This window comes from Nelumbo nucifera, chromosome 6 (genome assembly GCF_055504915.1).
Source record: "Nelumbo nucifera cultivar China Antique chromosome 6, China Antique-T2T, whole genome shotgun sequence".
NCBI lineage: Eukaryota > Viridiplantae > Streptophyta > Magnoliopsida > Proteales > Nelumbonaceae > Nelumbo > Nelumbo nucifera.
In genome coordinates this window covers 53,221,802-53,293,890 of record NC_142654.1, presented here as the reverse complement: position 1 = coordinate 53,293,890, position 72,089 = coordinate 53,221,802, and the positions used below count along the sequence as shown (strand labels likewise).

The 72,089-nt window shown below is 39.4% G+C and overlaps 2 protein-coding genes across 5 annotated transcripts; both read right to left on the bottom strand.

Moving 5' to 3' along the window:
- Positions 1 to 32,041: 32,041 nt before the first annotated feature.
- Positions 32,042 to 32,774, bottom strand: LOC104589702 (protein SMALL AUXIN UP-REGULATED RNA 12). The gene has a single exon (XM_010248105.3). The coding sequence runs from the start codon at positions 32,657 to 32,659 to the stop codon at positions 32,345 to 32,347; it is 315 nt and encodes a 104-aa protein (XP_010246407.1). The 5' UTR covers positions 32,660 to 32,774; the 3' UTR covers positions 32,042 to 32,344.
- A 4,297-nt stretch (positions 32,775 to 37,071) lies between these two features.
- LOC104589700 (transcription initiation factor TFIID subunit 14b-like) lies at positions 37,072 to 68,446 on the bottom strand. Of its 4 annotated transcripts, none has more exons than XR_016077031.1 (7): positions 67,677 to 68,020; positions 67,376 to 67,464; positions 67,077 to 67,298; positions 66,757 to 66,944; positions 66,550 to 66,671; positions 38,031 to 38,174; positions 37,072 to 37,483 (listed from the first exon to the last, which is right to left on the bottom strand). XR_016077031.1 is itself a non-coding variant. In XM_088889166.1 (7 exons), exons 2-7 carry the CDS (start codon positions 67,791 to 67,793, stop codon positions 38,088 to 38,090), a joined length of 825 nt encoding a protein of 274 aa, XP_088745292.1. In that variant the 5' UTR covers positions 67,794 to 67,806; positions 68,428 to 68,446; the 3' UTR covers positions 37,870 to 38,087. The 4 variants fall into 4 exon arrangements, 3 of the variants coding, with proteins under 3 accessions (XP_088745292.1, XP_010246405.1, XP_010246406.1); XM_088889166.1 differs by lacking the exon at positions 37,072 to 37,483 and adding an exon at positions 68,428 to 68,446 and having other exon boundaries at positions 37,870 to 38,174; positions 67,677 to 67,806; XM_010248103.3 differs by lacking the exon at positions 37,072 to 37,483 and adding an exon at positions 68,027 to 68,285 and having other exon boundaries at positions 37,870 to 38,174; positions 67,677 to 67,806.
- Positions 68,447 to 72,089: the final 3,643 nt, after the last annotated feature.

Sequence of the window (72,089 nt, the reverse complement as noted above, 5' to 3'; positions counted from 1 at the left end):
CAAAGTATCCCAGGGGAAGCAAGCATGGCTTCACTTGATCCGTGGGCCAGCACAACATTACCCACACTTTGCATGGGCCACATGTAGGCCATGCCATACCAGCTCAACACAGCCCGATTTACAGCTCTACCTATTCTCATTCCCATTCCAATTCTTGTATAAACCAAACAGGCTTAGACTCAAATGGACCCTTGAAGTAAAAGATAAAAAAAAAGTGTAGTTTCGAAGATTCTATGTATTGAAATGATAAGAAATAGTTGTAGACAGCTTTCTCTGTGGAGATGTATCCTTGAATTTCAGTGCTCGAACTGGAAAGGGGTGTCCATTGACTGACTGCAAAGGCTGGAAAAGAAGGGTCTTGGGCATTCAACGAGAGAGCTGTTCTGACATTCTAAAAATTTCTGATGTCTGCATGCCCTTAACCCATTTGAGTTTTGTCACCATAATTCACTTCAGGCTTCAGCAATGTGAGCTGGGCTACCTCCAATCTTGGACATAGAATTCTTTAGGTCCCAGCACAGGGCCTTTAGGCTTTACTGAATTACTACTGCTTTAGACTGAATTTATCACTACTGGGTTCAGCATCATCACCCTTAAAAGAAGAAGCATTTATGCAGATCTCTGACAAATTAAAAAAAAAAAGAGAAAGCATTCTCTTGATTATCATTGAAGTTTGCTATATTCTGGTCTTGAAATTAGGGGTTCTCTACTTTTTTTATTTTTTCTCCCAGCTTTTGTCTTTGTATTGACATTTATGTTTTCTCTACTTCCAGAACATTACATAGCTACTTTGCAGAGTTGTCATTTTTACTGGGTTCAAGATAAAAAATCGTGTGCACAATTTTTGATGAAACTCAACAAAAGTCTTTGGTTATATTTATTACTTTATTCCCACTCCCAAATCATAATGCATGTTGGATGATGGCGCATGAAAGTGAAAATCTTCCAATGGGCTGAGAAGAAAAAGGAAAAAAAGTAAAAGGAAAGACATACTCACAGATTTTTCTACTTTTACTTTTGGAACAATATAATCATGTAATGCACTCTACATGAAGATGGGACTGAGATTAGCTAAAAGCCAACCTACTGATATTTAGCAATCTTAGTTCTTAGCGTGGAATATTGGGCCTAGGGGACTTCCTGATATTTGAACTGGTTCAAGCTTACTAGGATCTACTTAGGGTGTTAATTGGACTGGATTTGGTATAACCCGATCCAGTCCAATATGAATCCATTGCAAATGGATTAGGTCTAATTCAATCCAATGAATATTTTGAATTATTTTGGGTCGGCCCAATTCAATGTCTGAACTATTCAATCTGTTCAAATTGGTTTTAGTTTAGATTTGTTTCAATCTAGACCTAGTCCATTAATACTTGTATTTTTATCTTCTATCAATGAACCGATTTGGTTCAACCCTATCCAATCCAACACAAATTCATTATGGATGGACCAGGTCCAATCCAATCCAGTACATATTTTAGACCATTAGGTCTGGATCGGTCTAATTCAATATGTCTTATTGATCCATCCAATCCATTCAAATTGATTTTAATTTGGATGGAGTCCAATCAGAACTGGTCCATTGACACCCTTTGATCTACTCATGGTCATTTACACAGTCTGTTGAAGACATCCAGATGAATGAGAGAAGCATGGTTTAAAAAATAAGTGAAAATTTTATGCAAGGTATTTTTTTTTGTCTTTTTTAGATCCATTATGCATTTCTTTTATTTTTCTTTTTATATGAAACTTGTGATATAAGCAAAACATAATACACTGAGTTTTGGAAAAAAAAAGCTGTTATTTCACTTTCATATGTTGTTTCGTTATCTAAAATTGGTGACAGTATTTGAACATTTGGGAGTACAGAAGAGTAGAAGCAGATCTCTTAGCAGAGTGGTGGTCAACACAAGTGTGAAAGCTTCAGAGAATTTTCGTATGGGACATTTATTTATCAATTGTTGTTTAACATAAAGTCTCATTGCAATAACAAAGGCTGTGATTAAAACACCTCCTATTTCTCTTTTCTCTGGGGAGGTTCAAAGTATCAATACGATATATCTGATATTAAGCGTATTGTATCGGTAAGTTTTCGATAAATTTATTTTAAGATGTTTTTAGAAACCCATTTATTTTATTTATTAAATAATATAAAAACAAAATTTTAAAAAATTAAAAAAAATAAAAAGTACATGATTTAAAGCACCAATACACCCCAGCCGATACACAAACTTGCATGTATCCAGACTTTGGACCATCGAATTCCAGCCATGTACAGAATTCAGATGGTTCGGAGCTTTTCTGATATGCTCATATAAGGGGTGTTTCAGGTCAGTAAGTAGTTCAGGGGTGGGGTAGACCAGCCTTAAATCGACTTCTCTGAATCAGATTAAAAAAAAAAGAGAGTACAGATATAGGCCGATACACCCAACCGACATATTACCCTATATCGATACTTTGAACCTTAGAGCAGGGTGCACAAGAGACCCACTGGTCATCTCATGGAGAGCCCGCATCTCTGCAGAATTGATCCTGTGCCTCCTTTTTTGAGTGATGCCAAAGTGATTATCTCAACTACTGCGTACTGAGTCATGGGCAAGGTCTGAATCTGATACGACATTTTGTTAATTGTGAACTTTTAGTTTATTCCACATGCAGAGGGCCCAACCCCCTTAACCCCCTTGACTGGGTTGTCGCCCTCCCCCCTCTTCATCAAATGGTTGCTTTTTGGGCTTGTCTATTTGCAGCCTTCGGTGAGAAACTTGCTTTCTTTTCCTTGTGTCTAATCTCAGCCTCTTTTTCCAAAAATAATTCCATTTATATTTATTTTCCTAGTAGTTTAATACTTAGGGTTCATTTGGTTTGTAGTCGGAGATCCTTAGAATTGGAATTGAAATGGTCTATTCCTATAATCTGTTTGGTTCAGATAGAAATTGGAATGAAATTAGATTTAGATAGAATGAGATTTTATCCCCAAGAGTAGGAGGGAATGGCTATTCTCTCAAATAAGAAAATGACATTCCACCAGAAGTGGGAATAGAATTCCAATTTCACTCAACCGAACAGTTAAAATCAAAATGACCCATTCTGATTCCGATTCCAAACCCTCATTCCTATAAACCAAGCAGGATCTTAGTTGCTGGGCTTTGCTTTGCTAAAGAAACATCAGGCACCAACCAGTTAGGACTGGGCTTGGTTGATTGATTGAGTGATTGACTGGGCGTGTAAGGGATACGTTTTAATCAATTACAGCTGGTTTTGTTGTTCATCGACAATGTCTCTCATCACATGTAACCATGTTAGAGGATAAACTTCCATGATTAAATGGCACTGTATCAATCTGCTGGATCCTGCCTCAACATCATTATAATGAATTAAGCCTATATCAAACCCTGATAATTTTCATTTAGTGATGTAATTGGGTATGTGGTTCACTTCTGCAACCGATAATTTTGTTTTTGTCTAATTATTTGGTTTGCTTTTTCCTTTTTTTTTTCTTCTTTATATTATATTACTGATCCATGATTAAACCGTTGAGAGCACAGGTGGAGTCACTGAGATCATACTCTACTAGACAGAGAGAATCACTACTTGAAAAAGGTCACTACTAATGATCAATCAAAGGGAGACACTGCTACTCTAACAGGAATAACCGAAAGGTAGACTGGCCCATTCATTCTGGGTAGACAGAACTGGAGGCCCAACTGTTTTCTGGCAGAACCTGCTGGCCTGGAGATGAATGGGTCAGTCAGTCCTTGAGCCATCTTGGGTTTTCTTGATTTCAGCTGTGAAAATGTTTCACTTGAACCAAATGTGGTTCACTTCTGCAAGCCAAAAAGGGGGTTACATAGTTACATTATCCTAAAATTTAATTGCAAGCCAAGAAGTCTTAGATCACAACTGGACTTTCTAATAACTACAAAAATCCTTTTAAAATTTAGAGAGATAATAAGTTAAACAACCTCCTGCAATCAACATTATTACAAGGTGGTGCTTGCAAGTTAATAAATATAGTGTTATTTTATATTAATCCATCTTAATAAGTGACCAAAATACTTTTAAAGACATCCCATCAATGTCTTTATATATGTGAAGTTTTTGCTTATTTGGTAGTTATTGTTTTTTGTTTTGAAAAGACAAAATCATGCATATTGACAAACAGCCCCTAAATGGGTCCCCCATGTTAAGTAAAGCAGCTAAATATGTGAAAAAATGGCAAGAAAAATACTTGATTAAGGAATATTCTTGCATCATTTTAAAGTAGAAAGAAAAAAAAAACAAGAAAAGGATATTGTCAAATAATTACAGATACCAATGTCATATGATTTTGATTGATAATCTCTTTCTCACCAACTTGAGAATCAAAACAAAACTACATTTGCATGAATTGGCAATTTTTGAATTCTAAATTCATACTATGGGCCTATGGCCATCAATGTATCTTTATTTTCTAACGTGTGATGTCTCCATCAAACTTCTAACGATTGATGAGCAGAGCTTTCTGGTTCTATTTTTCCGTTTCTTATGTATTTGGATTATATTATCATTGATCAAAATATATATAAGGAAACACCAAACCCATCTTATCTACCAAATATACCAACTGCCAAATAAGGTGAAGAACGAGTTAGTTTTTTGGAAACAGCCTACGACATGGTGTTACAAAGTCAATTTGGATGGAGCTTTACACGAGAAAGATTAAGGGTTCATTTGGTTCACGATCAGGATTGGAATTGGATTTGGAATCGGAATTCCTTAAAATTGGAATCAGAAACACCTATTCCCAACACTTGTTTAGTTCAAATGGGAATCGGAATTGGATTCCAATAGTTGCTGTTTGGTTCATCTAGAGCCAGAATTAGAACCAATTGAAAATTTTCAATTTTGCATTGGCTTATTAATATTTTTTACTATTTTTGCTATATTGTTATTTTAGTAGTACTTTGTTGTTTTATGAATCTGTAATTATTATTTTATTAGCACTTTGTTATGAATATTTTATTATAAGTTTATTAATAATTTATTAGTATTGCCTTTTTATTATTTTATCAATACTTTTTTGGCTGTAATTTTATTAGTACTTTGTTATTGTTATTTTATTACTACTTAATAATTAATATCTTACTATTTGTTAATATTTTTTGAATATTTTATTATTTTCTTATTACTTTACTAATATTTTATTACTGGTTTGTTAATACTCTATTTTTTGTTTTGTTATTTTAATATTAATTTGTTATTATTTAAGAATTAATATATTTTTGTTGTTATTAAGTTATGAATATTTTTTTATAACACAATTATTTTACTACTATATAATTATTATTAATTGATGTAGCATGATCTATGCTGATCCTTGATGGCTTGACAACTCGGATGTAATTGAAGAGGTTGGTAGGTCGGCTCTGCAAAGAAAACACACGTCAGAGAGTCTAGGGGGATGAATCGGGCGAGGGAGCTTTGATGGTCAAGTTAGTACCGAACTGAGAGAGCGAGAAAGAGAAAGAGGAGAGAAAATGAGAGCTGGTGGGTAAAGATCAGAGTAGAGAGTTAGAGTGAGAGTATGAGAGCTAGTGTAAGCGTGCCGCTAGAGGGCAAAGGATGACCCTTACATAGATCCCAAAGTTTGGTCACAATGCACTTGGCATATTCGGGTGTAACAGGTGTCAACCACCGATATTTGAGGGATACTTTGGAATGTTCACCACATTGATTGGCATATTTCGAGGTTATCGGTGGGGGGTCCATTTTCACTTGCCTTTGGCAAGAGCTGTGTGGTGGTGAGATCGGAGAGTTCGGTGTGGTTAGTGAGCTTGGAAAGGCTGGTCAGTTCCTTAGTGTCTTTGGGTGAGTCCTCACTTTTTCTTTTCTTTTCTTTTCTTTCTTTAGTTATGTTGGGTAGTGAGTCTGACGGAGAAGAGCAAAGGGCCATCCGTGCTGAGGAGGGGTCCTCGGTGCAAGAACGACGAGATTCCCATAAAGGGGCCTCAACTTCTTTTAGGTAGCTGAAGACCAAGTCAAGTTTGGTTTGATGGAGTTAATGGTCAAGGATATTCTCGAGCTCGTAGCTCGATAAAGGATCCCAATCGGTTTGGTTTTTCTCTTCCCCTTGGCTAGTTTCCTTGGGAGCATGAAAAGGAGGAGGTCCGTGTCTTCAAGTGGGCATTGGGGGTCAGGCTCAGATTTTCACTTCACCCTTTCATAATCGAGGTCATGAGGTACTACAACATTTCCCTAACTCAATTTTATCTGAACTCAATTAGGACCCTGATTGGCACCATTTCTTTCTATCATAACTTTGACTTCCCCTTAACCCTCTAGAGCTTTGCCGGCCTACACCACCTAAAGAACCCCAGTGAGAAGTTCAATTTTTACTTGTCTTACCGCTCTGGTTGTAAGTTGTTGGGCAACTTCCCTTCCAAGGTATCACCCTGGAAGAGGAAGTACTTCTTTCTCGCTGTTGACGGCTGGTGGCTCTTCACCTCGGAGTGGAAGATGACCCTTAAGGACATTGCTAAGGTGACTTTGAGTGATTGCCTATGGGAGAGGGTGTGAGTTCTGGTCAGCAAGCTTGCTTTGTTTCCACTTCGGTTGTTCGGATTATTCGAGCTTGTTTTGTCTCCCTTTTTCTTTTGTGGGAGAGACGAGAGAAGTCAACATTACTAGAGTCTTGGGGGTGTTGAAGCGAAAGAAGAGGAAGGTCGGAAACACTTCTTGGGCTGCAAGGGAGGAGCAGACGAGGCCAGATGAGCACAAACCAATGAGGTCATTCACATCGATCTTGTTGGCGAAGACAGATCAACCAACATGCAGATGTAAGCCACCGGTGGTGAGGCTCAGCTTGGTGAGCAGACCTCCTTGGTCCTGGGCTGAGACGACTGAGGTGCTGGCCCATAACATGGGCGTGACTAAGACACAGATTCCAAGGCTAAGCCCCGAATGGTTGGTGACGGTGTCTGATAGGATCTGAGATCCAAGGTTTGCGCTTGAGCTGGGCTAGGGAATCCTCCTTCTTGATAACATGCTGAGCTACGAGAACTAGCTCACTCTGGTGCTCGACGGGAAATTGATCCAGGCTATCCCCACAGAATGAACTTGTTCTGTTCTTCTTCGGTCATTCATTTTCTTTTTCTCTTACTAATTAGAATTGGCCTAGGCCATACTAGGGAGAGAGGATTCTTCTTCTCGCTTGTATGACATTGCGAGTAAGGATGCTGAGAGCCTCTGAGGTCAACTGGTGGGGGCCCGCATGAGTGTCTGATCCATTGCCGATTAGTTGAAGCAAGATAAAGTGAGATTGACTGGGTTTTAGGAGAAGTTGTTGGAGGATGAGAAGAACGTTGCCGCCTTGACGTCCGAGCTAGAGCACAAGGATGCCAAGCTAGTGGAGTGGAGGTCGAAGTTTGCTGAGGACATATGAAATTCCAAAGCTAAGGCCATTGAAGAGTACCATGCTTCCAAGATATTTTGGAAGGAGAAGAACGAGTACGCCGTTGATTCTCTGAACAAAGTGTTTAAGCTATGTCAATGATTCATGGCCTTTCTCCACCCTAACATTGACTTGAGCGGGGTAAGGGTCTCGACTCTTATTGAGGAATTAATAAAGCAAGTTGGTGAGGAGCCAAACTCCGAGGAGGAAGAGGAGGATGGAGAGGATGAGGAGGGTAGCAGTGACAACGACGAGGAAGGCGCGAGGACTGGGGATGATGACATGCTCCCCAACCAAGAGTGACAGTTTGCCTTTTTTTTTTTTTGAATAACAATGTGACCCACCCCTTTTTACTTAGTAATGGAATGAAGTTCTTCCTAGCAGTGTGTCGATCTATTTCTCTCACTCTTTATTTTTTTTTCTAAGTCATAAAATGACTTACAAAATTTGGCTAAGTAATAAAATGGTACAGAGGTGCTTAAACATTCTGATGTGCTAACAACAATTTTATCTCAGTTAAGTAATGAAACGATGTACTGTAGGCAGGTTAATTAGTCTGATTCGCATAAGCAGAGGTTGTGTGAACGAAGCTCTGGCTTCTAAGACTGAGCTATTTCTTAGTGAAGTAAATCGGAGTGACATAAATTGAAGAGAGTAAGTTAAATAGCTATGTGATCATATCTTTTAAAATAAAGCAAAGAGAAATACATGCAATAGATCATGATTCGTTGATGAGCTTGGAACTCTAGGTGTAATATCTTCTCATGTTCTCAACATTCCATGTGAGGGGTATTGATCTCCCCTTTAGGATTTTGAGCTTGCACACTTAAGGTCCTATCACTTTGGTCACCTTGTACGGTCCTTCTCAGTTCAGACTAAGCTCCTTGGAACCGGGCTCGAGTACCATGACCTTCCTTAACATCAAGTCACCAACTTCAAAGCAACATCTTTTGATCTGGTTGGGGTTCATTCGGAGTTCATCCTCGTTCTCATTTTCGTCATTCAACTCGGATCATAAGGCCGACAGTTCGACCTCGATGGGGAAGACAATTTCTGTATTGAAGGTGAGGTTGAAGGGAGTCTTTCTTGTTGCCATTCTACTAGTAGTCCGGTATGCCCATAGTATGCTGGGGAGCTCTTTTTGTTAAACAATGTATGCCCTTAGCTCCAATCAGATTGATGTACATAAAATATTATTAATAAATGAATAAAATACATTATTGTTTCATATTCTAATTGGTGTGTTTTCTGTGAATTACTCCTTAAACTAGACACTTATAAGACTTGCGTTAGTTTAGAATGTTCTCAGCCGTTAGATAGACTTAGAGAGTTTACCTTGACAAGGTTGACACTGGTGTGCCGCCAAACTGGTGGAGCAGCTTGTCTCAAGTACTAGGGTTAGACCCCAAGCACATCTAGTGGGTGTTTAGAAGAAACAATGAACTTGGACCAATTTCCAATTATGCCTTGGACCTTGGAGATAGAAGGGTAAAACTGCAAAGTTGCACTTAACCCTAGACTTGGTTATGATACTGCAATAGGTATTGGGCTGAGCTACCTTTGATGTACCAACTAGTGAGACCCATCAAGGGTCAAATACTTGGGCATATTGGGGTAGTTTTGGAAATTACTTAAGTGGGTGATCATAGTGATATGATCGACCCCTTTGTCAGACAAAGTGAATATCAAGCTTTACACTCTCTAATGGAAACCTAAACTGTTGGTAGTGGATTTCAACTGCGTATGAAATATGATTTGCAAAATGTATCTATATGTTATATTACTATAATACGAAAAAAGGTTTGCATCTCGGGATCCATCTGAGCAAAGAGTGACACTGTGTTTTGCAGCCAAGGAATAGGTCCTTCCCTATGGGTAGTGTTCTGAGGATTATGGGCCGAGAGGTCAGGTGTAAGAGACCATTATAGGGATGATTATATGATGAGCTTTTGTTATGGGCCCGCGCGTAGGATCGCGTCATGGGTCGTTCCACGGCAGGAACCCCTGATCTTCCCTTGCGCACAGACCCTATTTTGACTATCTAGTGGGTGATTTGTCCAAGAGACCACCCAAACTCTCCTAATGGGTGATTTGTCCAAGAGACCACCCGAACTCTCCTCACTCTTTTCTTGACTGGAAAAGTCAATGCTTTACTTCAATTCGTAGCTCCTTAAATAGGAGATTACAGAGGGAAATTCCTTTTTGGATTCGACCAGGCTAGGGTAATCCAACTTAAACTAAAACTCCTAATGGTAACACAACTCTTATTTAAGAAGATAAAATAAGAGAAGGATAAGTGATAAGGATAAGATAGGGATAAGGTAAGCTAGCGGCGAGTTGGCTTGATGTGTCCAGATAAGGGTGGGCCCACCCCTATGAGCTGTCGTGTGGGTCCCGCTCTGCTGCTGCTGCCGGGGTACGTGCGCGTGGCTCATGGTGCCGCCGCCGCGCGGTGCGTGCGCGCGACTCATGGCGTTGCTGCCGTGCGGTGCCGGGCGTGTGCGTGGTGCATGCTGTCGTGTGGTGCGTGCTACGTGCTGCCGGGCGGTGCGTGTTGCGTGCGGCCAGGCGGTGCGTGTTGCGCGCTGCCAGGCGGTGCGTGCGGTGAACTGCTGGGCTGCTGTGCGGCGCTGCCGGGCGGTGCGTGCGGCTGGCCGGCCCGCTGTGTGTGCTGCTGCCTATGGCTGCGCCGCGGTGCGCTGCTGGGTGGTGTGACCATAACATTACACCCCTCCTAGACTACGAGCTTGTCCTCAAGCTCGTATTCTGGATACATGGCTTGGGACTCTGCGAATGGATCAAACGGTTGCACACTATTTCTCAGTCCACCAACAGTATGAACAACAGGGACTGCCCCGTATCTCAGTGCATAAAGCTGGATTATTTGATGCAGACCCCAACCACCTTCTTTAGTTTCCAGCTCCCAGGCGTAACCATGGCTTATAGTGACTACACGATCTGCTGCACTCAGTCCAGCCGCAAGGACATTGAAGTGTTCCCCACCTCCTGGGTCATATAGTTTGAAGTAGTTTTGTGGAAGATCTACATAACAAAAATCGCGTACTGGACCACGGCCCCGATGTGCTTTGTTGTGGATCACAGGATCGCATCGGGTATACTTACAGAAGAGAACCTCAAGAGCAGTCTTACCGACGAGAACCATTCATTTTAAAATATCCCTTCGGCCTCCCCCATGTATATTTTCCTCCATATTGCGAAACATAGGGCTGTCCATGAACACAAAATCCATGCCATCAATGTAAGCTTGAAAGAAAGTTACCTCCATATCCTGCCCATCCACCTTATACCTCTTGTGCACTCCTGTCTCTTGGGCTTCTACATAGTTACCATACCGTGGTGCCACAACCATAACTCTATGTCCACGGTGAGCCAAAGCCTTCGGTAAAGCCCTAGCAACATCGTCAAGCCCACCTGTCTTCGACAAGGGAGTGCATTCTGCTGGTACCAATATAATGTTCGTGACATTGTCCCCGACCAAGGGAGGAGACTTTACAGTTTCGTCCTCCGTGCGTTGATTCTTGGGAATAACTGCGGCTGTAGGGGCAGCGATCTGCTGTTCGCTGGATGCCTTTGCCCAGTTCAGATGGCGCCTGTTTGTGTTGGCGATTCCCTCATAACTCCCTTCTTTGTTGGAGAGGAATGCTTCCAGTAGGCATCGCATCTCCTGGACATCTTCCCTGACTTCACGAACCTCCATGCTGGTTTTTGCTAGCCTATGTTCCAGTTCGTTGACCTTGGATGATAGCTGCTCCATATCACCCGTGACGTTTGGCTCTGATACCAAATTGTTATGGGCCCGCGCGTAGGATCGCATCACGGGTCGTTCCACGGCAGGAACCCCTGATCTTCCCTTGCCTTTGCCCTTGCGCACAGACCCTATTTTGACTATCTAGAGGGTGATTTGTCCAAGAGACCACCCGAACTCTCCTAATGGGTGATTTGCCCAAGAGACCACCCGAACTCTCCTCACTCTTTTCTTGACTGGAAAAGTCAATGCTTTACTTCAATTCGTAGCTCCTTAAATAGGAGATTACAGTTCCTTGTTGGATTCGACCAGGCTAGGGTAATCCAACTTAAACTAAAACTCCTAATTACCTACTCTTAATGGTAACACAACTCTTACTTAAGAAGATAAAATAAGAGAAAGATAAGTGATAAGATAAGATAAGTGATAAGGATAAGATAGGGATAAGGTAAGCTGGCGGCGAGTTGGCTTGACGTGTCCAGATAAGGGTGGGCTCACCCCTATGAGCTGTCGTGTGGGCCCCGCTCTGCTACTGCTGCCGGGTACGGGCGTGCGGCTCATGGTGCCGCCGCGGCGCGGTGCTGCTGCCGCGTAGTGCGTGCGTGCGGCTCATGGCGCTGCTGCCGGGCGTGTGCGCGGTGCGTGTGCGCGGTGCGTGTTGCGCACTTCCGGGCAGTGCGTGCTGCGTGCGGCTAGGCGGTGCGTGTTGTGCGTTGCCGGGCGCTGTGCGGCGCTGTGTGCTGCGTGCTGCTAGGCGGTGCGTGCGGTGCGCTGCCGGGCTACTGTGCGGCGCTTCCGGGCAGTGCGTGCTGCTGGCCGGCCCGCTGTGTGTGCTACTGCCTATGGCTGCGCCGCAGTGCGTTGCCGGGTGGTGTGACCATAACAGCTTTGTCTTACATAAGTCCATTATCCTTGGGTCTTCATAGGGTGGCTGAATCCAATGATCATTTAGGTTTAAATGTTTGGCCGAAACTAAAACCAAGCTAATTGGGTCTAGGGTTCATTTCCTTGAGCAGTGAATTTGGCCTAACCTCTTTTAGAGGTGGAGCTGAATCCTTATGGACTTTTGTGAGACCTTTATGGCTCCTACGCCATACAACATTCAAGCCTAAAGTGGCCATGCAACACCTTGGGATATGAACCATTAGAGAAAATGGGCATAAGGCCCATTACTAATATGATTAGTTAAGTGATCACATGACAACCTTGTCATATGACTTGGGTTGAAAATGGGCATGGATTTGTGTATGGAGCACTTATCCTCTTAAGAGAATAATGCTTATCAATTAAAGATAGAGTTTTGATACAAATTTGATTTGAATAAGCTCTTAATTAGATTAGGAGAGTGCTCTATATAAAGTAGAAAGAGGGGTGGGTCCAATTTAGCTAATTCTCTCATCTCTTGTTCTTTCCTCTTCTCCCTTGCCTCCTAGAAACCCTAATTTGACCTAGCACTATTAGGGACTGATTTCTATCAGTCCTCCACTATGTTTTTGCAAGAAAACATCAGGGTACATAGGTTCTCATACACACTTCGATCCAAGCAAGTTGGAGACTGATTTTTGCTGAAACGGTGTTATTAAATTGGCTTCACATACACATTGCACCATTTTAAATTTGAGGCTGATTTTAGGACTGATATTGGGCGTGCACTACTACTTTGGGAGCTATATTTTGTGGTCTCCATATCAGAAATGATCAGTTTTAATTTGGGTTTCAAATCTAATTTGGTCCAGTGTAAGACTGATCCAGAAATTTCAGATTTCAATATTACCGAGAAATTGGTTCCTGGGTTGGGTTACAAAATATTTGTAAATTCGGCCAGCCAAAAACCGGGTTCAACCATATTAAACTTGAATCCCCAGCACGACATACCAGTCTTGGAACTTAATGTCGGTGAATTTCTTTCCATTGTTGGAGATGAGGACCCGAGGTAATACAAAACAATAGACAATGCTTTTCCAAAAGAAGCTCTAGATGTTCCAAGCTATGATAGTGGCGAATGAGTCAGCTTCCACCTACTTCATGAAGTAATCAACAACCACAACAAGAAACTTCCATTGGTTAGTGGCCAGTGGGAATAATTCGAGGATGTCAATTCTTCACTAAGTGAACGACTTAGGGCTGGTGAGGTACTACAAGTTGGTGGTAGGCTGTCGAGGTACATTGACATAGCATTGACAACGATCACACCGTTGTACCAACTAGAGTGCATCTTCTCTCATGGTGGGCCAATAGTAGCCTTGCTAGAGGGCCTTCTAAGCTAATGATTTACCCCCAAGTGTTCACTACATAACCTTTTATATATCTCTTTGAGTGCGTCTCGGCTTCGATAGGTCGAAGACACCGGAGGTAGGGGAGAGTGAAGGATCGCCTATAAAGCTGGTCACTAATGATCGTGTAATGGGTCGATTTCCGTTTGATTTTCTGAGCTTCGTTTTAATTAGTTGGTAGGGTCCCGTCCGGTAGGTAGTCCAAGATCGGATCACTCTAGCTTAGTTCTGCTATTTGTATTGGGACGACCTCCTCTGCTGCCTTCGCCAAACTAGGGCATGACAGGTCTTCAATGTGGACAGTTCACCTTGTGTTGTCCACAAAACCGATTAACCTTGAAAGTGCGTTGGCTTATACATTCTTGGACCTTGGTATTTGATGAATGGAGAACGAGTTAAATTGTCTGATGCGTTCTCGCACCTTTGCAAGATGCTTTATCATGGCAGGCTCTCGAGCTTCGTAGTGCATGTTCACCCGGTTGACGATAAGTTGGGAGTCGATGCAAGCCTCCAAGTGTTTCACCCTGATCTTCTTTGTAAGGGATAGACTGATGATCAAGGCCTCGTACTTAGCTTCACTGTTGAATGCCTAGAATCCAAACCTGAGTGCATACTCAAGATTCACCTCGTCGGGTCCCACCAAAACGAGTCCGGCTTAGCTTCCTCTTTGGTTTGATGAGCCACCTACATGGAGGATCCAAGGCTCTGCTCCTGACCTAAGGGAAGGTGTTGCATTGGTGGACACCTACGAACTTAACGGCATCGTCATGAAGGAAGTTGACTCCTCGTATGCCATCCTCAATGAACGAAAATACCTCCTTAGCCCTTGGCCTGTTCGGAGGGTTCTCATCTTCAAGTTGCAACTCCCGCATAGAGTTCTTTTTAGCCAAGGTACCTCACTCGGCCACCACGGACTCACTAGTGATCGCCACGATCACCCCGATGATTTGTTCATCCTAGGGCTTGCTTTATTGGTTCCTCAACTACTCGGGTCCCCGATCATCCTTCTTGACAAATTGCTTCAAGTACTTGTGCCTAATCAGTTCTTCGATCTTATTTTTGAGATCTTGACAGTACTCTATGTCATGGCCCTTGGCTCGGTGGAAGTGACAGTGTTGGTCCTAGTTCCTATTCTCTGGGTTCCCCTTCATGCAGGATGACCACTTAATGTAGTCCATCTTCTTGGTTTGCCCGAGAGTCTTCCCCTTCATGGTGTTCAGTGGTTTATAATTACAGTACTTTGCCTGGGGAGTTATAGAATGCCTTGCTGGTGACTTGGAATGCCTAGATGATGATTTGTTCTCTTGCCGACCCCGCTTACTACTACTTTTGTCGCGATCCTCATCATGGTCTTTCCACTTCTTATCACCCTAGTCGCTTCGTACTCTGATAAATTTTTCAACATTCATGTACTTCTCGGCATGGGTGAGGAAGCTCTTCATGCTGACCAAAGGGTGCTTGACTAGGGAGAACTTGAGGTGGCGATCTCGCATGCTGTGGATGGCAGAGGTTACTTGGATGGCCAGGTTGAGCTCTCACACCTATAAGGACTACAGGTTGAACCTTCGGATGCACTCTTGGAGGCTTTCACCATAGCATTGATAAATGGCCATCAGGCTCATTGTGGTCTTGGTGTGTAGACAGTTGGTAGAAAATTGCATTGTGAAGATCTTGAAGAATTGCTTCCAACTCGTGATGGTGCCCAATGCTAGCCCTGAATACCACATCCATTTTGTTTGGCAGAAAGTGGTCGGGAAAGCCAGGCACCTGCTTGCTTTTGAGGCCCCATGGAGCAACATGATAGCTTGGAAGATCTGCACATGATCAAGCGGGTCGGCGGTTCCTTCATAGGTTTCCAAGTTGGGCATCTTGAAATCCTTCGGGCGAGGATTGGCAAGGATTGGCAAGGATCTCAACAAACAAGGGCAAGGAATGAGCGAGCTTGGGGATGTTGGCGGTGTCACATTGTCTGGTCATGCGATATTTGGCCTAGCTTTCTGGATTGTCTACTCGGGGTCCGAGGTGGTCTTTCATTGATCCATGACGCGGGTGTCTCTTATGCCTGTCTTGACGGGAATTTATCCTAGAGCGAGAGGTTCAGTCCCGTGGGAGGTGGTTGCTTGGCTATCCACCCCCTTTGAAATGTATGTGGGGTCCTGTCGCTCTTATGTCCGAGTCTTGGTGAGGTTTTCCTGGCTCTTATGCTGCGTAGGCTATTGGTTTTCTAGGATGACAGATTGCTTGTCATGATTCTGGGGCAGCTGGTGATCCTAATCCTAAGGTGGAACCTGCACAGGTACTTCGGGCTAGGGAAGTCTTAGTGTGGCCATACACTGCTCTTAATCTTGCATGCGAAGGTCCATGCCTCAGATGTAGCACACCAGCTCTTGAAACTGCTAGGCGTTCACTCCATTAGGGAGCACTGAGTGGTCAACATTTTGTTATTGCCCCCAGAAGAGGATCCAATAATGTTTTGTTGAGTCTCATTTCCATTAGGCAACGACATATTGAACAATGACAGCAAATGTGTAGGGATGACCTTTTGCATGGTTCCCACAGACGACGTCAATTGATGTAGCATCATCTGCATTGATCCCTGCTAGCTTAACAACATAGATGCAACTAAAAAGGTTGGTAAGTTATCTCTACAAAGTGAACACATGTTAGAGAGCTCGGGGGGATGACCTAGGCGAGGAAGCTCCGATGGTCAAGTTAGTACCAAGCTGAGAGAGCGAGAAAGAGAAAGAGAAAGAGAAGGTGAGAGAGAAAGAGACCTAGTGGGCAAAGATCACAATAGAGAGTGATAGTGAGAGCATGAAAGCTAGTGTGATCATACCATTGGAGGGCAAAGGATCGACCTTATATAGATCACAAAATCCGATCACAGTGCACCTAGTGTATTTGAAAGTAACGGGCATCAACCACCGCTATTTGGGGGATACTCTGGAACGGTCGCCACGTTGATCGGTGTATTCGGAGGTAACTGTTGCTAGGTGGGCGACATGTCTCCATGAACTTTGAGGACATTGAGTGACTCGAACAGATTGGGGGGCTATGCCACGTAGGTTAGCCTTTCCAAGGTCGGATAGCTTGTTAAGTCGTTGGTCGTCTGGGTCAAACTAGTAGCTCAAGGCTGTTGTAGGCTGCTTAGGTTGGATTTGTCGATCTGCCTTCAAACGGGGCCTGTAGTGCTTGGGTGACATGAACTGATCTAGTGTGAGGCGTTTCTCTGAGGTCCCGTGATGAGACTAAAAAGTACCCTATTTTTATCCCCTAATATTCACTCTTTTACATTAATTTAGCACTTAAATGGACTCATTACTCTTGTATTTCGATTCAGGGCAAGAAAGAAGGCAATTGGAAGAAAACAGGGCAATTCAGATGATTTTGCACAGTTTCGGCAATAGTCAGTACTCTGGGCATAACTCTCAATTCCATACTCCGAATTGGATAATTCAAGAGGCATCAGAAAGATGAAAGAAAGGCCCACAACTTTTATGTTTTGGGTTTTGACAGATTCGGTCCGCATCGAATACGAAATCGGGCCCGAAGATGGAGCAAGTTCGCAGCCATGCCCATTTCACGGTTGAAGCCCAACTCGCAGAAGATCCTTGTAGCAGCCCAAGTTTTTAAAGCAGCCAAACTCGAATTCAAGAGCCAAGAGCCCCAATTTCGAATGTAAACTCCAGAAAGAGAGTCTTATTAGATTTAAATTCTTGAATGTAATCTTATCAAGATAAGAAGATTAGATTAGATCACTAGATAAGAGATAGGATATGATTAGTTCAAAACATATCAGGACTTTCTAATTTGAGGTTAATCTCCTAGAAGGAGTTAGAGAGAGCCCCTCCTCCTAAAGCTATATAAAGGGGGGGGGGGGGGGGGCGACCAGCTTTGGGCATCACTCTAGCATCCAAGAAATCATCAAGCAACTCAAGCTACTAAGAAGAGCAGTTCGGCCTACTAAGAAGCGGAGCATGGAGGGATCGAATGATCAGCGAAGCTTTTCTTTTCTGCTTCAAGGGGGGAGGTTCGATTGTGTCATCATGAGGTTCTATATTTAATTTAAGTTCTTGCTTTTTAATTCTAGTATTCATTGGTTCTTGTGCATATTCTCATTGGATGTTAATGTTAATTAGTCTGACAAATTAATTAATATTGATTTTCCTACTGTTATCCATGGTTTGGTGATCCGTAATTGTCACGAATAGTGGTACAAAGTAGCAATTAGGTTAATATCTTTCTGGGTCAATTGTTCTTGACAGCCTTTGACCAATGTATTGACATGTTTTAACCTAAAAGGAATCGATGGAACAAGATTCGATAATTGCAGCTATCTCAATTATTGTTATTTTGATTTAACTGTTTTCACAAAGCTTAATGCTATCATTAATTGATATGGAACGCTATCGTACCCAGTTGATTAGTGATAAGTGTTGATCGAATGCTGGGTTTGGTCAAATGAATTAGGAAAACACAAGGTTTATTATGACTATCCTAATAAATCTAAGGTTAAATGCTTGAATTGCAAGACTACCGAAGTCTACCTATGATCGATGACCAATTGACTAACCCGAACCCTTGAATCAGAATTCGGTAAAACTAATTTCATCTTGTTAGTTGAATTTGCTATTGCTTTCTTGTTATATTATTCATTTGGGTAGGAGATTATTGTTTAGCTCCCTGTGGGATTTGACCTAGTACCACTATTACTACAAAAATTTTATTGTGGGACTAGCATTAATTTTGAGGGCTTCGATAACTCGTCATCCTGCCACATATGACTCTGAGGTGTGATACGTGGCGGTCCGTAATTGGGAGGTTACTTTGCTCCTTAACATTAATATTAACATTGATATTATTATTATTATTATTTTATTCTTACTTTAATAAGATTTTATTAATATTAGGGCTTGCGATTTTTTTTGTCAAGAGTTCTTTACTTCTTAATAAACTCTAGAATGGGAATCCCATTTCCAGTAGGGGGAGCTTGGAGCCTTGGAATGGCCATTTTCCTATATGGGGGAATCCCATTCCACTACGAATGGGAATTGAAATTACATTCCTTTCAAACAAACAATTGAAATCGGAATGAACTTATTCCAATTCCAGTTCTAAGCACCTATTCCAAGGAAACAAATGGACCAAAAAATGCAGATAGATGCTTAAACAACCATTCATGATAGTAGGATTTCTTTTTTATTTTGTTATCTTATATATATTCATACGAAAGGGGTTGTCTCCCCTTTCGCCACATGGCATTAATTTAATTACTAACGATTATAACGATAGTAATTCAAATCCATTATAATTACTAAAGATTCTTCAAAATTCTCAAATTACAAGAAACAAATATAAGAAATTTTATATATTTTATCTGCCACCGGTTTTTGGGTCGACGGTTCGACTGTATGCTTCGAACAGATGGCCCATTTTGACAACAAAAATTATATGCAAAAAATTATGGAACCATTATGGTCATCGATTTTTGGGTTGACGGTTCGACTGTCTGGTTCAAATGGACGACACGTTCTGACAACAAAAATTACAAGCAAAATTACTAACAACTATAATGGCAATAAGCCAATAATTCAAATCCATTATAATTACTAAAGATTCTTCAAAATTCTCAAATTACAAGAAACAAACATAAGAAATTTTATATATCTTATCTTCCATCGGTTTTGAGTCGACGGTTCGATCGTCCGGTTCGAAAGGATGGCCCATTTTGACAACAAAAATTACAGGCAAAAAATTACGGAACTGTTCTTGTCACAGGTTTTCGGGTCGATGGTTCGATTGTCCGGTTCAAACGGGCGGCCCGTTCTGACAACAAAAATTATAGACAAAAAATTGACTGTGTGAGGTCCATTAAGCAGTATCATACATGTTATATCATTTGAGCATGTGACTCATTTGACCCGAAAATGGAACTATTCTAGCCATTGGTTTTCGGGTTGGAAGTTTGGCTGTCTGGTTCGAATGGACGGCCCGTTTTGACAACAAAAAATAAAAGAATAAAAAAATGGCCAAAATCATTGAACGGGTCAACGGATTAACGGTTCAACTACTCGAGTCAATGGGTCATTGACCGATTCAACGATTTTTTGCTAGGGGCCGGGATTGGGGTAAAACGGAACCGGTTGCCTAGACAGTTCCCAATTAAAAAAAATAAAAAATGGTGGTTTGACCGTTTAGTTCGAACGGATGACCCGTTCTGGCAACAAAATTTACAGGCAAGAAGTTGAGTGTGTGAGGTCCATTAAGCAATATCATACGTGTTATGTCATTCGAGTGTGTGACTCATATGACCCAAAAATGCAACCGTTTTGGCCACCGTTTTTTGGGTCGATGGTTCAAACATCCAGTTCGAATGGACGACCCATTTTGACAACAAAAATTAAAAAAATAAAAAACAACCAAAAACATTGAATAGGTCAACGGATCGACGGTTCGATTGCCCGGGTCAATGGGTTATTGACCGATTCAACGATTTTTGGCTAGGGACCGGGATTGGGATAAAACAGAACCAACTACCTGGATGATTCCCAATTAAAAATAAAAAATGGCAAAAAACCATTATATAGGTCAACGGGTTGATGGTTTAACCTCCCGAGTCAATGGGTCGTTGACCGATTCAACGGATTTTGGCTAGGGACCGGGATTGGGGCAAAACGAAACTGATTGCCTGGACGGTTCCTAGGCTGAAATGTCCATCTGGGTCAATGGCGGTTTGATAACCATGGTTTTTTATGCTTTTGGATTTTCATTATTCAAAGGTTTCTTCTAGTGTGGGCTTTATTTGAGCGTGTGTGGTATGCTCCTTTTTTTCTTTCATTTTCTGCTTTTGTTATTTTTTTTTCATTTGGTCTTTTTCTTCAAGATCCTCCAAAACAGTTTAGAGTTTACCACCATTTTATTTCTTCCCTTTTGTTTTTTCTCGGGTTTTCTTGTGCAATGTTTTTTTTTTTAATTTTCTTACAACAGGATCTACATTTTCTCTTTCTTTGATTGCATGTATGTTTAGCTCCGCCTCAAAGCAGAACTTTGGACTCAATTTTCTGATTTTTTTCCTTGGTTTTTCTAGTTTGGTGGATTTACCACCATTTTTTTCTGTGTTTAAGCTCACTTTGGATTTATCTTTCAAGGTTTTGGAATCCCTTGCAATGTCTACCTTTTCCATGACTATGACTGCAAAGTTGTTTCGTCTAATTATTAACATCTAGAAAAAACAACCCAGAAACAGAACTGTTCTGGCAACCGATTTCTAGATCAACGGTTCGATTCCAGTTCAAACGGATGCCCCGTTCTAACAATAAAAATTAAAATAAAAAAATAATTAAAAATAAAAAAGGTCAAAAACCGTTGAACGGATCGACGGGTTGATCGCCCGGGTCAATGGGTCGTTGACTGATTCGACGATTTTTGGCCAGGGACCGGGTTTGGGGTAAAATGGAACTGGTTGCCTGGATGGTTCCTGGGCCGAGTGGTCCTACTGTCTAGGTCAACTGGGAGTTCTTGATATGAAACAAAGGACAACTATGAAGTAGAATTCAAAACTATCACTATATAATCACACTCTTTTATATGAGATACTTTGCTAAAGCAATATTTAAAAAACAAGCACATAATAATCTCTTTTAAGTCTTTATATGAGTTTCAAGAATTGAGTACTTATAATTGCAAGTTTCTTATTAAGATATCATTATCTTTTTTGATGTAGTAAATAACAATGTTAAAATTCCAATCCTGCCCCTGTGAAGCAAGGACCCTTTGGTAGTTTATTTATTATTTTACAAGTACGAACCAAATTAAGGGAGTGTTTTCCAATATGAGTTTTTATTTTATTTTATTTTTTATTGTGTTAAAAAAAAACAATTCAAAACCATTTTGTTTGAAAATAAATTGTTTTTTTTTTAATAAAAACATAATAAACGTCTTTGGTTATATATAGTTTTTTCAATTCTTCTTCAATTATTGCTTGTGGTTGTGGGCAATATTCATTTATTGTGCATAGGGTTCTATTATTAAAACTTCATCCAGGGGTGCGCAAGATTACAAGCACCACACGTACAACTTCTTACCCATACATAGATTGGTAGAGAGTTTGGTTCCACCTCTTTGTAGATACTCTAATAAAGACATCCCAACCGTAGAAAACTAGCGGAGTGACCCTGCAAGAATACAACTAATTTTATTCATATTGGCAGATTTAAAGTTAACTATTTGAGTAAATGAAGTAAATTAATTTAGTGTTATTTAATTAGTTAATTTAACTTAATTAATTAAATATGGTAAATCAATTAATTATTAATTTAATTAATATAGTTAAATACTTAAATTACATTAATTACTCAAATTTTAAAACAAATAATTTTACAATTACAAATAATAATTTTAAAATAATTAATAAAATCATAAAAAATACATTTAACTAAGACATTTTAACAAGTGTATACTGTTAGAGGGGTTGGGGGAATGGGGGGAGGGATGGGAGGAAGTGGTTGAATTCTTGGAGAGAGAGATTAAGAGAAGAGGAAATGTTTTAAAATATTAGTTTGCTTTCGTTCCATGGATTTTGATTGAGATGTTAAAGAGGTGTAGATGAAAAGGCCTAGCTTGGCCCAAAAATTCTAGGCTTGGTCCTAAGTTTTGTTTTTAGACTTATTCTGGGCCTGGCCCTACAAATTTTTAGCCCAACTGTAGCCCAGCTCGAGTTTAGATTAGACTCACAAATTTCTAATTCAATGTTTGTAATTTTAGACCCGACTCCAAATTAATTCGTGACTGGGTGGAACCGGCTACGACCCGATAAGAATTGGGACAGTATATCATGAACCAAAAACTGAACTCACCCAATTGGTTTGTTTCCATCAGGTTCAACCCGACCCATTGACTAGGGATGCAAACGAATAAGATTAGATTCGATTTAGGGGTATATCCGAATCTGATCCAACACTATTAATTGTAGATCTGATCCGATATGATAAAACATGGGTCTACATTTGAATCCGGTAAGGAAGTCAGATTTTTTAATCTGATCTGATTTGATTTTTTAAAAATTAACAAATTATTAAAATAAAATTAAAATATAACAATTTAAATAAAGAAAAACAAAAACTACAAGTAGCTTTTCAACTATTTTCATTATATATACATGTTTTTTTTTATAAAAAATAAATAATATAACAAATTTACAAAAATGCAATACAAATAATATATTTGTAATTCGTGACTAGGCAGAACAGCTCTGGCCTAAGAATCGAGACAATATATCAGGAACCGAAACCGAATTGACCCAATTGGTTTGGTCCCATCATGTCCAACCCGAACCATTGACAACCCCGGAGAGAGAGAGAACGAAAAGTATAAAGAGTGTAATAATAATTTTATGGAAATATTGAATTTAATGTTGATGGCACTCTTGTAATTATATGAAAATTTAATGTCATATGCATAACTAAAAAAGAGGCATTGTTTCAATGGCATTCTTGTAATTAATAGAAAATTTAAAGAGATAAATAGTGGCATTTTTGTAATTAGTAGAAAATTCAAGGAGATAAATAGTGACACTTTTATAATTAGCAAGTGCTCATGAATATCACATGTTAGGTTTTTCACGAGAGTTAAGAGAGAAACGGTGGTTTAATAAGGTGAGATTGGGTTTTACATTTTGGATTTTACACATGCATCTCCCGAGTTCAAATTAGAGGGGGCACCCCACAACGTCCCACAGCACATTTAGGAACATCTCCCAATGATGCCTCATCATTTCTGGTACTTATCATCGTGAGATGTTCCTAATACACGATGGAGATGTGTTGTAGGACATTGTGGGGTGCCCCTTGTGGAGGGCTTGTTTCAACTCTACATCTCCCATGGGATTTTACATGTTGGTTTTTGTATTTAACATTGGGTTTTATACATGTATCTCCCATTGGGTTTTACATGTTGGTTTTTACATTTAGGCTATGTTTGATTTGAAGGAAAATGTAGGGAAAGGAAGGAAAAGATAGGGAAACCTATGCAAGATTTGTAAAGGTTTCTCTACCTTTCCCTTCCTTTGTCTACTTTTTCCTTCAAACCAAACATAACCTTAACATTAGGTTTTAAATGTTGGATTTTACATTTAAATTTTCACATGCATTGGGCATGTGAAGAAGAACGGAGAAAAGCCCAAAGATTTCATTTTGTGAATTCTCAGGTCTGCACACCATTATATATATATATATATATATATATATAGACATTAAATAAGGGCCACTTCTTTTTCTTTTCTTTTGGACTTAGAGGTGACCCCATCTCTCTATTTTCCAACAGTTGGAATATAATAAATAAATAAATAAGTTGATTAATTTCCTAGGTATTTTGCTACTCTGTGCTATGCCTGTGGGTCCTCAAATTTAATTATTTAAAATTATAATATATTAATTTTCTTGAAAGGACCCATTGTCTTGATTGAAAAAAAAAATCAAGGGTAAATTATAAATACATCTCTTGTACTATGGGGTCATTGATAAATACCCCCTGAACTTTCATTTGCAATAAAGACTCCCTTTAACTTTTACTTTTGCAACAAATACCCCCTGAGTGTTAAGTCAAGAAACAGAATGTATTGAAGTACCAAAATTTTCACATAAACTTTCCTTATTTTCATTTTTTGCCCTTTTCTCTTAAACCCTAATTAACCCAAAATATCTCCATTTTTTTTCCAAATGAAACAAGATAAAATAACAAGAATCATTTTATTGGCATAGATTTTTTTTTTTTTTTTTTTTAATTCTTGATTCATTTCATTCACATTAATGTCTATCTTCATCTTAAAATATAAAAAAAATATCCACTCTTTTCTCCAATTAATTAGAGAAATCCAAATTAAACCATAAATTTATATATATCAAAGAGAAACCTCTACCATTTCATTTAAATATTCAATCCAACCAAATATATGCAAAGTTAAAGCAATTCCGAGAGATCTTCAATATTATATTTAAAAAACGAATTGAATCATAAATCATTCAAATAAATAAGAAAAGGGTAGTTTGGGTTTTTAAAAAACTTTAAATAGCTGAATGAAAATCTTTCTCCAAATTAACTGATAGAGGGGGTATTTGTCACAAAATGAAAGTTAAGGGGGTTTTCATTGCAAATAAAAATTCAGAGGGTATTTGTCACTGACCCATAATACTTGGGGGGGGGTTTAAAATTTACCCAAAAATCAAATATTAAAGGAATATTAGTATTTTCTTTTTACTATGACTATAAAATAGATATTATATATCTTGTTTTATATACAAGATTTTCTGTAAAAATCAAGCCCGTGAGTCCGTGACTCTGCCTCTACCTCTATCTCAATTCTCAATCTTAGTTTCTTTCATTCTTTTTTTTTTTTAAGTTTTTATTTAGGTGATCCATATGGTCCAGTTGAACTTCAGACTCGGTCCAAGGATGAAGTTACGACAGTCTTGCACAACTAGTCAGTTTCAGAGGGAGCATATGTCCAATTTGAACCTGACTGGAATTCTACTGTGTTTTTATGTCAACCCGAATTATAGTTGGTTTGATCCGGTGTTTGAGGGGTGACGGGTCGCATCAATGACAGACAGGTCATCTCTTCTGGGTCATCAAATCAAATTGATTTCTCCTCTGCAATCCCTTTAATTTATTATTGTTTCTTTTGATATCTTCCATCAAATTGCCTCAAGTGGGAAACGGAAAACCCACAATCCAAACAGAACTCAGGATTCAGTACTGATTTGACCTAATAACCCCGATCCAGACCCGAACTTGATTGAACCTCAATCCAAACAGGATTGGCTAGACGTCGAGGCATGATTCATGAGAGGTGGGTCGAGACAAAAAAACATTAATAAAATAATAGGAGAGAAAATTAAATATAAAAACCATAGAAAAAAACTACACCCCACATATTGAATCTGTTCACTACAAATGTAAAATTAATAAATTAATAATATAAAAAAGTAATTAATTAATAGATTAGTTGAAGATAATGTGAGATGATATAATGAGTGGTGTTTAGAAAGCTTGCAGAGTCATCATAGAAAAGGACATCATCACTTTACCCACACTCATGATTTTGTATATTTGGATTGGACCCAACATCTTGTTGGTTTGATCTTTTCCGGATATGAAGATCAATTTGTTCAACATTGTTTCTCATTATTTGTTTTCTTTTTGTTTTATATTTTCTATGCATATTTCTTTTTTTTTTTTTTGGTTTTGGATTACCTTAATTCATCTCTTCTTTTTCTTTTTTCTTCATTATTGAATGTAGACTAGTTAAACCTTTATATATGCAAGCATGTGAAGGGCGTCATGATCTTTTATCTTTCTTCTTTTTCAAAACTTGTGTATGAAATCTTAGTGGTTCACCATAAAAGGGTGGAGTCGAGAAGGATAATATATAAAACATTAGATATATTTATATTATATGTGATACTTTCTTTAGCTGAGTTTGAAGGAGAACGAATACAAATATATAAGGTGCAAAATCTTATATTTTGTATCATTTTGTATATATTTGCACTGTATACATTTATATTTGTACTCTTTCCAAACTGGGAAGAGTGCAAAACCTAATATTAAGTATTTCTAAATCTTGTCTTTGCACTCTTTCCAAACTCCCAAACTGAGCCTTCTTAGGACAATTAGATCTATATTAATTATACAACCAAAGAAGGTGGACAAAATTGGCATTGGGTAATTGGGCTGCAACTACTTGTCTTTTATTGTTTTTTCTTTTAATCTTATAAAGCATTTAACAGATAAAAATTTTCTGTAGAAAATTTCTTTCACTGTTTTTCTTTTTTCCTTTTGGAAAGAAGTTTGATTACAGTCATAAGTAACTTCAAGTGGGAAAAACTCAGTGAAAATTATATGTTGTTAACATCTTGAAGTTAAATAAAAAAAAAAAAAAAACTAACACTTATATTGAGATTGGTTTATCAGCTGGTTACTTTTTGGTTGGTGTAAAAGATAAATGATGAACCGACTCCATAGTAGAATACCCATCTGTCATGTACTGACTCCTATTCACCAACAGAGGAATGTGTATTAATTGGACTGAATGATCAGTAATTTAAAGAGGTCCCACCCAATGAACATTCCATTTCAGCAACTGGCCAAATGTAACAGCAGAGCAGAGGCCATATATTCATCAGGTAACACTCAAAAGCTATACCCATCAAATCAACTGACTCCAGTACGGGTATGCATGGTAGATTCTTCATTCATTCTTGGGCTCAAATTTAATTATTTTGGGGTTATTATGTCATGCTGTGAGTCATAATTTGGCGGAATATTCAATATTGTTGGAAAGGAAGAGGTGTTGAAGAGAGAAAAAAAAAGGCAAAGACATTAATTTACCTGCAGGCGAATACAAGCTCAAAGCATTCTTTTGAGTGTTGGGAGACATTTGTTTTTTTGCTCTTCTCATTTGTCAAGGTTTTGAAGATTTTGAGTTGGGGTTCCAGGAATTTGTGTGGCCAGGAGAGATAACATGCAAAGCTTGAAAGGGAGATGACCGAAACTAATTAGTATCCGACAGTTAGTCAGAGTACGCACATCGGTTTCCAAATGAATTAGAGACCCAACATGTCTGCCCTGCGTTACAGTCCCACCTCCCTTCCCTTGAGAATTGAGATGGAGAGGTAGGTGGCTTTGCTTTCCTTGTCTATCACCTAATAATTCTTCAGAAAGCTTGACAAGGATTTAAGTTTTCCCCAGCAGTCTGTGTCTGTAATTTCTTTGAGATTTTAACTCAACTCTCTGCGTTCATCCTTGAAACCAGAACTGATCCAACTGATGGTGTTATTAATTATATGGTAACTGGTTAAGTGATTAATTAGAACCCTGTTACCTTCTGTCTGTAGTTCTTGAATTCCAAACCGGTAGAGCTAGCTTGCTATTTCTGAGTTAGAATCCCCACCCCAGACTGCAGTTAAAAAGGATTTTCCTTTCATTATTAACGCCTTTGTTTGTTTAATGTAAAGTGGGTTTATTCTTGGGAAACACTTACCCCGATTCTTTTATTTTTTTGGTAGCATCATCAAATAGCTGTTATATCCATAAAAATGTTATTATTGAAGGGATAATATTGTTCCATGTGTTAGCAATTTTTTGTATATACATTACAGGAAAGCGACCTATCAAACTTAGAGAAGGGTATGAACCGCTCAAGAATCGTTATTTTCCATGGACCCACTCACCGTTATGGTAAAAGTAACGTGGGTACCTCTATTATCTGTGGGACCCACCAACTTATCCGTGTACTTTAACCCAATAATATTTTGATATATAGGATTCTGACTATGGAAAAGATATGATATCTGAAGAAATTGTGACGAGTCAAGTAGATAATGATAAAAAGGGAAGATATGAGGGTTAGAATGGAGGAAAGCATTAAAAACTGGATTAGGATTGTCAGTCACACGTCACGCCATGAACAATAATGCATACTCAAGGGAGGAAAGCATTAATGTTTGAGTCTGGGGTCGTCTGGTTGATGCACCCACATGCTCATGGATGCCATTAAATGTAACTTGAAGCTTTCAATTCTAATTAACTTACAATTGCGCGCATGATTTTTTATCTGAATTGAGTTTTTCTTTTCTGGGTTAAAGATTCAAGATTGGTCCTTGGGTCCTGATCAAAATTGCGCTTTTTTAGCGGAGTCTAATGTATCATCATCATCATAGAGAAGAGACGTAGAGTGCGTGGAATGATTAATTAATCCTTCCTATTAAACCAGCAATTGTGGGAGTGTCGGTGTCAAATTAAACTAACTGTCAATGATCATCTTTAAACAGATTTTTCACTGATTAATTCACTCTACCTTTCCTACCATTTCAACTTTACGAGACACACACACACACCTCTTTTCCTCTCCTTCTCGCAGCTAATAGAAACGAGTAATCATCCAGTCTTTATCCATCAGATTGAAATTCCTTGTTCATATGGGTACAAATCCTAGTACTGTAAATCCTTGTCATTATGGGACATCCTCTCTCTCTCTCTCTCTCTCTCTCTTCAAGTTATATATTCATGAGTTAAAAGGAGCACATGGGTAGGAAGAAATTTAAGAGAAATGGAGGTTGAAGCAGCATCACATGAACACGAAGACCCATTGATATATTGTCCAACTGACTCCAAGAGAGAGACCATGTCAACCATTTGGTGAATAGAGGTGGATATGCCTCATATATGAACTCTGTTGAACTGTATAATAAGTTGATCAATGTAATACATAGTTTTGTTTTTGAAAGAAAAGAAAGGCAGAATATGACCTGAAATGGAGAATTAAGAAATTGAAAATGAGAATGAAGAAGACATGGGCCACGAATTTACAGTGAAGGAACATGAAAGGGACAGGGAGGGCTGCGAGGCAGAAGGAACATGAAGCCCAACTGTAAGCTACTAAATTCTCGATTTGAACCCACGACACTTGTTTAAAATGGATGTGAAAGATGTTGGACCCCCTTCCCAGTAGTCACTGTTTCTACATGTGAGCTTTGTCCCCGTTTCAATCCAGAGTGGTCCCTTCTTCTCTTAGTTTTGAGTCTTAAAGCAGCCAACTCTTCCGCCCTTTAGTTTTTCTTTCTAATAAAATAAATAATAAAATAATAATGGGCGGCCATTAAAAAGACTGGAATTTTATCAAGATTTTTTTCCTTGTCAAAATGGATAACCAATCGTACTTCATTCGTACCCTCCTATCTTTATTGGATTCTCGTTGTTCTGATTACCAGGGTTTCCCTACATACCTTACATTCCATTCCATTCCATCTTTTTAAAGGGTCAAATTAAAACTTTAAAATTCCATATTAATGATGAAATATGGGAAATGGGTTTTCATTTCTGCTCAGGAAATTGCAGTTGCTCAGAAGTTCAGTTGAGATGTCAAAGGGTTCTTCCCCTGAAAATGTGAAATTAAATCAAATAAGTGCACCAGCTAGATCATAGTTAATAAAGTAAGTGGGTTTATTTTGGAGAGAGTCAAGTAGAAAAACAAACAAGACAAAACATGAAGTGACATAAGGATTCTCTGTGTTGCTCATAATGGGAATATGAAAAAAAATAATATCTACAGAGACCCATCTCATATTCGTAACCAGAAATTAATGGGGTGTCAACATAAATTGCCCATAAAAGGTGAGAGTCTCAGCTGATATATATATATATATAGAGAGAGAGAGAGAGCTCATGGGTCGTCTGCTCTCCAAGTATAAGGTTTGCATATGCCTTCTCTCATTGCAAGAGACATGTATAAAATTGCCCAACTGAATCAGGGAAAATTGGATTCTTGAGTTACCTTCATGCCTAATTCCAAAGAAATGGCACTATCTACTTTATTTCTTCATGTACTCCTTGCACCAGACAAACCAAAATCCCATTAAAAACAACTCGACAGAGAGAGAGAGAGATAGGAATATTGATATTTAGTTTTGGGAGGACAGGATGTGGTAGTGGATATTGGAGGGTAAGGGGAAGAGTGAAAGATAAACCTTTGGTGCATAGGAGTTGGAGAAGCAGTTATTCGGAAGAGGTGTTAGTGTCAGAGCAGTTTGTGGTTGAAGGCAGGCCCCATCTTACAAGACTATCTGAACCAGCCTTTGTTTCTCTGCTCGCCCTGACTCCTGACTCACTGCTTAAAATTATAAATAGCAGGTCTTTCATTTATGGATGGAATGACGTATCAGGGTGGAGCCCCTGAAACTTTTTAGAGAGAGAGAGAGAATGCAAGATGAGTCCTTTTCTGGGTCCAATCCCGAGAAGATATCTTGAAATAAAAGTAAAATAGGTTGGTTTTAAACAAAGTCAGTTGTAGTTCAAAGGCAACTTAGGAATGCAAAAAAGAAATGCAAGTTAAGGGCATCCAATCTTAATAGATGCTTGGATGTTTCATTGCATTATTGTGTGATGGGCCCTGGGCCCATGGCCCATTGTTTTGCACTTACATTTCATCATCCTATCATAGTCCCGTCCCCATAGTGGCATCACTACTGAGTTTTTCTTTTTTCTTTCTTTTAACTCTAAACTCAGAATCTTTGACTGATAAACTGATAAATAAGGTTGTGTATGGTCTATAATGAAAGGCTTTGGTATCCAGGGGTATCGACTTCTGGCCCAGTAAACTGTAGTTAAGAGGGTCCAAGCATTTGAGTTGGTGGGCCACATGTAATTTTAAATACCATAATACATCATACGCCTCTCCTACAAGTAACACAACAAGGCATAATTTTAATAATGGGCCCATGAAGCAAGTGGTCTGTCCTGGACCCTGGACTCTGGACTCTGGACCATCTATCTGATTTGTGGGCTATGGCTCAAAGTGGTACGGTCCAACCCCGTACAATAAGAGTATCCTCTCCTTACAGTTATCCGGTCAACCACTTGGAACCCCCCCCCAAAAAAAAAGTCAGTTAATCAGAGGATTAAGCTCAGCTCACCTGATTGTTTACCCTGACTCTTGGGTTTACGTGGGACTTTAGGAGATCTTCCCTGTGGGCCTCCCTGATTGGACGGCCTCTTCCCTCTTGCATGTGAGCCACATGTACTCTTGGGAAGTGAAGTTCGCTTAAAATAATTGTTTGCAATAAAAAAAAGATTCGGTTTCGTACACCATAATTCTTGTGGGACCCGCCAGATCATCCCTTAATCTATGTTTAGGAAATCTTCTTGTTAGAGATTTTTTAATTAAACAATTGATGAAAAATACCTGGAGTTATGTGAAAATGAATATGGATGCCGATGTACGATAAATTCTATTTTAAGCCCCGTTTGGCTCGGGGAATAGGGGTCTGGAATTGGAATTGGAATCGGAATTGGTTACTTGGATTCCAATTGTTTGGTTGGGTGTAATGGGAGTTGCATTTCCATTTTCGCTGGAATGATATTTCCCATTCTCTACCTTTTTCTTGGAAATAAAATCTCATTTTTACTGATTGGGATTCTGAGTTTGAAAATTTTGATCTCAAACGGACCCTTAGTTTTGGTAGATCCCTTGGTTTATTATTATTGGCTATGTGATGACTGATGAGTGATGCATGGGCAGCGGGCTGGATGAGCTACCAAGATTATTTACATTTTCTTATCGTTTCTCGTTTTCTTGTTTGCATTTTTTTGCTACTGTGTTTCTCCTTTTATTAATTAAACAATTTTATGAGAAGTAAGAAAATAAAAATGGAAGTAGTTGTAGGGAAAACATGAAGAAACAAAAAAGAGGAGTCGGGATGGTACCCATTTTCCATTTGAAGTACTTTACGTGTCTGCCAACAAAAAGTACTTTACGTGAAATAGGAGTTACCCAACTCAACTACAACCGTTGGTTTGTTTGGAAAATTGAGAAATAACCATATATACGGAACATAAAAGTAAATTTCTGTGATATTCCAAACACGTTATCCCACATATGTAGATTTTTTTTGGTGGTGTCTGCTCGTATCTCATTTTACGATTTACTCTCCCCAAGTCTCAAATCCATGCAGTGAACCGAAGGCTCAACCTTCAAAATTATTTGTTTGTGTGAGAGAGAGAGAGAGAGAGTGAGAATAGGAAAAGGGAATTCACCCACTTTAGTTTCATTAGTCTCTCGCAGGGCGCAACACAAACACCACTGTGAGGAAAATCTTGGCTTAAAATGTACAAATCTAACCCAGAAAAGGTTCATATGTCTTGGGTCAGAAAAAGGAAGTACAAAAAGAAAAGAAAACGAAAGAAGGGAAGAGATCAAAATGAGAAGTAAAAGGAGAGAGAGAGAGAGAGAGGAGAGAGGGAGAAAAAAAGAGAAGCAGTGATATGATGCAGCTTCGTCTTTGTCATCCTCTCTCCTAAAACACCGACAACAGTAATCTTTCATCTGAGCATGGAAGTTAGAGAGCGGAAAACGACTTCTTCGCAAGGAATAGTGAGACCCATGTCGTGATCGAAGCCGAACTCCTCTTCGGCTCTCTGGAGGAGGCTCTGAAACTCTGGATGAGTGAGTAAGGAAATGGGGACAATGTATCTGCTTCTCTTCTCCCCGACGTAGACTGCAAAGTGGCCCTTTGGTACGTCGACTGGAAGACCTTCATCGTCGTACCCTTGTTTCTTGCCTAAGCTTGAACATCTCTTGAGAATCTGCTTGATGACTGCTGTTTGAGGTAGTTTGTTTGATTTCCTGAGAGCCATTCTGGAGATATCTGTAGGAGAGAAGTTGTGGTGTCAACAGAGTGGAAAGAAGGGAGGCTCAGATTTCAGAAGATGGGAGAAGTGGAAGGTGGTAGTGGTGAGATGAGGGGGAGAGGAAGGGTTGGAGGGGTATTTATGGAGGGAGTTAGTGGAGAGAGAGAGGGAGAGAGAGAAACAAAGTCATGTGGGATGTGGGGGCAAAGGACAGACCACGGGTGTTTTGGGGAGGGTGAGTGCTACAGGAACATGCTGGGAGCCAACCCCATTGGGCTTACTCTTTGTTTGTTGGCCCTCCTTAGGACAACATGCCCCCCTCTCTCTCTCTCCTGGTTTCAATTTTGGGCATTGGATCTCAAGTTTCTAACATTTTGTCTTGTCTCTCTCTCTCTCTCTCTATATTTATATTCAAGTTCGAAAATGTTATTTTTTCTTGGCCCTTCTCTCTCTTCTTTCCGTCCCTATATTTATGTAATTTTCTTTGAGTATATTTTTTAGGGTCCCTGTCTGGCGTCAGCTCTTGGGGCCCAAAACTTGAGATTTTGTATCCTCCTTCTGCAATTTCATTGATTTGCTAAGGTACACCCTTTATTCTTTTGGGTAAAAAATTGGGTTTCGATAGAGTTCAAGCTTTTCCATTGCTTCTTTCTTTCTTTATCCTTTCTATGGTTAAAGAAAACCTAAATTCCAATCTGTTTCCTCTTTTCTAATATACTGTTTTGGATCAAGTTTCATGGTCACAGCCCCTATCTCTTACATTTATTACCACCATTTGAATCAAGAGATTTATATACCATCTAATCCAATCAAGAGCTTCCCATCAAACAACCAAAGCTTCCATCAGATTAATGGTAGGCTTTTCAATTACCACTTCCACAGCCCATATCATCCCTTCAGTTTCCTTTTTCTTTATTAATCTTCCATTCTAAATTTGGCTTGATCCTGTATATATGCATTTTTGAAATTCAAAATGATTTTTTATCTTTTTACAAAAAAAAATCTATCTTATTTACAGAACTCTCTCTCTCTCTCTTAATGATTCACGGATCAATAATAACTGTACTGACGAGTACCACCTGAGGTGTGGGTTTTTGTGTTTGGTTCTTTTTGATTGTTGGGCTTGTGATTCTGTCGATTGAAGCTCGAAAGGCAGAAAAAAATTAATACGTAGAGAGGGTGCAGAAACCCATGTGTTTAGCTCTACTGTTTGCAGGTTTCGACCCTTCAGGTGCCACCAGTCAATTCTTCACTGCCTTTATCTCTGTCAACAATGGTCCTGCCGTCTGAGCTCACAGATGTCTGAAAGCCTCACATGTATCTCTTATATTTATTTTATTTTTCTTTGTATTCTGTAATAACTTACTGGATAATGTTATCAGTATCAATACCCAAGTTATTTCTTTTTTAAGCTTTTTTTCTTCCCAATTCTGTACTACATTAATCCAGACTATAGCTATAGGATCAGGACAGAGAAGTTAATCAGTAATTAATTCACGTAGAGAGCAGTGAAATTAATCAATCGTTTCACAAGTACTCACAAAGATCTTCTAAACCGGAATGTATCCAATTTGTTTATTAATTTATGTTTTACAATTCAATATTTCTAAATAAGTATTGAGAATGAAATAATGAATATTGTTTCTGGCTTATCTCCCTAATTAATCCTCTTTTGGATGTAGAAACTAGAAAGAAATTGGCGTTTGAATGTTTGTATTCTTTTACTTGTACAAAGGCTGGTTGGGACCCACCCAATAAAAATGACAATATTAATAATAAATAATCAAATTAAAAAAATAGTCAACCATACCAACATTATATGTTGCAGCAAAACGAAGGCATTGTATTGTTCATCAAATATTATATGGATATTAACCATTCAATCGATTAGCTACTTGCAGCAAAAAGAAAAAAAAAAAAATTAATTAGCTAAAAAAAGGTCAAGATTAAAAGAATTTTTGCCGCAAGTAGCTAATTAACTGAATGGGAACATAGATTTAAGTAAGAAAAATAAAGCCATAGAGCTCATTTCTGGATAATATCCATATAACATTTGAGGAACAATCAAGATTAAACAGATTTTAATAAAAATTTGAATTAAATTCTAATGGTCCAACTGGTGTGTGTCAAGAAGTGACGACGTTTCCACATTAAAGGAGTTATAGGCATGTGGTCCTCCACCCAAAAAAATAAAATAAAATAAAAACGATCGACTACCATCAAATAGGAGGAGGGTTGCAATCAGACAACTTCATCTCAAACGAGCACCACTGGTATCTCACGCTTGTCTCAGATGTGTAAAAGTTAAAAGTTACTTCCCCATGTTCTAAGGCCCAGAAAGCGATCTGAGAAAGCCTGAGTAAATGCCGTAAACAGTAGTTACGTTAACGTTTCTCCCTTGTTTGTTGTTGTTGTTCTTCTTCTTATCAGTCAAGAACATTAAGGGAAAAAAAAAAAGAAAGCATTAATTGGCATTGGGCCATAGCCTCTTGAAGAAACCTCCCATGTTCTGTGAATGAGATTGTTTGGTGCAATGTGCAATGGAGCATAAAAAACAGAATGACTAGGTGGGTGACCGATCAGCCACCATTCCCATGGAGAGGGAGTGGCTACATCTAATCAACAAATTAAAGTCATTCTCTTTGGTTGATGGGGACCCAATTAATCCTTGTGTTTTGTTCATGAAAGCCATGCTACCCTTTTCCCTTTAGCTGTAACTACTCTCTCAGGCGAAGGATATTATTCTAATTGCTTGCTTAACCAATTAACCATCCCTCAAAGGCTCAAACTATAACATCCCACTTGGGATCTCTGCTTATTGTAAAATTCTTTTATACAGTTTACTACACTTGTATGGACTGGTTGTCTAGGAATGTGATCGTGGGTGCATGGGTAAAAGGATTATAGCAGTAGAGAGAGAGAGAGAGAGAGAGAGAGAGAGAGAGAGAGAGAGATGCGATTAGATTGACGACGTTGAAGCATGCATGCCATAAAGAAACAAATAACAAAGCAAGTGAGGAGTAAGGACGTGATTTTTTATATAAATGGCAGAGTAGCAGTAGCAGTGGCGCGGTGGTTGAATAGAGACTTCAGTATTACCAGAAAAGACTGGACAGCCATGGTTTAGATCTTGCAATGATACGAGTTTGGGCCCTAAAAATGGTGGTGAGGTTCAGAATTAAGTTAGATCAGTTGGGTCCCGCTGCAAGCAAAACTAAAGCACACGTACAGTTTGCCATCTAAGACAATGGGCCTCTCACCTTAGTCCTTAGTACATGACAAACCCCATTGTGTTAAATACTCGAGGACAAGCCAAGAGTTACATTGAGAGCACATTGACAACACATAAATGATAAAACCCTATAAGGGCCCTTTATGGTCCCATCCATGCAATTTCTCTGGTTCACCACCATTATCCCAAACATCAATTAAAGGACTTACGGAGGTGGTACCATCTCTAAAGCTTCCGTAGTTACATTACAACGTACTAATCTACTTAATTTGTTGAGCCTTCCAATCCTTTACAGCTGTGGCTCCTAATCCTGGACCTAATTCGCCCAGTATCCTCTGGTTCAGGTACAGGATTCCAGGAACACTAGTAGTTGTAGATAGTGGTGGTGGTGGGGGGAACAATTGATGTCAGACCATGCAGCACCTACAGCTGTATGATTTAAGAACATTTCAATCACACTAGGAGGGTTTCATTTGAACTAAATTAAGATGGGCTAGCTATTATCAATTGCAAGATGATGGGGTGGAGAATACTATGAATGGGCACCAATTATCTGGATCCAACCTGAAGGGGAGAGAGAGAGAGAGAGAGAGAGAGAGAATGGATCATGTATTTTATTGAGTTGGGTAAGGTATGGGCAGGTTAGACAGGTTAGCAGAGAGCCAATGGCCGCACCTGACTTCCATTATTAAATAGGCCAAGTTGTTGTGTCCATCCAAACACAAAAGGACGTGAGACTACGTTGTTGGGGCAAGAAGACCGCTGCTCTCAATTGCAGTTGCAGGGTCGTTGAGAAGGTGGTGTTGGATACTTGGATCATGGATGAGGAGATAAAGCAAGAACAATTCGCAGCAGCATCGAGATCAATTATATCGGGTGATAGCTAAACAAATGATGTAAATTCGATCACTCCGCCTTCTGGGAGGCGGAAGCCAATAATTTATAGATCAAGACTATTAATAGTCTACTAATGGTTTACACTTGGGCTTTTCAAAGAAAAGGAAAAAAAAGGTTTGCACTTGCAGTCGATTCAAAGGATGTTGATACGTGTTGGGTGCACCTCTCGTTGATCACAGAAAGGATCATGATACATTCTTTCTGAGTCTTACCTAAACCTTTTTCTTATTGTCTTCCTTTTCTTATATATTTGTTCTTTTGATTCAAGTGATAAGATAACAGCACAAACATGCAATAAAAGCCTAATGTTCAGAAAAAAAAAAACAAGGAAAAGGAATAAAAAGCCTAGGGAAACCTATAGTATAACATACATGATACATGGCCACAAACTCAGTAAATACAGACTCAAAATTGTCAACACATTTAATCCATTTTATTGTCTAAGAAGAATAAAGCAGCAGGATCAAGGAGAGCAGCACATATTATCGCTGTTTTTTCCCAGTCTGCTGGATTTCCTACACAGTACAGCCACCATATCCTTTTCTATGAAGGACACTACTGTATTAGTCCCACTTACACCAAGTGAATCTGAACCACAAGTACTTCACAAAGCAGGAAGGATAGGAAGGATGGTTTGATTATCTGTCCTTCCAAATGCAGGTCATTTATTACAACATATGTGCATTCTACCCCTTTCTTTCCTGCAACCAGGAAAAAAAAAAACAAGCATTTTACCCCTCTATGACCATTTTCTTAAGTCCACCTCTTGGGATAAAGCTTTCAAGGAATCTTACCACGTGAGATAGGGCACAAAATGGGACTTACAGTTACTGGGTAATAAATTGGAAGAATCGACTAAAAGACTTTCCCCTTTTACTATTATAGGTAATAGATATAACTGATCATATGGAGAAAATTCTTTTGTTTTTTCTAATTTTTTCTGCTGTCTGCTATCAAACATGATGGCCTTTAAAGAGCTCACATCACATGTCTCTGATCGAAGGCATCCTTATTGAGATATATAACTAAACTAGATTTTCAACAACCTCCGAAAATAGTTAAATACTTCCAACAGATTAAAACAGACTGAACAAAAAAGATAGTATCTTTTCTTTTCATTGCTGTCAAATAAAATATACATATGTGCCGTTAATGAGATGAAAGAAAACAGAGGGTAAAAGTGGGATTACGTAAGTTCAACTATTCCACATTACTATTATTTGGGTAGGTAGTGTGCTGTGTTCTTACATCCCCATGAATATCAGTTTGAAAGGCAACCCACAATGATATTGGGCTCAAGTACATTCAATGGCCAGAGGTGGGCAGAGATTGCTGAGGCTGCCCATCAATCAAACTCATCTGTCTTCTGAGCTTAACAATATAAGCTTGCACCTATCACAGTCAAAACCAACTGTCAAGGACATACTCCAATATCTCCATAGTTTTCTAAATATTAAAATAGTTGAGGACTTCCAGCCTATGTGTACAAATAAACAAGACAAACACATGATGAGAAAACCATATATGTGGGGACACCATTATACAAAAAATTGGTTCGTTTTAAGAAATATGCAACTTGATGGATAATGGATGAGAGATTAAAGGAATTCCAAGCATTCATATGAAGGCTGGCCCACAGGTTCAAGATATTCAGACTTGGAACCAGCTAGTCCATTTGCAACCACATGAAAACCACAAGATAATGGATACAAGTGGCAAGATTTTCAGACAAAAGATTGCATTCCATCATCATGGGTAACTCACACATAACATGGTATGATGAACAAAAGAAGGAATGAAAAGTAGGCATTTCAGACTGGGAATCCCAGTGGAACTTCTTAAATTTCAGTAATTTCTGCTAAATATTATAAGAGCAAACATTGCAGCCAATTCATGTACAAAATAAATCCACTTTATTTAACTATGTGGATAGATAAATTGCAGTCATTAATACTTAATTTCTCTAGTAACTCACTATATGCATGGAAAAGAGTTCCCTCTATTCGGGTTAGTTCAATTAGGACTTTTCTCTATATGAAGTACCGAAACTTTTCCATGTAGCAAAATGATAAGTTTGATCCATCAGATAGGAGACCTTTCGGATTGCCATGTCTTCTATCCTGTCATCTGCTTCAACCCAATACCCAAGTCCCAAGCATACATTGAAGTATTGTCAATGTGATATTAGCCACCTAGAGTTTCACTTTTCAAAACCAAAAATAACATGCAAGGATTTGAAGCTGGAACCTTCCCATGAAGTGAAGTAATTGGAAGACATCGGGACCCCATAGATGTGTCCACACAGAAGATTCCTGGGTTGCTATGTCTCTAATCAACTTGATTAGCAAACCCTTACCAAGTGTCTCTCCACAGCTAAAGGTTTTGCCAGATGAGGCACTTATCCATTAGGCTAAAATTGGGAAGAGTGCAAATACAAGGTTTAGAAATAAAAATATGGGCCATATGCAAGGTTTTGCACTGAACATATTTGTATTTTGCACTCTTCCCAAATGGAGCCCGAATCTTTTTATGCAATACAACAGGTAAGCCCCGGTGGTAAAATTGAAATTTAGTCAATTCTTGCCAACTTTTAAAAAGAATGGTATGCTGTACCAGTTATAGGTCTGTCAACAAGCCAGGCCTTGGCCTGGGTTTACCTTAAACCTTCCAGCTCAAGCATATTGCATAAAAACTTTTAACCCATTTACCAGCTCAGCAGGACATGCATGGGCTTGGCTAGATGTAAAATGTTAGTCCCAAGCCAGGTGCCAGGGAAAGCATGCTAGATTGTGCAACACTGCTGGGCAAACTAAGAAATTTAGACATTAAAAAGACTTCAAACCAAACTCCAGTTCCCCCCCACCCCCCCCAAAAAAATAAAAAAAAAATCGCAACTCAGCTTTATGCACTTAATTTTTTGGGGTAGCTTTTAGGCACACCATCTGATTAATCAACTGATACGTTCGGGCTCATAATCAAGAGAAACCAAAAGCAAATTAGGTTGGTGCAGCCCAAAATGTTAAAGTCTAGTAGACCTAATGCAAAAATAGAACCATATTGTGCCAGAAAATTATGGGAAGTTTGGTCAAATAAACACAGCCAGATTATCCTGGCAAGTTAGTTTGAATTTGGTGCATTTCCTATGTAATGAAAACAAGTGGTGTCATCCACCAGGTGTATTTGTACCATTAAGAATGAGAAATGCCATTTCAGCATATACCACAAGGTTAAAAGTGTGGTTTATTATTTTTTTTAATTTTCTTTATTTTGATAAGTAACTGATTCCATTTCACTAAAAGGAACAGAGGCCAGCAGCACTATAATAAGTGGCTGGCCAAAGGACAGTACAATCTCAGGACCATACCAAAACCACTCAGAAACAGAGAAAAAAGAGAAACAATTACAGATTACAGCCTGGTCCAGGACAACCCCAATCCAAGGAAACTCTCTCCACCCCAGATCTAGCCAAAGAATCACCTTCCACTTTCACATTTCTCCACCTCTGCATCCTTACAAGCTTTATTCCTTGAATTAAGGCCAATAACTCTGCTCTTAGGGAATTTCCTTCCCCAGTCGGACCTGAGGAACTAAGGATAATGATACCTTGAATGTCTCTCACCACGCCTACTCCAGACAAACCCGGATTACCCAAACAACACCCATCTTCATTTTGATAAGTAACTGATTCCATTTCATTAAAAGGAACAGAGGTCAGCAGCACTAGCTGGCCAAAGGACAGTACAATCTCAGGACCATACCAAAATCACTCAGAAACAGAGAAAAAAGAGAAACAATTACAGATTACAGCCTGGTCCAGGACAACCCCAATCCAAGGAAACTCTCCCCACCCCAGATCTAGCCAAAGAATCACCTTCCACTTTCACATTTCTCCACCTCTGCATCCTTATAAGCTTTATTCCTTGAATTAAGGCCAATAACTCTGCTCTTTGGGAATTTCCTTCCCCTATCGGACCTGAGTAACTAAGGATAATGATACCTTGAATGTCTCTCACCACACCTACTCCAGACAAATCCAAATTACCCAAACAACACCCATCAAAATTCAGTTTAAAATTTCCTGCAGCCGGTGGAGACCACACCATAGATCTTTGGGGGTTACTTGAGGGAAAACCTGTACAATTTTACACCCTATCAATAAATCATTGAGAGAAACACCTGAAAATTCTTTACAAATGATAGCCCAGTGTACCACTCTTAAAGTTATTAACTCAATGAGATCCTCTACCTGCTTGCATTTCTTTTCAAAAATTCTCGCATTCCTTTCACATCATAACCTCCACAAAACAGCTCCACACACTTATTGCCCAGTGTTTTAAAAGTGCAAGGTGCAAGGCAAGGCACGTGCCCTTTTGAAGCAAGGCGCAAAAATACAAAAAAAAAAATGCTATAAAATCAAAAAAGTCAGAAAATTGAAAAAAAAACATCAGAAAATTAAAAAAATGCAAAAAAAAAAGAAAAAATATTAAACATAATATTTTTTTGATAAGCGAGAGTAATTTTATTAAATCAAATAACAAAAATACAATCAGCCTAGGAGGAGGCACGAGATGTTACCCCCTAGGACTGAACCATATACACCAAAACTGCCCAAGCCTAAGACACAATTACAAAGTAGCCCAAAATAGATCTCCCCTTGACACCCTCTGCTTGGCCAGAGGATCAGCCATTGCATTTGCTGATCTTCTAACCCACTGAAAACTGAAAGTCATACTCCTTGTCATCCATTTAACTTTCTTTAACAGATCCCTGTAGCCCCAACAAGCTGTTTCTGGCCTAATTAGCCAGCCTACTACCACCTTGGAACCCCCTTCTACTAGCAGATTTGTCACACCATTTTGACTAGCCATCTGTATACCTTGTACCGCTGCTAGTAGCTCAGCCCTTATTGAATCACCTTCACCCACTGGTCCTGAAAATAGAGACAACATATTGCTGTCTTTGTCTCTCAGAATCACACCAATTCCCGATGGTCCTGAAAATAGCTCTGCCCTTTTAAAATTAATGTTTTAAAAAACCTATTATCTAAAATTAAAATACATAAACATAACATGTAAAGCGTATTCAAATGAAAATTTAAAAATAAAATCGAACATATAAAACATTTTCAAGTGTATTCAAACCCACAATCTCTTTTTTTCCTCAGTTGCATTACTTCTAGTAGCAAATTGATGTAAAACATATTACATTCCTGATTCTACAAGCCGCCTTTGTGCCACACCCCTCGAGGCAAGCCCAAACAAGTCGATGTTAGGATCTTAAATTCTTAATTTTCACACAAAAAATAATGATTTATAATTTTAATTGCCTTTTAAGAAGATATTTTATTAAGATGAATGAATGAACAACATTAGCAAATAGGGGGTTCACCGATATTGCCACAGAACTCTTTCTCCAAGTTACACCATCATCATCCCTGTCTTGAATATATATCTTTCACTTCAGGAGGTGCTACCCAGTCTCTTCCAACCAAAGAGAAAAAGTGCTGCCACACCCAAGAGGCATAGGAGCAATGCAGCAACAGGTTATTAGTGTTTATGATTTCCCCATTCTTTAAACAAGGAACACACAAGGGGAAATTGACCAGTTCCTCCCAACAAAAAAATTTCACTTTGGGGGGAATTGGATTTGCCCGTAGTTCTTTAGCTGGAAATAAGAGGTTATCAGAAGAATAGGTTAGGCATTTAAAGGAGCCACAGGTGAAAATTCCATTTGCATTAGGAATCTGCACCCTCTCATCTGACCCAGAAGGAGTTAAAGTTACCTCTTGAAGAGAATTTAGTAAGGGGATTAGCTCAGTGGTTTCAATATCTGTCAAAGGTCTCTTCAAATGTAAAGCCCTAACTAACCCTCTCCCATCATAAAAAATCAAGTCAGCTATATGTTTGTTTTTAGCAACGGATAAATTGAAGATTCTTGGGAAAGACAGGAAGAGAGGAGACCTCCCAAAATTTCACCACATCCAGAAATAGCATCATATGTAACATGTTGTAAGAAAGAAGTTAAAATTGTTTCCCAGGGACTTTTTGTGTTAACTGTTCTAGCCAGTCCTGAATCCCACCCGTTAGGGTGCACACCATGGATGCTCTTTATTACCAAATGCCACACGGCTTCCCTTTCTTTAGGGAAACCTCCAAAACCATTTCCCCAAAAGAGCCTCATTTTTCACTTGAAGCCTCCCTAACCCTAAATCTCCACCTTCTTTAGACTTATACACCTCAAACCATTTCAAAAGATGGTTGCACTTGTTGCTACCTGAGTCCCACAACAAACTCCCTTATAAGCTTTTCAAGCTTCCCCCTTTTGAAATATAATTCTTCTTCTAGGAAGCTAACATCTTAACAAATCTCTCTATCACCCCTTCCCAGAAAGACAAATCCCTAGGATTTCCCCCCAAAGGTAATTCTAGATACATAAGAGGCCAGTCTCTAATTTCTTTTTTTTTTCGGGATCAATAATGATAGCTTTATTAAGAACAAAGCCAATTACAAAGACTTGGAGAGATAAAACCTCTTAACAAAGGGTGTTTGGGGCCGGTGCTTTAAAGAAGTCTCTAATTTCTTTTTTTATCAATAATAACTTTTAAAGAAGTCTCTTGGAGAACCATTTAAGTGTGTGTTTGGGATCGATGCCATTTCCTAGGAGGTGTTTTCTCAGAAAACGGTGTTGCATAAGCATGCTGTTTTCTCAGGTTTTCTATTTGGTACCATTGTTGTTGCTGCCACATAGGCATTTTTCAACACCACATCAGCACACCATTGCTAGCAACAGTAGAAAAATGGGAAAAACACCAAAAATGGTGTTTTCTCAGACCACACCTTTCCTGATTTCCAAGGCATGGTCTGAGAAAATGTTTTTCGGGAAAACAGAACAGATTTCTGATGTGGCGCCATTTTCTGAGAAAATGACATCAATCCCAAAACACCTACTAAAAGGATTGAGAAGTGGGTAGTTCTCAGACACCATAGCATCCACCTCACCCATCATTGCCCAAAGCCCATCCTTTCCATGACCCATTGAAGAAACCCCTAGTCCACACGATCATAAGACTTTTCAAGATCAAGTTTAAACACAAAACCCTTCCTGATTTCTTGAAGTCCTCTACAGCTTAATTAGATTTGAGGATTTGATCTAAAAGATTTGCTTGTTCTTCACAAAAGCCCCTTGTTCCCTTCACCACAAAATGTAGCACTTCTTTCAGCCTTAAGGAGAGGACCTTAGCCAAAATTTTATATAATCTTGTGGTGAGGCTAATGGGTGTAAACTCATGGTAGAAGCTGCCCCTGTACACTTGCGTATTAGGGAAACAAAAGCGGCATTCATCCCTTTTCCCACTTTTCCTCTCTCATGGAACTCATCAAAAAGTTGCTTCAAGTCCTCAATTGTCTCCCAACACTCTTTGAAAAAAAAAGGTTAAAGTAAAACCATCAGGGCCAGGTGCCTTATCCTCATTATAGCCGCCTTTATTTCTTCCATTGGGAAGGGTTCCTCCAATTTTCTACCAATTCCACTGGGTTCCTATCCCACTCCAAACCTCCCATCAGCAGTTTGATAGAGAAACTAGGAGCATACAAGGCCCTAAAAAAAAGAAGTAAATGGATTCAATTGCCTCCTCATCTTGAAATTCTTCCCCATTGACCACCACTCTTGAAATCCTATTTTTCTTCCTTCTTCCATTTGCCACAAAAGAGAAGAACTTGCTGTTGCATCTCCCTCATTTAACCAATTGCACCTGGATTGTTGTCTCCAACAAATCTCTTTCCTTCTAATGGTTAACTCCAACTCTCAGACCTTAGGTCCAACCTTTGTGGTCTCTCAACATCACAAAATCCTCTTCCTTCCTCCACTTCAACTGAATCCAACAATTCAATTTGTCATAAGTGATCCTTCTTCCTTTCCTCAATTCTCATAAAAAATTTGTGCATTCCATTTTTTAACTTCACTTTTTATCATCTTGAGTTTTTGCATAAATTGGAAGCCAACCCATCCTTGACATTGGCTCTCCTTTCACCAACCATCTATAATCTCCTTGAAGTTTGGATATGTTACCCACATGTTCCCAAACCTAAAAGGAAGGGGACCAAACCTCAACTCTTCTATGTAGCAATAGAGGCCAATGATCAGAAATTGGTCTAACAAGTGTCTTGACCATAACTGAAACAAAACACTTCCCGTTGCAAATTAACTATAAATCTATCCAACTTACAATACTGGGTTTGACTGTAAATTAGACCAAGTGAACTGAGCATTCTATAGTGGAAGATCTCCTAGCAAAAATTCATCAATAAATCCATTAAAGCACCTCATACTTTTTGTGACTCTAGAGTTCCCTACATTCTTCTTTGCACTGAACCGGATGACATTAAAGTCTATAATATCCTTGAAGTTTGGATGTGTTACCCACATGTTTCCAAACCTAAAAGGAAGGGAACCAAACCTCAGCTCTTCTGAATATAGGAATAGAGGCCAACGATCAGAAATTGGTCTAACAAGTGTCTTGACCATAACTGAAACAAAACGCTCTTCTCATTCCGAATTAACTATAAATCTATCTTACAACACACTGGGTTCGACTGTAAATTAGAGAAAGTGAACTGAGCATTCTATAGTGGAAGATCTCTGAGTAAACAATCATCAATAAATTCATTAAAGCACCTCATTCTTCTCCACACTGAATCGGATGACATTAAAGTCTCCAGCCAAACACCAAGCCCCTTCACACAATCTATTTAAACTGTATAACACCATCCATAGACTTTCTCTATCCTATACGAAGTGAGACCATAAACATTTGTTAACCACCACTCAAAATTGTCATCTTTCCAAATTCAGATTAGTTGAACGCTTTAGCTGTGTAGTAGGCTGTGGAACCAATGATAATGCCACATACCAATGAAAAAATACATGGAGTACACACATTGAGAGATTGGAATGGTTGTGGGCCCCATGTACTTTATGACTGGTATGGGGCAAGGTTTAAAATGTCGATGTCGATGGAAATGTCACTTACCCAAATATAGGACATATGTCAGTAATGTCGGAAATGTCAAATGGAAATATTGTAAAAATTATAGACATTGGAAATATTATGAAATATGTGGAAATATGCAATGATATTCGGTAAAGTGATAAAAGATACATCAATACTAGGGGTGTTCACGGTTCGGTTAACCTGTCAACCGATAGTTAATGTTTTAAAAAACCTATTATCTAAAATTAAAATACATAAATATAACATGTAAAGTGTATTCAAATGAAAATTTAAAAATAAAATCAAACATATAAAACATTTTGAAGCATGTAAAACCCACAATCCCTTTTTTTCCTCAACTGCATTATTCAAGTAGCTAATGTGATGTAAAACATATTACATTCCTAATTCTACGAGCTGCCTCTGTGCCATGTCCCTCGAGGCAAGCCCAAACAAGTCCATAGGGTCTTAAATTCTTAATTCTCACACAAAAATATGATTTTATAATTTTAATTTCCTTCTAAGAAGATACTTTATTAAGACGAATGACTGAACAACATTAGCATATAGGGGGTTCATGTTAGGGCTAATGAATGAACAAAATTAGTCCAACTGCTAGGTTTAACAAAAAAAAAAAACAGCAAAAATGCGTCAAAATTTAAAAAGGCGCATGCCTTGGCTGAGGCACAAGGTGGATCAGGCGCATGCCTAGGTGCACCAGACATGCGCCTTTTGAAAGTGTTGCACCTAGGATCTATGCGCCTAGGAGCACTTGAGGCGCGCTTTTTAAATCACTGCTCAAACTCTCGAAATAATCTACCATTAGACGCTGAACCCCCTCCCCTAATGTTTCCAAATCCCTAGCATCCCCTTTCACCAATCTCTCCAACTTTGAGACACCCTCCTCCCTTTGCCTAGTGAAATTTAGCAAATCAAAGCAAAATTTGCTTCCTTCTTCCCCACCATTTTTAGAAGAGGTAGGTGAAATATAGGAATAGACAAGGTGGGGAAGAAGAATCATACCTGTGGGGTATGGATATAAAGGTTCAATAGGAAGCAAGTGCTTGTTGGTTCTCTGAAACCCTGTAGATGAACAATGTTGACAGAGGCAGCCTCCCCCATCAATTTGACTTGATGTTTAGACTCCCCAAAATCTTTTGAAATTGGCCCCTTTCCTTCCATCACAAATGTGCTTTTGCCCTCAAAAATGGGTGCAGCTCCACTTTCACTTTCTTGTCCATAGCTCCTAGTCTCCCCTTCTTCTATAGCTTCAAGACAAGTTATCTTCTCAGAAATCTTTCCCCATTGCTTTTCCCCTTCTGACTCGTCAAAGGTTTGACAAAATCACCTCCAATCCAATCATCTAGATCCCCTACTAAGATGGTTAAATCTGAAGCTTTCTTGTTGCTCTCGACGCTTCCTCTTCTTGAACCAGCATCAAATTTCTCCTCTGTAGCCACTTATTGTTTCAATTCTGACAACAATGGAGTCTTCGACCCCTTACCATCACCCTATTCTACTTTTTCTTGCCCCCCATCCACCTATTACTATCTCCTCCTACTTTGACAATTTGCCTTCTTCCAACCTCACTTCTTGATTCTTTGCTCCTAGTTGGTTCAGTTCCACCTTCCTTCTTGGACCGTCCAACTCCAGGTGGTTCAAAATGTCCCCATCTACCCCCTAGTACCAATAACTTTTTCTCTTCAAGTATCTGACTCAAACACAAAAGCTTTCCCATTCTCCTCTCTCCCTCTCCTGGGCCCTACCCCCTCCCTTCTATTTAAATTAGCATTCTTTCTAGATTTCTCTATCAGTGCAATAGTATTTCTTACCACTTTGTCTTCTCTGCCTTCCCTTCCTTCCCCAGATCCCCATTTTCATTATTAGGGAAACTAAGCCTATTGAACATAGAACAAGTAAAACGTGTTGGAGGCTGGAGCAACTCTATCTCCATTTAAAAAGTTTCTACTCTTGTCTACTCAGCATAGTTGTCAAGGTGACACCTAGGTGACTAGGCGGTTTTTGAAGGTCGCCTCGCCCAAACGCCATATGTTTTGCGCACTAGGCGCCCGTCCAGAGACTTAGGCGGGCACCTAATGTATCTAAATTTATTATTGTTTTTAAAATTTATTAGTTTGATATTTCATTAGTTGTTGTATTCCTTTAAAATAAACCTGTTACACTGTATCAGTTTAGTATTAAGACAACTATAGAATAGTGTATACAACTAAACTAAGACAAGGGTTTACAACTAAACTAAGAGAAGGGTTTTGGTTCGACTGGAGAGGGAGGAGAACCGAACAGGCGAACTCTGCAAGCTCGAGCAGCCCAGCTCCATCGAAGTCGCACTCGCACCTTAGTTCGAGCAGGTACTTCTTCTTCTTCAGGTTTCAGAGTTTCAGCATTTTTTACTTTTTTTTTTCGAAAAACAGAGGCTCCACCAGTCCTCCCTTTCTTCTTCTTCTTCTCCTCCTCCTTTCTCTTCTCAGATATCAGTTCAGTCAAAAAAACAGGGGCTCGCCAGTCCTATTCTTTTTTTTTTCCAAAAAAACAAGGGCTCTGCCCCTATACTCCTCAGTCCTCTCAGTCCTCCCTTTCTCCACTTCTTCTTCTTCTTCTTCTTCTTCTTCTTCTTCTTCTTCTTCTTCTTCTTCCACCCGTCCCATGGGTGGTGTTCTCAGTCAGTCACTCTCACTCTCTCAGTCGTCAGTCTGCCCCATGAGTCCCTTTTTTTTTTTTGAAAACAACAGGGGCTCCGCCCTACTCTTCTCCTCCCTTCAGTCATTCATAGTTTCAAACTTGAAGTCTTGAATCATCTCAGTTTTTAATCTCTTCTCTAATCTCTTCTTTAATTCTTCTTCTCATTCAATTTTTTTTATATCATTAATATATATGATTATGCGGCTGATTTTTTTTTGGCTGAATTAAATGTCTTGAATCTGAAACTTGAATCAAATGTTTATGGCTGATTCTTCTTCTCATTCAAATTTTTTTTATGGCTGATTCAGTGATTATATGGCTGAATTGAATCAAATGTTTTTTTTATGGCTGAATTACATGTCTGAAAAACATATATAAAGTAAAAACTCAATAAAACAAGCATTTTAAAATTCCAACGCCTGGGCGCCTAGGCGCCCTGTGGTCACCTAGCCTTGCCTAAGCGCCTTGAAAACTATGCTACTCAGTTGCTAGTGTCAGTTCCAAAGGAGGAGGTTTGTTTTGATAAGCATGCTGAAGAAGGAGATTCATCTTCTAACACCCCTCCAAAGATCTTAATTGCCACGTTATGCACTTCTTTTCCTTCTTTTATTTATTTATTTATGTTAACAGTGTGAGGGCATTTCTATCCTTTTGTGCTTTTTTTGTATTTGGGCACCTATTCAAGGGAACCTTTGTAATTTTGCTTATGAAGAAAAAATGAAAAGTCTCTTGGTGTGAGCAGTGCCACACCAAGCATTCTAGACATTCCTTCTTCTTCTTCTTCTTTTCTTCTCTCTTCAACATCTCTAAACTTTACAACTTGGTATCAGAGCTATGCACGATCAAGAAAACTCTCTTCTGCTGGTCGTGATTCACAGACAAATTTGCTAATGTTAGCACGCCATCGGTTGATGTCAGCAGTCTGTACAGTCAGCGGCACCTTCATGGGTTTTTGATGGTCGCTGATTCACCCTGATTTTAGGGGGATTTTCGTATAAGTTTCATGGTGGTTTGAAGTTGTTTTGGATTTTTTGGATGAAAATTGGCAAAAAATCCAGAGCTGGAATTTAGGGCTTGCATGCTCGTATGGTGGATTGGTTGCTGCTGAAACCTCTTGTGTTTGAGTCATGCTAAACCCCCAGGACTGTAGGAAGTAGTCCTGAATTTTTTAGAGCCCTAAAACTTTTTTGGGGAATTTTTTTTTCTTCCAATATTTTGCCGCTAGTACCTATTTTTCCAAGGTTTTTTTGTTGTAACTTGTGTCTAACCTTGTGGAAAAGGTGTTTGGGAGTTCAGCTGTTGTTGGAAGATTGTGGTGCTGGTGAGATTTTTTTTTGGAGGGGTTGTGATCAATGAACTCACACAAAGACGTCCGCGTACCTACCTATGTTCTCTCGGGAAGCAATGACAATGCTAGAGGACAGATTACTACTATAAAACTTGATGGGACAAATTTTCTTGAATGGTCTCAATCAGCCAAGCTTACAATCGGTGGAAGAGGTAAGCTCGGATTTATTACCGACAAGGAAGCTAAGTCGAAGCCTGAAGATCCACACTATTCCAAATGGGAGCAAGATAATCTGCTGGTTAGGTCATCGCTTGTATGCTCTATGAAGCCACACATCTCCCGTAAATATATGTTCCTTCCAACAACTAAAGATATTTGGGATAGACTAACTGCAACTTATTCTCAAGCGAAAAACACTACTAGAATCTATCAGTTGCGAAGAGAAGCATGTAATATGCGACAGGGGGAGAAATCAGTGGCCATGTATTTCTCATCCTTACAATCAATTTGGGAAGAAATTGATCTTTGATCATCTTGAAGCTTTGGAGTGGAAAGATCCTATTGAAGCTGAACAATACAGGAAGTACATTGAAAAAACTTGAGTTTCCAATTTTCTTGTTGGGTTGAATGTTGTAGGTGAGCACACTACTCTTGTGTCCACAAAGTCTAAGCAGAGTCAACATGAAGAGGTATTTTGTGAATATTGTATGAAGCCGAAGCATACCAAGGATATATGCTGGAAACCAAATCCCCACCTGAAACCTGAGAAGTTTAAAACTGGAAAGAAAGTAAATGCTCATGTTGCTACTGCAAGTCATGATTCTCAGACTCACATGCTTGAGGGAAATCCTCCTGCTCTTGCATCTACTCATGCCACCCTCTGATGTGATGGAAAAATTGAGAGGCATCTTACTCCATCTTGAAAAGAGCGGGTTGCCTACATCTACTGGTTCAAATGCTTCTTCTAGTGCCTTTGCAAAATCAGGTATTACACTTGTGTGTCATGTCCCACCCTCTAGCTTTTGGATAATTGACATTGGAGCCAGTGATCATATGACTGGTATGCCTTCCTATTTTACCACTTATAGAATTTTTTCAGGGAAAGGTATGATTACGGTTGCCGATGGATCCCAGACCCCAATATTGGGTTTGGGTGAAGTTAAACTTATCAAAAGCCTTTCTTTGAACTCTATACTCCATGCTCCACAATTGCATAGAAATCTCTTATTTGTTAGTTCTCTTACAAAGTCTCATAATTGCTCTATAACCTTCTTTCCATCTCATTGTGTCTTTTAGGACCTGAGTACGAGGAAGACAATTGGCAGTGGACATGAAGCCGATGGAGTTTATCTTCTTGATTAGTCTCCAATGTTAGGGTTGATGTGTCAGTCTATGTTTTGTCATGATGAGAAACTAAGTCAATTGAAATTGTGGCATCATCGTCTTGAGCATGTCTTTTGGTTCCTTGAAGTTTTTGTTTCCTAGTTTGTTTGAGTCCTTGTCTAGTTTTGGTCTGCAATGTGAAGTCTGTCAACTATCAAAGCAATGCAAAACAACCTTTTTTGCAAGTAACAAAAGAAGTAATGCTGCTTATCATTTAATGCATACTGATGTTTGGGGACCTTATTCTATTCCATGTATGGGTGGCTACAAATATTTCATTCTCTTTGTTGATGACTACTCGTAGTATACTTGGTTGTATTTGATGAAGAGCCGAGATGAAGTTCCTTCAATTGTGAAAGGCTTCTTTAGTATGGTGGAGACACAGTTTGAGAAGAAGATTAAGACTATTAGATCTAACAACGCCAAGGAGTACTTTGAGAAGCACTTACAAACCTTCCTTGAAGAAAAAGGAGTGATTCACCAGAGTTCTTGCCCTCATACTCCCCAACAAAATGCGGTATCGGAGAGGAAAAGAAGACATGTGATTGAAGTTGCCAGATGCTTGTTATTCTAGATGCATGTTCCAATGCGGTTTTGGGGGGATGTTGCTCAAACAGTTGTATATCTTATTAAAAAACTTCCCTCACAGATCGAGTGTTTTAAAAGCACAAGGCACAAAAAAGGCGCAGGGGTCAATTTGCACCTGAGGCGCAAGGCGAGGCGTGCGCCTTTTTGAAGCAAGGCACAAATTTATAAAAAAATGCTAAAAAATAAAAATAAATGTCAAAAAAATCAATAAAAAAGCCAAAAATTCAAAAAAATAAATAAATACTAAACATAATATTAATAAAAAAATATAAACTTAAATTTTAAAATAATGTTTTAAAAAACCTATTATCTAAAATTAAAATACATAAACATAAGATGTAATTATGTAAAGCATATTCAAATGAGAATTTAAAAATAAAATCAAACATATAAAACATTTTCAAGCATTTAAAACCTCTAATCTCTTTTTTCACTCAATTGCATTACTTCATGTAGTTAATGTAATGTAAAACATATAACATTCCTGATTCTACGAGCCACCTTTGTGCTACACCCCTCGAGACAAGCCTAAACAAGTCCACGTTAGGTCTTAAATTCTTAGTTTTCACAAAAAATAATGATTTTATAGTTTTACTTGCTTTTCAAGAAGACATTTTATTAGGATGAATGAATGAACAACATTACCAAATTGGGGGTTCTCGAAGCTCTGGTTTGTGTGAAAACTAAGAATTTAAGACCTAATGTGGACTTGTTTAAGCTTGCCTCAAGGGGCATGGCACGGGGGTCCAGGGACGGAGCCCCCGACCCAACAGATATGTTCAAAAAAGGCAAAAAAACGACAAATTTTCAAAAGGCGCACGCCTGGGCTGAGGCACAAGGCGCGTCAGGCTCACGCCTGATGTGCACCAGGCGTGCACCTTTTGAAAGGATTGCACCTAGGACCTAGGCGAGGCGCATACCCTGAAATGTGCCTCGCCTGTGCACCTAGGCGCGCCTTTTAAATCACTGCACGGACCCTGCATCTCCAGTCTCCTCATCAACTTCTTTTTCCTGATGAGGATACATTCCATCTTCCTCCCAAGGTTTTGGGGTGTGTTTGCTTCGTCCATGACGAGTCCTTCTAGGCTGAAATTTGATCCAAAGTCTATCAAGTGTGTCTTCTTGGGATATTCTTTAGTCCAAAGGGGGTATCATTGTTATGACTCTTATTCTGGAAAAAGGTGTGTCCAAAGATGTCACATTCTTTGAGTCTAGTCCCTTCTTCTCTACCTCTTGTCCTTCTCTTCAGGGGAAGGATGTTAGTGAAGATGGGACTCTCTTTTGTATGCCGATTCTTGCAACTGATGTTGTCAATCCTTCTCCTCCTCCTCCCTGTGGTTGTAGTAGTCCTCCTTTGCCTTCTCCAATTCCTTGGTCTTGGCATCAGTGGTTCGTCAGATGATGAAAGAGGATAACTCCAGAGATTGAATGTCCATTACAATTTGACCTCCCAGACTCAGGTAATTTGGATTCTGAACCCCTTCCTGTTTCCGATGCCTGTATTGAATCTATTGTTGAGCCTCCTCTTGTAGATTCTGACCTCAACCTTCCTATTGCAATTCGTAAAGCAAGACGGACATGTTCTAAGTATCCTATCTCAAACTATGTCTCTTATGATACTTTGTCACCCTCTTATTGTGCCTATATCTCTTCTATTGCTTCTGTTTTTATCCCTCACAATGTTACTGAGGCAGTGCAGTTCCCTCATTGGAAGGATGCTATGAACTAGGAAATGGAGGCACTAAAAAGGAAAACTAGACATGGGAGATTGTTTCTCTTCCAGAAGGCAAAATTCCTATTGGATGCAAGTGGGTTTACACAGTGAAGCATGAAGCTGATGGCTCAATTGAAAGGTACAAAGCTCGACTTATAGTAAAAGGGTACACCCAGCCATATGGCATTGATTACCAAGAAACATTTGCGCTGGTAGCCAAGATGAATTCAATCCGAGTTATCATGTCTCTTGCTGCCTACTATTTTTGGCCCTTGTATCAAATGGATGTTAAGAACGCCTTCCTTAATGGAAACCTTCAAGAAGAAGTTTACATGGAAAAGTGAACATCCCTAGGAGTGAAGGAAAGGTTTGTTGTTTGAAGAAATCATTTTATGGCCTTAAACAGTCCCCTCAAGGTTGGTTTGACAGATTCAGGAAAGCTGTCTTAAAAATTGGCTTCTCACAATCACAAGTTGACCATACCATGTTCATTAGGAGAGCAAATGGAAAAGTAACCATGTTGATAGTATATGTCGATGATATTGTTATCACAAGGTATGATATCTCTGGGATTGTTGAACTGAAGTCTTTCCTTGCTACTGAATTCGGAATTAAGGATCTCAGAAATCTCTAGTATTTCCTAGGGATTGAGGTAGCAAGGTCAAAGAGGAGCATTTATATTTCTCAGAGGAAATGTGTCCTTGATTTGCTTCAGGAGGTAGGAAAATTGGATTGTAAACCGAATGAAACTCCAGTTGATCCCAATCATAAGCTAGGAGTTGATGATGGAGATGTTCTTCCTGACAAAGGTGTGTATCAGAGACTTGTTGGTTGCCTTCTCTACTTGTGTCTGACTAAGACCAGATATATCATATGTTGTGAGTGTGGTCAGCCAATACATACACAAGCCTAGATCATCTCATATGCAAGCAGTGAATAGAATACTTGCCTATTTGAAGGGATGTCCAAGAAAGGGGATATTGTATTCTAATCATGGGCATCTGAAGGTAGAGGCCTATTCTGATGTTGACTGGGCAGGTTCTATTGATGATAGGCGGTTTACTTTTGGCTATTGTACTTTGGTGGGTGGTATGTTGTATCTTGGAGAAGTAAGGAGCAATTAGTTGTGGCTCAATCTAGTGCAGAGACAAAGTACAAAGCTATGGCACATGGAGTCTCAAAATTGTTGTGGTTGAAGAACTTGTTGACAGAAATGGGAGTGCAAATTGATACTCCAATGATATTATATTGTGACAATTAAGCTGCCATAAACATAGCCCACAACCCTGTTCAACATGATCATACAAAGCATATAGAGGTTGATTGACATTTCATTAGAGAAAAAGTTGCCAGTGGATAGATTTGTCTACCTTATGTGAGGTCTAAAGACTAGTCGATTGATTGTCTTACTAAAGGTGTTCCCAAATCAAAGGTCGACAACAATTTGAACAAGCTGGGCATGATAAATATCTATTCTCAGCTTGAGGGGGAGCTTTAAGAGTGTGAAGGCATTTCTGTCCTTTTGTGCTTTTTTGTATTTGGGCGCCTATTCGAGGCCACCTTTGTAATTTTTCTTATGAAGAAGAAATGAAAAGTCTCTTGGTGTGAAGAGTGCCACACCAAGCATTCTCGACACTTCTTCTTTTCTTCTCCCTTCAACATCTCTAAACTTTACAACTATTTATTTATTTTTTATCAGCAAGATAAATTTCATTCATTAATGTCTAAGATAAAATACAAGTGCTTTAGCTACTTAGTAGGCCAAAAAGCATCAAAACACAACTTGCCCCCAATACTTATGTTTGTCAGCCTCCTGTTTTACTATTAACAGATACAACATTGCCCAAAATAAAGTAGATCTATCGGCTCCCAATTTTGCTAGGACATCCAACCCATCTTCTGTCCTTTTAACCCAACCAAAATTAGTGTTAAATCTTTTTTCAAAAAGGTCAATTTCCCTAAAAGAAAATCTGTATTTCCAAGGGGCTGATTTGATATTCTTAGCCTAAGAAATAAACAACAAAGAGTCTCCTACTTCCAACTCTCTAACTCATAGTTGTACTGCTAGTTTCAGTCCCTGTAAGAGAGTCATTATCTCAACCTTAACTAAGTCTCCGAATCCAATAGGTCTCGAGAACAAAGCCACTGCAGCTCCTTGATGGTTTATAAAGACTTTCCCTATACCCGCCCTCCCCAGATTGCCAGAGATGCGATCAAAGTTCAGCTTTAGATTATTTGGCTCCAAAGGTTTCCATTCCATTCTCACAACTTTTTTATCAATAAGATAATATTTTATTAGAGCCAAATAAGAAAGTTACAATAGGGTGAGAAAGCTCTTCCTCAAAATACAGTTTTACCATTTTGCCCAAAACATTTGATGTAGCCCCTTGTTTAGCTAGAGTATCCACCACCCCATTTGTTGTTCTTCTCACCCATTTGAAAATAATGCTCAACTCCCTTGCAATGCTCTCAATCTCCCTAAATGTATGCCTATAGATCCAAGGGATTTGGGTGCTACATCTTGTCCAGGAGATGACCACCCAAGAGTCCCCTTCCACTTCCAAATTAAGGAATCCAAAAATGCTTAGCAAATTTTAGTCCATGTAGGAGTCCAATAGTTCTGCTGTTAGTGCATTACCATTTTCTAGAGGCCCTAAATACAAAGCTAACACCTTTCCTCCTGAATCTCTGAAGACACCTCCTAACCCAGCCACATCTTTGGTTACCAAGGAAACTTCCATCAAAATTAATCTTCACAAAATTTATTGGCAGGGGTCTCCATCCGTAAAGATTATTTCCCTTCCTTGGGCTGAGACAGCCACTTCCTTCCAAGTTCCTAGAATGTCATTCAATGAAAATACTTAGAAGTCTTCCAAAGTTTTCACCTAGTGAGCAGCTTTTAACTTTACTATTTCGAAGATTTCCACCTCTGATCTGCTTTTTTCATTGAAGATTCTTCCATTTCTCTTCCCAAATAGTCCATAACGAGGTGGCCCTCGCTGTTTTCCATAACAATCTTCCTCTTTGTTTTGGTTGCCTCATGAAGCTAGGGTCAAAAGGGCCCACCACCTCCTTAGACTTCCTTATGTTCTATCTGTACCATAACAAGCCACTTGTAGAGACATCTTTGAAGAGCTCCAATATTTTTGCCTAGTGTGCAGATCTGACGTTGATGGTTTCAATTACTTCCTCCTTGAGACTTTGTAAAGACTGCTGGAACAGACCAACAGAAAGCAGTTAATCAGTTTTACAAGAGGAGGCCACATCAGCACAACTAATCATCCACTTGCAACAGCTGTAACAGAAAAGAATCAAAGAATGTAAACAGTATAAGTAGTGAAGCACAAAGAGAAATAAGACATGAATCTTTCGGCATTAATCTCTCTCTCTCTTCCCTTCCAACGAGTTCAGGAGGTTGGCTCCCTCGAAGAGCCCTGAGTTAGGCAGGTTCCTAACAAGTTGGTATCACAGCAAGCATGACCAGCACAAGAACCACATCAGTAGATACTCAAGTGGATCAGATGGAGGTAGAGATCCATCGAGTGTCATCAGATCTCAAAGAAATGAAGGAAAGTTTCACCGCTCTCCTCAATCGACTGGAGCAGGTGACAACGAACAACGACAGAGGAAGCCAAGAAGAGTGCAGCAATGAAAACAACCGTAGAACAGGGCCAGCGGCAACCAAGGCAACCAAAATCGACTTCCACATCTTCTCAAGTGGCGACCCAACTCCCTGGATTCTCAGAGTCGAGCGGTACTTTGATTACCATGAGACACTTGGGCAACACAGGGTGGCTCTGGCTTCTACACATCTTGAGGGGGAAGCTATCCTCTAGTTTCAATGGTACCAACGGGGGCACCCTCGTCAAACTTGGGCAGACTTCACTGACGCCATGACTATCTGTTTTGGATCTTCTGAGTTCGAAGATCACGATGAGAGTCTGGAAAAGATGCAGCAGGTGGGATCGGTTAAAGACTACCAGATGGAGTTCGAGAAACTAGCCATGAGAGTCCAAGGGTGGACGGAAAAGGTGCCAGTTGGAAGCTTCATCGGCGGCCTGAAAGAAGAACTGCGACTGGAAGTGAAGGCAATGCAGCCCACTTCAATCATAAATGCGGGAGCGCTAGCAAGACTGTATGAAGACAAGTTCGCTCGAGCAAGAAAGGTGCAGTGGCCATGGGGTCCAATAACCAGGATGGCAGCACCAAACAAGGAGGAAGGAATAGTGGGCCCAGGCCCATTGGTTCCCTTCAAGCGGCTGACCTGGGCAGAGATGCAAACCCACAGAGACAAAGAACTCTCCTACAACTGCGAAGAGAAATTCGGGCCGGGCCATTGGTGCAAGAAACAACAAGCATTTCTCCTTCAAACGGATGTCAAAGAAGAAGAACTCATCGGTTGCGGGGAATTTGACCCAAGGTGGGAATTACAACCCAATGGGACACCTGAAATATCTCTACAAGTCCTTACGGGACTTGCGCCCTCTCAAACAATGAGAGTTGTCGGGCTAATCCAAGGACGCCAAGTGTCAATCCTCATAGACAGTGGCAATTCCCTTAACTTCATAACTCAAGTCTTGGTGAATAAAATGGGACTCCCGGTTCAACCAACAATGGCTTTTACGGTTCATGTGGCCAATGGTAATAGCCTATCTTGCAATAGCATATGCATGGGCCTACCACTAAAGGTTCAGGGTCACCAGTTTTTGGTTGACCTATATCCTCTTCATCTCAGTGGAGCGGACGTGTGCTAGGCATTCAATGGTTAAGACAGCTAGGCCCCATGATCTGTGACTGGGCTCGTCTCACCACGGACTTCACATCAGGGAACTCTACAGTCCATCTACAAGGGCAAACATGCAAGGGTCCAAGGCCCAACAGTCTTGCAACATTAACAAAGCAAATGGGAGATTCGGATAAAACCATATTCATGCACATGGACTCAAATTGGACCAGCCCATCTTTAGCTAACAGCAGCCCAAATGGGCCTGGAGATTTCCAAAGCCGCCTATAACAACTCCTTCAGCACTATGGCAGCGTGTTCGAAGAACCCCAAGAACTTCCCCAACGCTAGGAGCATGACCACCGCATCCCTCTCATGCCAGGAGCAGCCCCAATCAATGTAAGATCTTACCGATACCCTTACTTTCAAAAATTTGAAATCGAGAAGCAAGTTCAAGATATGCTTAAGCAAGGAATAATACAGCCCAGTCACAGCCCATTCTCTTCACCGGTATTATTAGTCAAAAAGAAGGATGGGGCGTGGCGATTTTGTATTGATTACAAAGCCCCTAACAATATCACCATTAAGGACCGATTTCCAATACCTGTCATTGATGAGCTGCTTGATGAACTCAGTCAAGCCACCGTATTCTCAAAATTAGATTTGCGAGCTAGGTATCGTCAAATAAGGGTACATGGGGAGGATGTTCGTAAAATGGCTTTCAAGACACATGATGGCCACTGAGTTTCTGGTCATGCCATTTGGGCTGACCAACACTCCAGCAACATTTCGAGCATTAATGAACGACATATTCCGGCCATAAGTATGTAAGTTCATCCTTGTTTTCTTTGATGACATATTGGTCTATAGCCCTAATTGGAAGGAAACCTGAATCATCTATAGGTCACCCTCGCAACACTTAAGGCCCACCAGTTGTTTGCTAAAGAGTCCAAGTGCTCCTTTGGACAAAAGTAGGTTCTTTACTTGGGACATGTAGTAGAAAACAGAACTGTAGCAGCTGACCCAGATAAAATCTCCAGCATAATGGGCTGGCCGCAACCCAAAAGTGTGAAAGAATTGAGGGCCTTCTTTGGCCTGACTAGGTACTATAGCCGCTTCATAAAAAACTATGGCCTAATAGCTACCCCATTGACCCAATTGCTGAAATGAGATGCTTTTCACTGGTCAACCCAGGCCCAACAAGCTTTTGAGCAGTTGAGACATGTGGTTGCAAACCCTCCAACATTAGCACTGCCCGATTTCACAAAAGACTTCATCATTGAATGTGATGTCTCCGGTCAAGGTGTTGGGGCTGTCCTCATGCAAGAGGGGCAACCACTAGCCTTTTTTAGCAAGGCCTTAACATCACAAAAGTGGGCCAAATCAGTTTATGAACGAGAATTAATAGCAGTGGTCTTAGTAGTTCAACGTTGGCGATCCTACTTGCTTGATAGACGGTTCATAATTCGAACCGACCATCAAAGTTTGAAGTTCTTATTAGAACAATCAGTCCTATCGCTAGATCAACAATGATGGATATCCAAACTACTGGGGTACGACTACACAATTGAGTACAAAGCAGGGGCTGCTAACCGGGTGGTGTGTTAGACAGTTTGTATGCCCTTAGCTCCAATCAGTTTTGATGTACTTTAGACATTTAGTGTAAATGAATAAAGTGCATGTTTGATTCATGTTGTGTGGTATGTTTCTATGTAAGACCCTTAAAACTGGACACTTAATGAGACTCGTGTTAGTTTAAAATGTTCACAGCCAGTGGGTCGGTCTGGGGAGACCTATCCTGATAAGGCTGACACTGATGTGCCGCCAAGTTGGTTGGGGAGGCTTGTCTCAGCCGCCAGGGTGAGACCCGAGGTACATGCAGTGAGGATTCAACTTGAAACCTTGAACCGGACCAGATTTCCAGTATTGCCCTGGACCTTGGTGATGAGTAGGCAAAACTAGAAAGTTACACCTGACCCCTAGACTCGATTATGATACTGCACTAGGTGGCGGATTGGGCTGTCTTTGATATGCCAATCAGTGAAATCCTTAGAGGGGGTCAAAACCTGGGTATGTTGGGATGGTTCATGAACCCATCTGAGTGGGTGATCATAGTGACAATATTAGCCCCTTTGTCGAACAAAGGTAATGATCGGGGATGCACTCTCTCCGATGAAAACCAAAACTGCCAGCAGTCGCTTTCAACCGTTGGAATTTTGTTTTGCAAAATATGTTTATAATGATATAATATATATGTACGGTTTCAACTCGTTTGCAAAAAGGTTTTAATCCCCGGGGTCCATCCTAGAGGAGAGTGCAGCACTGTGCCTTGCAGTCGAGGGAGAGGTCCTCTCTTGTCGGGCAGTGTTTTGGATCATTATGGGCTAAGAGATTAAGTGTAAGACCATTTAGGGTTATACCTGATGGGCTAATCTTGCATCTGGCCACAGTCCCTGGGTCGTGGGACGAACACTGCTGGTTCGGCTTCATTATCACTGTGTCATTTTCAGTGGGAGCGGTTCTTGGGAGTTTCTTTGGGCGTGAACACTGACATTGGGAGATATTGTTTCTCCGGATCAGGTATATCCCTTCCCTTTTATTTTGGTTCAGATCTAGTTCAGTTTTGGTTCAAGTCAGATCCTTGAATACTGTATTCTAAATTTTTGGGAATATGATTCCTAGTTGGAAGAAAGGTAAGAAATTTTTGAAATTCGCCCACCCATTTCGCACCCTTTTGGCGTCCATATGATGGATCTTACCATTCTTTCATGATGCCCCCTCACAGCACCCACAATCATTTTAGTTACTAGTATCTTCCCCAACATCTCCACTCCTGGATCAGCTTCGAAAAGAAGACCAATCCCATATGGAGTTACAACAGTTGAAGGCCCAAGTATTGGCAAATCCCTCACTGCAGCCCAGGTATACCATCAAGGATGATCTACTCTTTTTCAAAGGACGCCTAGAAATCCCAGCAAATTCTGCTCATCTCAGGAAGCTCCTGGAATTATTCCATGCCTTGCCCACAGGTGGCCACTCCGGCATCCTACGAACACAAAAATGCATCGCCGCACAATTCCATTGGAAAGGCATGCGTACATCCATTTAGAACTTCATAGCCAGGTGTGCAGTATGCCAACAAAATAAGTCAACCACTATAACACCAGATGGCCTCTTGCAACCACTCCCAATACCAACCCAAGTCTGGGATGATATATCAATGGATTTCATCACGGGATTGCCCATTTCTGTCGACAAAATAGTTATCCTTGTGGTAGTGGATAGATTGACGAAATACAATCATTTTCTACCCCTATCACACCCATTTACGACAGTCACAGTTGCTGAATTGTTCCTCTGGGAAATTGTGCGCCTGCACGGGCTCCCTAACTCAATTGTGTCAGACAGGGACTCTATTTTTATGAGTCATTTCTGGGCTGAACTTTTTCCTCTACACGGGGTTAAACTCTTCAAGTCAACTAGCTACCACCCCCAACCTGATGGACAGACGGAGGCAGTTAACAAGAGTCTCGAAACATATTTGAGATGCTTCGCGGGAGATCGACCAAGACAATGGGTGAAGTGGATCCAGTGGGCTGAATGGTGGTACAACACCACCTTCCATAGTGCTGCTGGGATGACACTCGTCAGAGCTCTATATGGTTAGGATCCTCCCCCTCTACTTCCTTATGAAAAAGGGACCACCACAGTAGCGGCCTTAGAAGAACAACTGACACAACGAGATGAAGTGTTAAAGGAACTGAGAAATCATCTCTTACAGGCACAACAATGGATGAAGCGCACCTATGATAAACATCACAAGATTGTCCAATATGAAGTCGGTGATTGGGTATTTCTCAAATTGCAACCTTTCAGACAGATTTCAGTTGCAAGCCGATAGTGGAACAAACTCAGCCCGCGCTATTTTGGACCAGTGGCATACAAGCTGGACCTCCCGGCAACATCAAAATTGCACCCTGTATTCCATATCTCCTTACTGAAGAAAGTGCCGAAGCCAGGAGTCATTACAAGTGTGACCCTTCCCACATTTTCAGATGAAGGACAAATGCAGACTGAGCCAGCCCGCATCATTGATTTCAGATGGGTGCGACGTGGCGGAGGGGTCATACCAGAAGCATTAGTTGTTTGGTCTAAACTCCCAGAACAGGATGCAACCTGGGAATCCTACTTGGATCTGCAATCAAACTTTCCCACATTAGACCTTGAGGGCAAGGTTGCTTTAAAAGAGGGAGGTATTGTAAAGACTGCTGGAACAGACCAACAGAAAGCAGTTAATCAGTTTTACAAGAGGAGGCCACATCAGCACAACTAATCGTCCACTTGCAACAGCTGTAGCAGAAAAGAATCAAAGAATGTAAACAGTATAAGTAGTGAAGCACAAAGAGAAATAAGACATGAATCTTTCGGCATTAATCTCTCTCTCTCTCTTCCCTTCCAACGAGTTCAGGAGGTTGGCTCCCTCGAAGAGCCCTGAGTTAGGCAGGTTCCTAACAGACTTACTCTTTTCATTGAAGATCCTTTGGTTACTTTCTTCCCATATAGTCCAAACCAATGCTGCTCTTGTTATCCTCCACAAACATCTTCCCCTTTTTCCTTTCCTTCTTTTATTTCAACCATTCTAGGAATGAGATGTGGAATCTTTGATTGAACCTTCACTGCCACCCATCTAAGGTTTTGTAGCGTTGTTGTTGCTTTAGATATTTTGACGAAGTCACCACAACAGTCGCCTATTGATCTCAAGACCGGTTGGTTCCAAAGATGAAAAATTAGTCCCCACATTCATATTTCCAGACCTATTCTCAACACACAACATTGATCTCTTTCCTCTAAAGGCTTAATTTGTATCTCCCTTGGTTGAGTAACCCCATAGATTAATATGCGGTGTGGCTTTACCTTTTAGATCTGGACTTAAGCACTACCGTTGTCCGGACTCACAAGCAACAACGTACAGAGGCTATTAACTTTGAAAGTCACCATTAAGTTCAGTCTCAAAATCCTCCAATTTACTTTCCCATCAATTTCACACAATAGAGTCTTCTCCCAAGTCTCTGAATAGCACTCCTTAGTAAAAATGAGTGTCTTGCTTCCTCCTAAATGCTTTGAAAACAACAGGAAATCCTTAGGAACTTTTATTTCTTCTTTACTGTGGTATACTAGGTTGAGGGAGGCACTAAAAGATGAAGTGAAGGCCGTTTGAACCAAATGGTATTCCAATAGAAGTGTGGAAAGGTAGGCTTATTATGGCTACTAAACTATTTAATACGATAAAGAAAAAAAGAAGTTTCTTGATGAATGGAGAAAGAGTAGTTGCAGACATGTAAATTTTAAGCCAAAGAAATGAGTCTAATTTGCACAATAGCCCCTATAGTAAGGGCACTTTAGCAAATCCACTAACCCTTATACAATGGAGCATGTATAGGAATTAACCCTAAACAACATCCCAGTTACATGGGATTGGTTAGCAAGTAGGCTGAAGTGGCAGCCCTAGCCTTAGGCCAGTGTTTTAAAAGCACAAGGTGCAAAAAAGGCACAAGGGCCAAAAAAGCGAGGCGTGCACCTAGCGGAGCCCCGACCCAGCCGCTAGGTTCAAAAAAAGCAAAAAAGCGTAAAATTTTCAAAAGACGCACGCCTGGTGCGCCTTTTGAAAATGCTGCACCTAGGACTTGGGTGAGGCACCTACCCTAAAATGTGCCTCGCTTGTGTGCCTAGGCATGCCTGAGGCACACCTTTTAATTCACTGCCTTAGGCTATAAATGTTGGTGCCTAGGGAGGATAAATGTCTCTCTCTTTTATTTCACTAACATTAGAGAATTGCAAGCAATAAAAAACACTGGCAAACTCCATGAAGATAAGCATCTTCTTAGTTCTCTATTTCACACTTGGATTTAGGCTCTCAAGGAAGATCAAACCATTACAAGAGACCCTTCTTAAAGAAGCATTCTTCATAGCCAATCAAGTGCAAAGCTCATAGTGAAGAAGTCTACATTAACACTTCAAGAAGTACTGGAAATATGCCAACAACCATAGTTTTTAAGGCGCCAAGGTGAGGCTAGGCAACAGGGGGGTGCCTTGTTGCCTAGTCACCTAGGCTATAGATTTTTTTTAAGTAAAACCATATATCCTAGGGTAGTTCCGTAGGTTCCAGAACCATCTTTCCTTAATAATTATCCATAATTTTCATAAGAGAAGTATAAATTTCATGTTTTAAGTTTAGAAAATCAACATTTTATGAGAAGAAAAGGAACAAGGGAAAGAAAATTCAAAAAATATAGGGGCTGAACCCCTACTTTTGTTATAGCTAAATAAGAAAAGAAAAAGTGGAAGAAGAAGAAGATCTGTAAGAAGAAAATGTGTTGATTAGACAAAATTTTAAGTTCTTCCCTTGCTTATTGGTTCACATTATGAAATCTTTGAGGATTCAATAAAGGATCAAAACTTCGATACGATATGCCCCGTATCAGGTGTATTGTATTTTATCTTTGGCGCCCAATACACATGTTTACAGGTGTTTTCGGGAACCCATTTTTTAAAATAATATATATTTAAAAATGAAATTGAAAACCAAAGAAATAAAAAAATAGGAGTATCGTTATAAGTACTGATACACCTCTGACGATACACAGAGGTGTATCAATACTTTGAACCATGGGTTCAATACAACAGTTAGCAATGTTTATGTTGATTAAACCCTAACAAATAAGAAAATAATAAAAAGAAATTAGTACATAAACACATAAAATGAGTATTCTAGTTTAATAATGCCTTTTTTATAATTATAATGTCAAAAAATAAAAATATAAAAGTATTTTATAACATAGTGCACAAAACTACTTGGCGACTGGGCGAGGCGAGCCTCCAAGGGCGCCTTGTCGCCTTGACAACCATGCCAACAACCCTCAACTTCACCATCTTTTAACATTAATTAGATGTCGCTCATGTGAATAGAATCAAAGGGAGTTAAATCCTAGTATTTTCTATATTGCAAAATCCATTTTATAATTTATCTCTATTTTTTGTTAAATCAATACACAAAATTTGTGTCAACAGTAATATGGTGCCTATATTCAAGATCTTCATATAGTGTTCATTGATCTAGAAAAAGCATATGATAGAGTTCCTAGGGAGATAATATGGTGGATCTTGGAAAAGAACGAGATTTCAAATAAGTATATAGATCTAATTAAGGATTTGTATGAGGGTGCAAAAAAGATTAGGACTGTACCCAATCTACCCCTCCCAAGTCCCTAAATAGCTAGGAGCAACATTGGGTGATGGCCTTTTTTTCATGAGGGTGTAATGACCTACGTTAGAATACATGTGGGAAAAACATCAAATCTTACAATTACAATGGGTCTTCACCAAGGTTTAACACTTAGTCCTTATCTATTTGCATTGATCATAGATGAATTGACTAAACATATTTAGGAGTAGGTCCCATGGTGCTTTATGTTTGCTGATGGAATTGTTCTCTTAATTGATGAATCTAAAGAAGGATTAAATGCAAATTAAGTTAATGACAAATACCTTAAAAACAAGAGGTTTTAAAATAAGGACTAAAACATAACTCATGCTACATAAATTTAATAATGATAGGAGTGCAAAACAAGGTATGCTTATGATTGGAGACCAAAAGATAACTCAATGCAACCTTTTTTGGTAAATTGGTTCGACAAATCATAACAAGGGAGAGAGTAAGAAGGATGTTGCCTATGGAATTAGAGCAAGATGGGTGAAGTTGAGGGGTACATATGGAGTCTAATGCGATAGGTGAATACTGCTTAGATTAAAAGGAAAATTCTATAAAATAGTTGGCAATGCTACATGGTGTAGTTTGTTGGACAATCAAGAAATACATCCAAAAAATGATGGTGGTAGAAATATGTATGTTAAGATGGATGAGGGGAAAACTAGAAAGGATAGGGTCATAAATAAAGTCCTTCAAAGGAATCTAGGAGTAGCTCCAACAGGTGATAAAACGAGAGAAAGTAGAATAAGATGGTTTGGTCATTTGCAGAGCAGACCACCTACAGCACCCATAAGAAGAAGTGATCTGCTGCAAGTTGAAGAAGTGGCTAGAAGGGCTAGAGGCAAACCAAAAAGGGCATGTGTTGAAGTTGTAACAAATGATTTAAACACTCATTATCTAACAATGGATATGGCACTAAACAGAACAGAATAACAAAACAGGATTTACATAGCCAACCCCATATAGTTTGGATAAGGCTTTGATTTTTTTTTCTTGAGAATAGATAAGGTAAAAGTAAGCTTTGACAATGAAATTATCCTATGCAGTCCTTACATTCTCTTTCCCAAAGAAAATATATCTAATAAGAGAAATGGAAGAAACTACTTCATTCTGACCTGTTGACGAGCAGCTGCAAGTTTTAGTAGCTCGTCTGCCTCTGAGAAAGTCATGAACCACTGACTTAGTGTATGATCTTTAGTATCACCTTTCTTCTTTTCATTAACATTGTCTATTGGTGCTGCAGAAAATTAAAAGCAATTTCCTTCCTAAAAAACACTGTAACATGCAAAAATCTTTTAAAAATAGAATATCAACCATCATACCAGGAGGAGGTAAGTTAAAAGTAGCAGGTAGTCTAGGTACAATTACAGCAGGATGATTCTGTACACGAGCAAAGAAAGACTCAGAGGGCTCAGAAAATACAATCTCATCATAAGATTCCACGACAACAGGTTTTTTGGTCGACTGAGGCCCAGAGTCATCCTCTGGATACAACTTTAGATGGTGGTATCTGTTAATTGTGAAGACAGAACTACTAAATTAAAACAACCATTTCTAATAAAAAATTTAAAACTGGCTGTCCTAGTAAATTTGAACCCAATAACTAAAATGAAAAAAGAAAAAAGCAAAGAAAACAACTCACAGGTCCAACTGTTTATCACAGACGTCACTGTGGAAATAAAGGGTGATAGCAATTTCAAATTCTCCCCATCCAGATTCTGATAACTCAAATGGGGGCGAATCCACAACCCGCGTGGGGTTATTAAAACTGGTATGCAATTGGAACACGGCACGCCTGATCACTACTCCCAGGTCCTCATTTGTTGTCCCACGAACATAGACAGTCCACTTGTGCGAATTATACCTAGCAGAATTAAACAAGAGTAAATCAGTCGAGCAAGTGGTAAGTAAGTGTGGGGACCCACTAACTATCACACTTACTCACTCGCCCTTTTACCAAGCCAGAATGATACAGTTCCATAGACTATTGGAACACTTATCTCAACATCCTTAAGTCTTTTGCTCGAGCCCTGCCAAAAAAACAAAAAAGTCGGAGATACATACGCTAACAATTAAGAACAAGTAAATTACGAGGATAAGTAATTCGAAACCAGAGATGTTTCTGCTATTTCCATTCTGCCATTCACATTCAAATCATGTTTCATGTAGAGCATGATGGGATTGTGATAAGTTGAACACTTAAATTGTTTGAATTAGACAGTAAGCTAGGTTTACCGTTTACCTTCTTCTCGGAGTCGTTGGCGATTCCTCCCATTTTGGCCCGTTGCGATTTTAGGACAGAGCCACTCCCTTCCGATTGATCTCCGCCATGTTTTCTTGCAGACGAAGTGTGAGGCATTTAAGCAGTTACACTGAACGACCAAAGAAGGAATAATTAGGAATTTTGCATGGGAAGTTGCAGGGGTTAGGGTTTTGTTGATTTTTCTTTGTGACCATGGATTGGACCCAAACGGAAGAGATCCCTCGAAAATAAAAATCGACATCTAATTTTAGGGAGGACCGAGGACGTTTCCTGCCTAGTGCTTCTTTTTGTTACAGTTGAGTCGTTAACGGCAGAAGGTTTCCAATTACCAGAATTTTCGGGATTTCGTTGGAGCCCATCAAAACGAATGTTTCGGAATTTCGGTTTTGTCATTGAATTCACATCGGCGCCCCACTGCAAATTTCAACCGTGTTTTGGGAACATCTAATGCCAACATGGGAGATGTTCCTAATGCACGCTGAGATGTGCATATGGAACGCCTGTGGGCATGGTGTGATCTCCAAAATATTTAGAATTCTCTCTCTGGGTTTCTTCGAACTTATCTTTTTTTTTTTTGATAAAAACAAGAAAATAGGAGCTACAGACAGCGGGGGTAGTTCTTCCCCAAATGTCAGCACAAGATATATAACCTTTAAGGAATAGGGCAACAAAGCATAAGAAATATGATTGGAATGAGCACATTTAGCAAGTCAATCAACAATCCAATTACCTTCTTGATAGGTGTGGCCATACTCAACGAAGCCATCCATCCTCTCCACCAAAGACCTGCAATCTTTTATGTCTCCATGGAGGGTCCACTTGGCTCTTCAAACTGTCAATAACTAACTTTGAATCTCCCTCAATGATGATGATTGAAATTGAGGGCGAGATTGTGGGCTTTTCAAGCAGCCCAAGCTTCAGCAAGATTAATAGTTGTAATTCCTATTTCAGTCTTTGAAGTCCAAAATTTGGCCAAGGTGGTTTCTGGCCACACAAGCAATGGTGCATCAGTTGTTAATGTAGGAAGTATCAAAGTTTATTTTGTTTTCATCTAGTTTTGGATTTATCCACTTCTTTGGAATTAACTATTTACTAGGATCATTCATTGAATTACTGTCAAAACTCTAAGCAAATTCCATAAATGAGTTTCTAGCTCTATCAATGATTATGGGAGGAGGAATTGACTTGTTATTGAAAATCCTGCTATTTGATTCTTCCATATATGCCACAATAAAACAACAATCTTTTCTTTCACAAGCAGAGCCTTAGTATTTTTATTATTACCATCCAAAGAAGTCCACCACTCAAGCACCGAGTTGTTGTTCTCAGGAGGAGCCAGGATGGAATCTCTTGTGATGAACCATATTTGTCTAGTAAAATGGCATTTTAAAAAGATATGAACAGAATCCTCCTCATCACCACAATAACCACAGCATCCATCAATGTCAAATCCTCTATTTCTAAGGGCTACCTTGGAAGAAAGTTTGTTGTTGAGCAAGAGATACAAAATGACTTTAATCTTAGGAGCAATTTCCAGCCTCCAAACATTATTGATTTCCTTTGTCGCCCTAGTAGGGTTTTCATGCATTCGACTAGCCTCATTATAGGCTGATTGATCGAGAAGTTTCCATCTAGGTTAGGCCTCCATATGAGTTTATCCTCATGATCTCTAGATGGAATAAAAACATTTCTAATTTTTTCCCATGCACTCAAAGGCACTAAATTTTTAATCAAATCCTCCTTCCAAGTATTGTTTTCTTGGTTAATGACTTCACTAACACGGAGGTCTAAATTATTAATCTTTGTTTTATTAACCAAGTTGATAAGGGGATCCTCATCTGACCACCTATCAACCCAAAATTTTGTGTCATTGCCTTTGCCAATAATCCATCCTATACCACTCTTAATCAAGTCTCGGGATTCTATGATGCCTTTCCAAGCCCATGAATGATTCTTTTTTGGCTCAGCATCCCAAAAGTTTTCTCTCCGCAAATATTTAATATTTACAACTTGAACCCATAAGTTATCTTTTTCATTTAGTAATTTCCAACCTAATTTTGCTAGGCAGGCTTTATTCATCCATCCTAAATTCTTTAAGCCCAGCCCACCCCAAAGCTTAGAAGTGTAGACCTGGTCCTAATTGATGAGGTGGAGGGGTTTCTTCTCTTTATTGTTGGTCCATAAGAAATCCCTTTTCTTTTTATCGAGATCTTGAAGAACACCTTTCGGAACTTTAAATGATCTTATAATATATTGAGGAATCATGTTACTAGAAGCCTTTATGAGAGTAATTTTACCAGCAAGGGAGAGACGATTTGTTTTCCTGCTAGTTTACTCTCCATCTTCTCACCCAAAATTTTGAAGGTGTCCTTGTTATATTTGTTGCTAAATACCAGCACCCAAGTAATTCTCATTTTTTGTTTGTAAAGGAATCTTGAAGATTTTAGCCATGATTTTCTTAAATTTTGGTGAATATTTTTTGAGAAAAGTAATGTTGATTTGAAAAAATTAGGGGCCTGGCCCAAGGCTTTGGCAAATTTGGATGAAAAATCTTTTATTGTACTACAAGATTGGATGTCAGCTTTGGAAAATATGATGCAGTCATCTGCAAATTGTAGAATTGGAATGGATGGCCTTTGTCTAGACATCCTACAACCAATAGGACTCCTGGGAGCAGAAGCTTCCCTCATAAGGTTTAGAGAGAGGGCCACCGCACAAAGGACAAAAATATATGGGGATAAAGGGTCTCCCCGCCTAATCCCTCTAAAAGGAGTGATATCCTTGGCAGGAACACCATATATCAAAGTTTGGTATGTCACTATCCTAATACACTCCATGACTCAATTAACCCATGTACTGTGGAACCCAAATCTTTTGAGGACCTTTTCTATGAAGTCCCAACCAAGCATATCACATTCTTTCTCCATATCAATCTTATAAGCCATAATCCCTTTCTTGCCCTTCTTCTTCTTTATAGCATGCACAATTTCTTGGGCAATGAGCACATTGTTTGTTATTTGTCTTGTTGGAATGAAAGCACTCTGAAAAGGGGACACAATACCGTTAAGAAATGGCTTAATTCTATTAACCAAAATTTTTGAGATAATTTTTATATGACATTGCACAAGATAATGGGCCTATAATTATTTGTCGATGCTGGATTGGAAATTTTAGGAGTAAGTGTGATAAAAAATTTGTTAATAATTCTATTCATCTTGCTAGAATGGAAGAAAGCTTTCACCACACTACATATGGAATTTCCAATTATGTTCCAATACTTTTTAAAAAATAAAGCATTAAGACCATCAAGACCCGGGACCTTGAGGTCCTTCATAGCAAAGATTGTGTCTTTTATTTCTTCATCCGTCACCTCTCTAATAATGGACATATTTTGCTCACTGGACATGGATGGATTAATTACCTCAATAAAATCCTTAGTTTCAATTGAAATTTCAGCTTTAAATCTATTTTCAAAATTTTCACTTAGGAATTCAACTATGTTCTTTTGGTCACAAATCCATTCACCAACGTTATTTTTTATCTTTGTAATCCTATTCTGTTCTTCCTTATAGTGGTTGTAGTATGGACAAAATTGTTATTTCTATTTCCTAGTTTTATCCAATTAATTCTGGCTTTTAGGGCCCAATATGCTTCCTCTTTAACTAGGATAGAGTTGAGATGTCTTTGGAGAGCAGTCTCTAAATTTAATAGAGACATGTTATGTTCATCATTCAATAAATTTGCCTGAACTTCCCCCAATTGTTTCATAATTTTTCTTTTAGTTGGAAAATGTTACCAAATTTTTGCTTGTTCCATACCCTTAAGTTTTTAACAAGCATATATATTTTTTTTAATAAATTGGGTGGCTTTTGAACCCTCAAAGGAACAACTCCAAGAATTTTGTATAACCTCCTCAAGCCTAGAATCAAGGCACCACATATCCTCAAATTTAAAAGGCTTGTGCCCAAGATTCAGCTTAACATCTATTTGAAGGAGGAATAGGCAGTGATCTGAAGCAAGAAAGGGCAGATTGGTATGGGTAGAAAAATCCCAGCCAATCCTTTCTTTGACATTGTAGTTTCTCCATGTAGACCAAAGACCTTGCATTTCCATCTCTATTAAGTTGCAAGAATTTATAAAATCATTAAACTCCTTGGTTTGACTATTAGTTACATTTCGGCCACCCCATTTATTAACATTGCTTCTAAGGGCTTCAAAATCCCCCACGACACACTAAGGTTGGTCAACATTATCAGATATTTCCTTAAGCCAAGACCAAACAGTTCTTTGTTCTATACGATTAGGAGGGGCATATACAAACGTGCACAACCAATATTTATTTAGCATTAAATCCTCAACAAGTGCATGAACAATTCTATCATTTAAAAAGAT

What these genes read in the sequence shown, in the direction of transcription:
- LOC104589702 (XM_010248105.3), bottom strand. Translation starts at nt 32,659, where the DNA reads ATGGCTCTCAGGAAATCAAACAAACTACCTCAAACAGCAGTCATCAAG.
- LOC104589700 (XM_088889166.1), bottom strand. Translation starts at nt 67,793, where the DNA reads ATGCCTCACACTTCGTCTGCAAGAAAACATGGCGGAGATCAATCGGAA. An exon ending in CCAACGACTCCGAGAAGAAG is followed by an intron (nt 67,465 to 67,676) that starts GTAAACGGTAAA and finishes TTTTTTTGGCAG; the next exon opens with GGCTCGAGCAAAAGACTTAA. An exon ending in TTTTAACTTACCTCCTCCTG is followed by an intron (nt 66,672 to 66,756) that starts GTATGATGGTTG and finishes AATTTTCTGCAG; the next exon opens with CACCAATAGACAATGTTAAT.